Raw genomic sequence first — 60,948 nt, 5'->3', positions numbered from 1 at the left:
TAGGCTCTCGCAGAATGTATTCCAATGGAAAAATACAAAGCCATAGTTATAACTCGTATTATTCAAAAATTTGGAGAAATCAAATGCCCCCAGAATACTGTTTTGAGTGACTGTCGCATGTACCACAGGTGAGTTAAGGTCAACCTCTACTTTGAGGTGGTTTGCTGAGCATACTCACCGAAAATCAATAACAGGTAATTCTTGTTTATTTGAATCGAAATCTTACGAGTATGATCAAATTCATCTCAATGGAGAAGTCACTTGCATTGGTGAGTAACAATGTTGATTCGATCTTAGAAACCATTGATAAATACGTGAATGGCCACACAGTCACGACAGAGGGTGGGAAAACTCTTTCTGTTGGAGCTTGTCCTCGCGGATACACAATCAAGTCATGCGGATGTTCTGACATGGGAAAATGTGTTTCAACGGATATTGAAAACGACCAATGCCTAGTCAAATACACAGGTAATGACGTCAAGGTATGGCATTTTTGTTATTTCCTGGCCATCGTTGGCTGTGTAAAAGACCGTGATTTTGCAACAGTCGTTGAAATTCCGGGTCCTTACAGTTATTACTCCGAATATATAACTGGGTGTTTGGTAAAGAGCGAGTATTGTCCATACGTTCATTTTAGGGACGACTCGTTTCAATTCTCAGTCGACAGTTTAGACGGAAAGTGTCGTTTGAACGTCCCGTGTGCCGGATGTACGACAAAGTCAATTTCCATTGGTATTTAAATTGGCGTCTATTCTACAGTCCCAAAAGCCCAAAAAGTGGTTTCGGATGCTTCAGTTCCAAGTGCATGTCCACAGGGTACCAAATTGACTCACTGTTACGCTTTCGATCAAACGGCTCGCTACACTCCATACGGGTGCCTTTCCAACGACGACAACAAAAAAGTGGCTTTTTTGACTGATTATCCAGTCGGTCGCATTCTGCCATAAATTCCCACTGGCGACCGTTTCATATAGAACATTCAGATTAGGTGGATTTGCTGTTCATGTTGCTTCGTGCGAAAGTGGAGAAATTCTTATCAACTGCATGGTTGAAAACAGGTCACATCACTCCACTCAGTGATTTAGAGCTGACTTTGCCAACTTTGAGTTCAGAAACAATTCATGTTACATTACTACTGACAGTCCTTCAATTGTAACAGTTTGTCAGAGTATTTTATTCCTTGTCTCATTTTAGAAATCACGGGTATAGAGGTTGTCAGCGAAATTCTTTTTGCCACAAAAACAGGCAAGGATAATTCGATTTGTGTTACATGTCCCTCCAAATATGGAGTTTCTTCCTGTTCTACTACCAAATCTAAATCTGATACCTCGTGGATTGATGCAAACAAGTGCTGTGTCTACTCCAGCACCATTAATACAATAATCCAGGTGAGTAATAATTCGGCTATAAACCCCAGGCCAAAGCAGTTTGTAGTAGTGCGGCTACTTCCACTCCCACGAAACCCAAATTCACGCTCGTCCCTGGTGGTTATTTCCCAGACTCTCTTGAACGGTTTTTTAAATAATGAAAAATGGTAGTAATCTAACTCAAAAGGTGGGAATAATCGACAAAGAAGAAGTTTTGAAATATTTTGACAGTGTTGTGGCAATAAACGGGAACGTTGGAAGATTTTCCAAGGCTGTCTGTCCAGAAGGGCACGCAGTAATCGGATGCGCTTGCTCAGAGGTGGAGGGTTGCTATGGGTCTCTCCCATCAAAGTCCAAATGTGTGGTATACTCAGAGAATCCCGATTCAATGGTTTTATAGCTTGGTTTACACGCAGGCTAAACTCGTGTGCGGGATTCCTCTGGAAAGTCAGTATCGAATAATCATTGAGAAAATGGTGCTGACAGTCGGCACAGAACAGTGCCACAAAGACAACGCCGTTCTCCTAAGCTGTTTTTTACATTCGTGGTGTAATGACAAAATGAAATGGAACTATGCTCATCTCGAAGGCAATCGCTGCAATATTCTGCAGAAACCTACCAAAAAATCTCAAATATTTCAGATTTACTTAGAATTTTAATTATTTTATGTAATTCTTGTTATGGGAATAAAATAATCAGAAATATTTTCAGCCCTCCTATGACGGGAGACCTCCAGTTGTAGGTTAAGTGACCAAAACTCGGTTGTAGCAATCATATGTATATTTCTTACACGAAAACTGTAAATTTTATCTGCGAAAAAAAATGGAAACCCTCCACTTTATCAATTTATGTCTCTTGATGTTCATTTACAAAATGATTAGTTTATAACTAGAATAAATCTTTGAGAAGTTTTAGCGTGGAGATAAAGAATTTTTCTGCGTTTTTAAAAATTTCATGACGTTTTAAATCAAAAATTATCGAAAATAAAAAATTTTAACTAATTTGGTGAGAATTAGACAATTGATAAAGAGTGATTTTGTACATGGTTGAACTTGGCTTTGAACTGGGAGTAATTCTAAATTCCTAACCTTTCGTTCATTCATTCGGACGACCCTTCTTTTGTAGAAGGCCTAGTTAGGTTAAGTACTGAACCATGCCTGTTTGAAAATACTGATGATGAAAACGACGTGATAAGTAAAAAAGACGAGTAACATGCCCAAAACGACATAGTACTCCTTGACAAGACCGAGAGAATTGACAAAGTAAGGAACAACACTGTGCCATATGCACACCGTTCCCAGAAGAGACAATGAAAATAGTATATATTTATCCTAAAAATGTTCAAACTAACCTACCGCATATGTCAGGTAAGATATTTTAGGCAAGCTTTGATTGACCACAAACTTGAAGGCGACTGTGGTCAAAATGAGGGTGAAAGTCAACTGAAGCCGCTGATGGGTACTGAGGTTGTCCACTGCAAAAGTAGTGAAAGACAAAATGGCGATTCCCCACTTGAATATAGTCAGCCCACCACCATTATCAGAAATACATTCCAATAGAAGAAGCCAGGCCTTCGTTCGACTTGGCACATGAAGGAGATTGAGGGGTGTTTAAGTTTAGAAAACATGTTTGTCTCGTCGTTTCGTATCTCGACTTCAAAGTGACTGTACAACTTCCATTTCTATTATTACATGGGGCGGAGACTTGTTTGTCCACGAACGAATTAGTATTGACCCCATTTTCTCCATCATCGGTTATAAATTCGAGTTTATCTGAGTCATGTCGACTTATCAATTTGACCGTCAAGTCCTACTCACTATATTCTTTATTCTACCTGCACATCAAAGGGAAAATTCTCTAACTCTAACTTTTCCATAAAGATTCCTTGAACTCTTCTCTTTTTGACAAGAAAAACGTGGTCGGTTTCGACAGAAATGGTGTCAATCCATCCTGAGTCCTTCTGTTCCACCAAAATGTTTTCGATATGCATGTCGGGGTCCCAGAACTCAGTCAAGTCAATCCTCCCCTGTTGCATTGACGGGTAAGCATTAACTCCGAGCGAATCTTTTGATTCTTTCCAACTGACTTGGATTAGGACATCTGCAGTAAACTGTTCCTTCACCGTATCAATCTCGCCAATTTTGAGAAACAAGACTTTCACGTTTACTATCTGCTAATTTACGGTAAGTTATGAAGTGTTTATGAAAAATGACATTTTTACTTTTTTAAACGTCACAGGAGAGTTGCAATTAACAAAGCTAATCCTCTCTGTTTTTGCGATATTGACAGGCGCTTCCTTATCGTTTTTCTATCAAATGACTGCACTAATTTAAACATTCATTCCTGACAATGAAATATACATATATCAGCTTCACTGCGCATGACTTATATAAGATCGTGTTAAGACTCAATTGTTGATAATATTAATTCCCCTTTGTTTAAAATTTAATTAGGCTTTACAAAGTATTGGGGCCTCTATGGGAGACTAATGGTAAAAGATACTTTTTAATTCAATTTTATTAATGGGTTTTTAATTTTTCCAGAAATTTTAAAATTAGTTAATAATGACCTTGAAAGTGATGTCTCTCAGGATGACGTTATTTATAATAATTGAATGATGGAACCAGAGATTAAATTCAATACAAATTAATCAAAACCCCAAAGAAACAAATTGTCAATTAGATTCTTATTTTTGTATTTAACCGTCAAGACCACGGTAAAAATCAACAAACGTCACGTGATCTCGATGCACTCGACCAGGGACCTCATCTTCGCTCAGTAATCTTTCTACGAGCCCACACAAGATCCCACCTGGGGGCAGGCCGTTTTTGACGGAGCATTTGCCGACAGATCGAGGTTCAGCTTGATTAGGTCTTCTGGGGCGTTCGTTATCGTGTGACCAACGTTCGGTTAATTTGAGGGCCCTTTGTTGAACTTCCTCGATTCGCCTCCTGTTGGACCACCCTAACCGCGGACCCCATGATCCGCAGGCGTAGGCAATTGATGGTTCGAAGTATTGGCAGTAAATATTTGCCAATACCTGGTGGGAACCGTTTTTCCATAAACCGGATAGGCATGTTAATTTTTTCCTCCCATTTACGAAGGAGGTTGTCTGCCTGCGGGGAGAAGCAGAGGTGCACGTCGAGGGTTACCCCTAGACCATCTGATTTCTGTAGAAGGGTACGGACACATTATTCAACTTCAAGTCGACCGAAACCCTTCACAATCTTTTGTCAGATGTGAAAAGAGACGTGACGGACTTCGCCGCGTTTACCACGAGTCGGTTGTCAGTTAGCTATAGGTTGAGCCAATTCAAGTTAGCTTGGAGCCTTTCAGAAGTCTTCTGGATGTCCCGGTCCATACGATGTCGTCCGAAAGGACAATGTCATTATTGTCGAGGGAGGACGGGACATCTTCCAGGAAAAGGGCCGGGGATAAGGGGGATCCCTGAGGTACTCCGTTGGAAAGGAGACGAGATGTGGACTTCACGCCTCCGAGGCACACCCTCCCCCTTCGCCAACTTAGGAAGAGGAATTTCAAGTTTTGGAAGAAATTCAGTTTGGAATATCTTCCTTGATAGGAGCTTCCTCGAGACAGAGTCGAAGGCTTTGTGAATGTCTACGGACCAAAACACGTTCTATTGGTGCCTCGGTTTGCTGGCAAAACCGGTACGAGTGAATTCCGTCAGTAACTGTAAGTGGACTTGACCCTCTCTACAATGACGGAATCACATTGTTGTTGATTGAATAGTTGAAGATAGATGTTAGGAACGTGAGTCCTTCGACACCAAGGTTTTTTAATAGAATTACCGGGATTTTGTCCGGGCCATGAGAGTACTATCATTTTGTGGAGTGCAAGGTATCTTCCACCTCCTTTACCGAGAGGAGAAGAGGTTCCGCCCGTTTCTTTAGGCTTCTGTTAGAGGGGAATGAATCAGATTTCCTGTGCTCCTTGTGTGCAGTTTTCGCATAGAATTTGATGAGGTTGTTCACGTCTTTTTGATCGTAATCTTCGGAAGATTCGGGAACGTCCCCCCTGGCCACGTGCCGAATGGCTTTCCACACTTCTCCCGTTGAACGATTACGGTTCACGGTAGAAAGAATGGGATTTCACTTTAGACAGGTCTTCAATTCCTTGTTCGAATATCTGATGCGAGTAATTATGTCGGAAGACATTCGGTTTGACTTCTTGAGGCGATTTCTCTCCTTGGCCAGGTCGGATCTCCTTCAGCAGCGTGAGATGGACGTTTTGGTATAGCCATTGCTTCCAGAATAATCTTCGAAAAAAAGCTAAAGTTGCACAGATTGCAATTCTTTAGTCTCGTGTTCAATATCTCTTGGAACATGACCATTTCGCCGCTTTGTAATTGTATGGAATTGGAACTTTCCTGGTGACAACTTCTCTTTTGAGAGTCCAATTGGAAAAGTAAAGATTTCCCTCCCATATCCGCCAAATGAGTTGAAAGCCAAAGGGGTGTTTTGCATTAAAGTCACCGCATAAGATAACTCCGTCGATGCGTGCCAGTTTTGAGAGAGTTGGGAGGCTATAGCTCCTTGGACAAGAGCCGGGAGGTGGAATGTACATATTGACGAGCCATAAACGTCCCTTCGTTGTACCCAGCGAGATCCCGATTAACTCGCAAACCTCATCAGCTTCAATAAGGTTCCTCACTTCAGTGGAGACGTCTGTGAATTTCAGGTTTTCTGATTAAAGTGAGAAGACCACCCCTTCCTTTCGCTTTCCGGTCCAATCTTCCCTTTGGTCCCGTTGATGTGTAGCTGGAGGGCCGTGAATTAGGTGCATTAGGTGCCCCCTGCGCGTTTCCAAATACGTCTGAATTGCGAGATTCAAGCGAGTTGGTGAGCATAACGCCACGCTACGGCAGTTGTTTAAATATTTATTCTTAAGGATTTATTCATTGTAAAGTTAAGGTTTTTAAGAATTAAAGTCAATGTATTTTATTAATAGTTATTTTTCTTAGTAATGATCATTAATAATCAATATATTATTCTCTATATGCGCCAAAATTTTCAAGCTTGTTGTGATAATGTTTAATTAGTTAAGTGATTTTGGAATGAACTGGATTAACACAAAAAAATATGGAATTAATACTGAGAAAATGATACAAAAAGTGAAATCAATTATTTAGATAAAAGAATTATTTTAGCAAAAAGATGAAACTTCAGTCAAGAGTCGTCAACATGGCACGACCCAAAGAAAAGGAAAGTACACCCAAAAATGTAAAGAACAGTTTTTCCCAGTACGGGAACTCTACCAATCCAGGCATATAATTTAGGCCACAGTCGTAGAATGTCCAAACTACGAGTCCAACAATAGGAGAGCCCAAGTGATGCAATTATACGGCGATAAAAGCCACGTGTTCTCCTCCAAACTTCAGACCAGGAGAGGCAACATTTTATTAGACGCCTCAAAGACAAACAGTAAAATTTTTCATTAGCAAGCGACCATTATGATAAGATTAATCTCATATAGATAGTATATTCTCCATTATTCCCAGCGAGAACTTTACAGCAGTACCCCATAAAAGGCAGAGGGCAACTAATGACAGACCCAAACGTCACTGTCCTGAAAGCAAGGAACATTTTAGTCCTGTTAGTGGAAATACTTGGAAGAATTCGACGATTAATTTTAAGCATAATGTGACTCGGCAAAGTTGTTGGGACCCGACATTCCAAAGCACAGCCAATGATGTTAATTTGTTCTCCAATTGGTCGACCAATGAGGGCTTTTATTCTTTTCAAAACATGTTTTCAATTAACCAAACAGTGGAAATGACTGAGCACAGTAAGCAAGGGCCATCTGACCAACTCACCTTTTCGGGAGATCAGTTTTTTGTTGTCCAGTCAATGCAAACGAGCGATTTTCCTGTGGAATCGACTCAAATAAATAGCACAACTGACGATGGAGTGAACGAATATGACCGAATGAGAACAGAATATGCTCAATTAGTAGCAAACTGTCAAACAAAGTCGAGTGATAATGAAAGCATAAACATATCTCGTTTTGTGCCAATCATGACGAGTACTCCCCGAAAAATTAGCAGCCCTTCAGGAATGGCCAGTGTTACATCCCCTGCAAAAGATACCTCACAAAAACTCAACGATAAACCATTTAAGGACAGTTTGGTAAGACAAACAAGTCACGTTTCATTATAGGAAACTAAAAAGAATGTCGTGGATATTTTAAATGTTTTCGACAGCACATTACTAAGAGAGAATTTTAAATATGTGACGATTCAGAACATTGACGACCAGATAACAAGCTCCTTAAGGATTGACGGGGAAACTGATTTGTTCAACCCTTTCTCTGTGGAGGGACATGCGGCTATAAACACTGACCCGCTCGTTTGTCCCTCTTGTGGACATATAGTATAGTCATCGTTGGCTGTTGACTAAGTTAAAACATGAATGAATTTGTTTAGGAATATTTAAAGTTAATACAACAAAAAATTAGCAAATTCTAATGATTTAATTTCTGAAAGAAAAGTGCGATTTTCCTGGCTCTATCCAACACGTCCTCAACATTGTGTTTCTCCGCCCTCTCTACAATGTCATTAATGAAGTGGGTACCGTTAAAAAACTTGATGATATCAGCAAAGCCCATTTTATAGTGCAAAATTATATTCCTGTGTATTTGTAGCAGAGCAGAGGCGATAAACACCTCAAAGCAGTGGGAAGATACGTGACGTGCACTCCAAATGACCTCCCACGTCTTGAAGGTATCCACGTAGGAAAACTCGCGTTTGAAATCAAGCAGAAACCAGCGATAACAAAAATAAAATTGTGCTCCATCAGTCAACTGAATAATATACTCATACAACTCTCGGTCAATTATCCACATTAGTAATATATGATATACCTCAGTGACCACTGACAACAATCGAAAGTTCGTTTCCATCGTTTCCTTTAGAGGAAAACTCCCCCATTTCTTGGCCATGAGTGAAGTGAAACATGTGTAGGCAGTAAATTCTAAAACTTGAGCACTTAATGGGGACCTTCTTCTAAAACAACCAAAAAAGGAGCGAGTAAATCGCACATGCCTTGAACGTAGCCAACCTCCAATTTATCAACAGCATAGCTAATTTGTAATGTCTTACCCAATACAAACACAATCAGAATACGGTCCAATTTCTGAATGTTTTCTTTCTCGAAAAAAAGCGAATTATTCTTTTTATAATTTCTGTCACAACGGACTGTGTCCTTGCTTATTTTATTGGCGTTGGCCACCACACTCTGCATGAACAATTCCTGGGTGTAATTAGACACAGGCTACATAGCTCTTTGTGGGACAGTCTTCGTCCTGACTGGTGCGTCTGTTGCCTACAAAAGATGTTCCGTTCAGCGAGGTTGAGCTTCTTCTTTTTAACGAATATTTTGACTTGTTTTGTGCCACATTGTTACAACGACTGCCTTCCTTTGAACAGGCAATGGTGGCCAGACATATTTCGAGCTTCCTTTCATAGTCTTCCCTTCCGTTGAGCGCATTCTCCAGCAAGACTGGCCACACTTCGTGTCTTATTGAACTTTCCACAGTTCCAAAGTATGCCCGTCGAAATAAGTTTTCCAAAGAAACATTTGCTTTCCAAACTGCTAAAGTTACTCCATCACTTTCGCCATGATCAGGCTCAAGTTGTGTAGGGTTTACCAAACTCGACTTTACGGCACGGTATTTAAGCGACAGTTTGACATTATAATTCCCTGTCGATTAATTCCAAAAATATACATTCATCAAAAAAACGAGTCAATATTTGTAATCGAATGCATTCATATGTCGCAGAAAGTCGATCATCAACGTCATTGCAATCTCTTGATCTAATTAATTCGAATTGTTTTGTTTTCAATCCTGTCGAAAAAACGATAACTTCTGGGGAGTTCCCTGACATTACAAAACGATACAACCAGTCAAAGACTTGCGTGGAGAAGGGGACAGTGAGAATATGTTAGTCGAGATGGCTTCTTCTAATGCGATGATTGCGTTATTGGCATCTTTCCAAGCTGAAAATGTCAATTTTAGAGCGACATGTCCATATTTGGCCTGAAATACTAAAACTCCAGCCTCATCTGCAAAATAACTAAATTCTACTACTTTTCCTCAGCATAAGAATATAGCCAACATCGCCTAATGCAACCTTCCTCAGCGTGGAGTGCCCAAACAGCCTTGAATGAATGACAAATTCCACTAAATACCCGCTTCTCAGTGCAAAATTGGCCGTCCACGTTAAATTGATATCTTTTCCCTTTCCTTGAATGGAGAAGTAGCCTGGCAACTCTCCCCAATGGCTCTTTAATTAACAAAAACATCCCACATCTGTCACATAACGTAGTTTTTTGCATAAACTGTCTGAACTTTACTGCTCCTGTGCAGACTGTCGGCACAATCTTTGGCCCACTCGAGTTCATTTTTGGAGTTGTACTTCTAAATTATAAAGAATCGACATGGACAGTCAAATAATTCATTTCTTCACTCATTTGATCCACAGAAGGGGAAGTAGCATTGACAGCTCCCATCAAACACCGACTCATTAACTCATCCGCGTGTGGATCAGTCCACAGGTGCAAGTTCGAGGAGGAAAGGCTGTACTCAAGACTACAGGGACCGTCAAGGAGGCTGAGTAGTAGGTCACACATTTCTTCGTCTCGCATGAAGGCGCCCTCATCGTAGTATTTTCTATAAATCAGGGAATTAAATGGAACTTTGACTTCATCATGAAGTAGCGGATTATTCCAGGAAGAAGCCTTGAAGTGATGGAGACGGAGATCCACCAAATATCCTCGTTTATGCTTATAAATAATAAAATATCACGACTTTTTGTGCCAGCGATTCTTTCTCCGCTGTTTGAGATCTTTTTCGACCTGATTGACGAGAGGACATTTATTGGAGACGATGTCGATGTGACGAGGATATTTATTATAGCGAATTTTTAGTTTGTGGCCAAAAATGGCCTTTAGACTCACTTTAGCCGTCTTTAGTTGTAATTGAGATTTTACCGCAGAGTAATACTACGCTGCCACTGTCCTCTCTGATGTGGTGGAGAATCACGGAGTCTTCGAAAACTTGTTTTGTCTATGAGTTATTTTTAAATTTATACATATCTCTTTATATCATTGAGAAGTATTTCTTTTTCTAAAGTGCATTTTTATTTAAAGAATATCGCCTACCTTTCATACAGAATATATTTTTGGGAGCTGACGCCTTATTTATTGGCAACACGCGCATAATATTGATTAGGCTACTGCTTTATTTAGCCGCAGCACTGCTTTTTTACGTCACTAGTAATTAGCAATTTTTTCAAAAGCATTTAATTACCCATAGACATCATCTCTGAAAATATTGCTGAATGTTATATGAGTTAGAATGTGACAGATGGACTGATCATTTGATTGAATATTGACCTATTTGTGATCTTTATGTTGAGTATTGTTCATATTCTAGCACAGTAGTTTTCAAACTTTTTTGCCTTGCGTACCTTTTGCCATCTAAATAATTTTTCGCGTATCCCTTATTGATTTAAAAAAAATCAAGATAAAAATTATTTAATTAGTGAGATGGATGGTGTTGTTTATCAAACCCTAATCTATCAATTTCGGAATTCTTTGACGAAAGACACACCCGAATATCATAAACAACATTCAGCTTTGCACGAGGAAGATGAACTGATATTAAACTGAACAACGATGAAAATCCTTGTTCGCAGAGATATGTAGTCGGAAAAAAGCAAAAATCGATTATATAAAATCCAATGTTGTGATATTTTGATACCATTTTAAACCAAAATTCAATTAATGGTGCAGATTCAAATAAGATTTTTGACTCTTGAATATTTGAAGGTGAATTATAAACTTTTACGAAAAAAAGATTGACAAAAAGCTTAAGATCTACTTCATTAATTTTAAGTATATATTTTTCAATTTAATTCTTCAATCCAAGTAAGTGGGAAGCCGTCATCAAGAACATTTTTAAGTTCAAGAGACATTGTCTTCACAGCTAGAATCTAGCATATTATTCATAATAAATATTCACTCTCATGATCGACAACACTTATTAATTTTAAAATTATCTCATCACTGATATCAGAAAAAATCTAATATTTATTTAACGAAAAAAACTTTTTTCGCAAAGAAACTCGGATAGTTTATGTGAAGAGGCAATTTATATTAAAAAAATTGTAAACACATATCTAAACTATTTCACAGCGTAAGGACCACTGACCTTAGTTTGGGATGAGGCGTGATCCTGACTCGATTGTCTAATGCAAACACGGCCTCTTCGACCACTGATAAAGTTTGATATCCACGGTTTAAGATTGGCTGGGATTTTTGATATAAATATTTTTTGGATAAGAGTTTTTCCGTCACTGAATCGAAAACCTTTTTTAGGTCAATAGTATAGAAAACGGCATTTTGGTGACCCGACTTTTGTGAGAATCCCTGCTAAATAAAGCTAGTCAAACTGAATAAGTGTGTCAGAGTATATCTTCCTTCTTAAAATCCGTGTTGGCGGAACCGACTTTTGATGATCTTTATGCGAAATTTTTACGTAGAACTTCATAAAATTGTTGAGATCTTTTTCGGTGTGGTCATCATTCGATGATTTCTCTCAGCGCAGGCCGTTTCCCGGATGGCGTTCCAAATTGATGCCGTCTATGCTGTTTTTGTTCATGGAGGACAGCACTCGGGACCATTTGCTTCTGTGGGGATAGAGCTCCTTGTTTCTTATTTCCTCGTTCAAGGCCTTCAATCAGAGCTTGAGTTGGTTGGTTTTTCAGACTTTTTGAGTTGGATTCTTTTTTTCTAGGCGTGCCTTGCCAACCCTTCTCGAGAAATTTTTGTGATGTTTTGGAGCAGAAATAAAATAAGCCACCAAGATAGAACTGTTGAAGTAGGCAATTATTTTGTCCAGAGGAGTTTAATTGTCCAGACAAAGATTCTTCAAATATTGATCTGTACGATTTTGGTATAGTCCAATCCGTGTGTTTATAGTTGATTAGGCATTTCTTCGGGGAACAGTTCTTAATTCTCAAGATAATAGGATTGTGGTGACTGTTGGAATTATAGGATGGATCTTATTGCAGACAGAGAGCAGCGGGTGATGTCTGGCGAGGTCGCCTTATCAGTTGCCCTGTATAGGGTTTTTTAATTTTCTGTACGGTCATTCAGGGCCGTAAGAAAACCGATTTGCGATAGTAGTTGATTCTTTCTTGGTTCGAAGTTTGTCCAGCAAACCAAAAGGACTGCTTAGCGTTCATTTCTTCTCCAATGATAGCGTCTTTTAGAGGAGAGAGGTTAGATAGCGTAGGTATAATATGAGACTTTGGGCAGGAACTGGGAACATATAAGTTCACAATAGAGATTTTTTGTTCGATGTTTTCAGGGAAATTGCAATAATTTCTTTAATATCATCATTTCCCAGTAATCTTTTTTCCTTCAGGGAGATATCGGTGCATTTGAGGTTCTGTTTGTACAGGGTGATTTTTTTAGGAGAATGTCTGAACTACGTGCCTACAGTCATGAACTAAAAAGGCTAGTGAAAGAGGAGTTGTCGTAGGAGTGATTGTGTGTAGTTCTGATTGATTTTGACACGATTGTCGATACAGCTTTGCCCAGGATTGCAGCTATCTTAGAAAAACTTAATTTTCCGCCAATTGATGTGCAAGTTGGTGAATTTGTTGAGGCCTCCCAGTAAGGAGGTTGTCTCAAAATATAGGCGGCGGGGGTATGCTTTTTTCAGTCGACTGGTTAAGCTAAAGTGGAGTATTCGTGTATCTTTTAAGGACAATGTATATTTTGTGGGAATAAGCTCACATGTTCATAATCTAATGAACGAAATTGTGTCATTTTGTGCCGAGGTGGCATTTGTTTCATTTTGTCTGATCTAAAGAGCATTGAGACATTTTGGGTCAGTTGTTCGGCAAGGAAATTGTGAAAGTGTTTAACCTAACTGATTTGCTAGCCGAGAAGGGTATTATATTATTGTAATAATTAAAAAATAAAATTCGCCATAAAAATAGGTTTCGTTGTATTTACAATACCAAATAAAAAAATTAATGAAGCGATTAATGAAGTCTTTGTAAATATTTATTTGAAGCTGTAAATATTTAATCAAAAACTTCAATCGAAGTTGTTGTGGAGGGAAGAGTATTACCTTTCAGCAAATGGCAAAAGATATTGGGATTAGCTTATGACACGCACATGAACTTCTCTAAACATGTCACAAATGTGCTGAACAAATGTGAAAAGAAAATCAACCTCCTGAAATGCCTAACTGGTCTATGGAAAATGGGAAATCACCCTATACTTAAAACACTCTACTCACAGTATATCGAACCATGTATCTCATATGTTTGTGCCTCATGGGGGCCACTGATTTCGAATACAAACATCCGTAAAATTTCCGCAACCCAGAAAAGAGCTTTCACACTTACCGAAAGGTGGTATACAGGTGAAGCTATCAAACCACCAATCTCTTTCGAAACTCTCATTGAGAAGAATACAAAAGGGCATCAATGGTATAAAGAAACGATCCGCCCTCAACGATCTTGTGTGGGCTCAAGAGAGCAGCACAGAGCGAAGCTGAGAGCAATGATCAAATTCGTCGGGATCACCTAGTTAGTTTTTTCTTTTGGTTAACGGTGGTCTTTGGAATAAATTTTGATTTGATTTGAAGCCTTTGAAAAAGAGAAATGCATAGATTCAAAATTCACGCTAAAATTAGTAAATTAATTAAAATGGAGAAATATCTCATTTGGTTGAGCTGGTATCGTATCTCTTTATAACAGTCTGAAAGTACAAGAAACTCACAGATATAACATTCTCGCTACTTTCATTTAACGTCAGAGAAATCAAAAAATCATTGAAAAGAACATCACTGTGCGAAGATGTGTAAGAATTGGATGCTTGCCGAAAACAAAACTGCATAATGGACTAGAAGAGGAACTATCGGGCTATCATTTCATCTTATTCAAGAGGGAATGCAGACATTTTGGGCAAGGATTTGTGATAAAGAAGGAATTGAGACCAATAATTTGATTGCAAAAGGCCCAACTGAGATATACTGTTCTACTCCTGAAGTTTATTCTGAACTTTCACACTCGTCAATAACTGTCATAGCTGGTGACATTAACGATAAAGTGGGAATAAAAATATGCTCGAATGAAACCTTAATGGGAAAAGAAACATTGCATGTAAATTTTTATCAGGCAAACGGATTGTTAAACACCGCATTTATGCACCCAGCAAAACATAAAAATACATAAATAAGGTATAGGAAAAATTCTGGCGGCGAATTTATAAACAGATTGATATACAACCAGATTGATTACATAATCTGTTGAGCTAAAGACAAAGCACTTTTCACCGACGCAGGGGGGTCAATCATCGACATTGTCAACAAAACGGTCTTCTAAAATAGTTCCAGACCTTTGGGTGTTTTGAAAACAAGTAATCTTGCGGAGAAGAACAATTCTCTGGCAAATTCTGGGATGTTTCCATTAACCATTATTGAGTAATTGACAAGACAGCGTCCAGCTTCTGAGATGTAAGTGAACGTAAGGTCTTTAATATGGCCAAGACGTAACTCCTCCAAGCCTCCGCCTCATTTATTTATTTATTTATTTACCCCCGGCCCCTTCAATTGAAGGAAGCCGGTGGCTAACAAGAACGTTAGGGCCAATGTCGGACGCTCCCAAAGATCCCCGATCGTGATCCGGTGTTCCGAGGAAGTAGAAGGCGGGCCTGGACAGGAGAAAAGGTCGTTGAGGGAATAGGAAGGGGTTATTTCACCAAGACCGATTTTATGCGATAATCGTGTAGGCCAGTATGGTGGCCACAGCGGAGACGAGCCAAGTTCACTCGGGCTTCTCTTGAGAGGGAGGATTCGATCTTATTAATTGGCGGCGGAAGGCGTCCCAGAAGCTTGTTTATTCCAAGACATCTGATTGCCCTCGTAGCCACCAGGTCGTGAATCCCCTTCTGGTTAATGTCCGGAGGGGATCGTATAAGCTTGCGGACTTTGTCCGCGAGGGTCGGAACTATTCTCCTGTTGTTAGTGGAGTGCCAGAGGAAGTAGCCAGGGTGATTTAGGGTTCGGCATTTGTCAAGAAATTGCAGCCCGAGCATTTCAAAATGGTCACTGATTGGAAGGATTTTCGATTCCCAATGTAGGTGGTCGGTAGGTGTCGTTTTTAGACAGCCGGTAATAATTCGTAATGCTGAGTTTTGAGTTCTCTGAAGTTTTTCAAGGTTTGTATTAGATAAGCAGGAACCCCAAGCAGGGATGGCGTAGTTCATAGTTGTTCTAATAAACTGCTTGTATACAGTTGTTAGACTTTCCTTATCCTGCCCAAATGAAGTCCCCGCAATAGCTCGGAGCACATTGAGTTTTTTCTGGGATTTTCCACAGATATATGAAACATGTTTCGAGAAGGACAAACAGCAATCAAATATCAGACCCAAGATTTTGGGGGATTTTTCAACTGGGAGTGGAGTGTTGTCTAGGAATAGTTTAGGCTCTAAGTTGAACTGACGGCGGTCAGTTGTGAATAGCGTAACAGATGATTTGGAAGGAGAAGGTTGAAGAAGATTGCATTTCAGCCAGGACGAAAGAGTGTTCATGTGTTCCTGCAGAAATCCAGAAGCGGTGATTATGTTTTGGTGGCGGGAGGCAAAAATTAAGTCATCAGCGTAGGAGAGAAGTAGAGTATTATTGTTCGTCGGGATATTTGACAGATGTAAGTTAAATAAGGCAGGTGAAAGGACCGAGCCTTGGGGAACTCCGTTAGGCAAGTATTTGTAGCGTGAGTAAGAAGACATGATTGTGGTGCGACCAAGACGCCCAGAGAGAAAAGAGAGTAGCCATGACTTTATTTGGTGGGGGAATTCCGTATCGGTTATTTTCCTACACAGAACGTGTCTTGACGTTCTGTCAAATGCCTTTTCAATGTCGATGGATGCAATAATTGTTCTTTGAGGTGGCTTATGATTGTTAAACCCATCCGCAATGAATTGTGTCAGTTTTGAAAGATGGGTGGAAGTGGAATGCAAAGAACGAAAGCCATGTTGAGATTCAGCAAATGGGAGGAAAGGTTTTATGATGCTCAATACAACTCGCTCTGTTATTTTTGAAACCACTGAGATCAAAGAGATAGGTCGAAAAGAGGAGGGGTCAGAGGTATCACGATTTGGCTTTGGGATAGGGATGATGGTAGATTTCTTCCAAAGCATAGGAACCAGACCGTGGTTGATCGAGTATTCGATTAAATTGGTCAGAGCCAGAAAGCCATTAGGACGCAGATTTTTTAGGTGGTGGATGGCAAGGCCATCAGGACCTCTGGCGTTAGAATTCCGCGAGTTAACAACAAGTTGCCTGGTAAATGATTCTGGGATGTTAATATAGTCAGTAGAATTGTCATTTGACTTATAATGTGATTTTCTTACGAAACGGAGATCCTTTGGGGTAGGAAGGTGACTGATTTTTGCATAATGGCGAATTAGATGTTGGCTTGATCCTGGAAAGATAGGACAGATTTTTTGGTCGAGATACCGGTGGCATGTGAGAGGGGACATGTTTGCCTCGTGTGAATTTTCTTGAGGGTTCTCCAGAAAGCACGGGATCCAGTATTTGGGGTTATTGAAGTGATAAAATCATTCCATTCGTCAGTTTTATGTTTCTTGATTAATTCGTCAATTTGTTTGTTGATTTCTGCTAGAGATTCTCCATTTCCATTGATAGAAGTCGTCGATTTGATCCTCCGCCTCATAGTCAGTCGGTGCATCTGTCTGCTTCAGAATTAAGGTATTCATGACCTCGGGGGTACTGTGTTATCACACCTGATAACGCGTACGGCTTTCCACACGTCGCCCTCCAGAAGTTTCTAGTTTACTCTCTCCTTCAGATTGTCGGCGATATCCTCAGGTTTCGACCTCATTGTCATTAAACAGATGTTCAAGTATTGAGTGTATGTTTTGAGTCATAACTAGGGCAATTTTTTGCCTAAAATGCCTTTTTGCACCAAAAGGTCTATTTATTTAAATAATTAATTTAAGCTATAATTTAATTAAAATAGATTTATCTACAACGAGTTATAAATGCCTTAAATGCTTAAAAAATTGTTAAGGTCCTAAAAAATTTTTTTAAGGTCCTAAAAATTTTTTTAAGGTCTTAAAAATTTTTAAAATAAATTATTTTTAAATGTTACAAAAAAATATTTTAAAAATAACAAATTAGGCACGCTATAAATTACTTTTTTGTGTTCAAATGCCACGTGTACGTTCTACAATAAAGTCTAAAGCTCTAAAAGCCTATGAAACTTACGTAAAAGAATTCACAGTGATTAAAGGCAGTCTATATTGTAAAATATGTATGATCTACGTCAATGCATCAAAAAATATTATATTGATCAGCATAGACAATCTACAAAACATCTAAAGCTTTTGAGTAATTTAAAATTATTTTTTTTAGATAACAATGAAGGATTCCAACAATCCTTAGATTCCCTATTCAACGGTCAAACCGAAACGGAAGACTTTCAGAGTATGCCGATGGAAGTTGCCAAAGCCTTTTCTGAAGCAAACATTCCTCTTCATAAGCTCAATAATCCAAGCTTAAAGGGATTGTTTGAAAAATTGAATATTTCGCTTCCTTCCCAGTCAGCCTGTCGCAATTGTATTCCTGCAATCAGTGAACAAAAATATCCAAGTATAAAAGTGATCTAAGGTTAACAAATGATTAATTTTTAGATCTCAAAAGATTTTTATGGTTGTTGACGAGGGTGACGTAAATGGACAGAAGTTTGTAGTTGTTCTCATTGGGAATATCGCTTATCCAGAGAAGACCTATTTAATTTCGTGTGAACCTTTATATGAATCTGTAACTGCTAACACAATTCTTCAGATTATCGATGAAGAGATTAAAAAATTCGAGATTATACGCAATAATTTTCTTCTTTTTCTTTCTGATGCAGCCCCGTATATGATTTTGGGTAGTTTGTTGAATTATTTTTAGCCGGAAAAACATTGAAAATGCTTTATCCTAGGATGTTCCATGTAACATGTGTTGCACATTTGTTACATAATTGCTGTCTCAGAGTAAAGGCGTATTATTCGGACGTTGATAATCTTATTGCGACTATAAAGACATCAATAGTGAAAAACAAAACTAGAAAAAAAATGTTTTCTACAATTGGTTATCCGCCCGACGTCATCATAACTAGATGGGGTAGTTGGCTGCAAGCAGCATACTATTATGCAAATAATTTTGTATCAATTGCTGAAATTGTGGAGAATTTCAAAGACGACGGAATATTAGTTAAAAAAGTAAAACAAGCAATTGAATCGCCAACCTTAAGAAAAAGTCTAATGGAAATAAATGAAAATTATCAGATACTTAATCAAATATTGAAAAAAATGGAATCCACAAGTTATACAATAAATGATGCACATTCAGATCTTTGTTTGTTAAAATTTCCGTCTGATAATGCAGAAATAAATGAATACATACAAAAAAGATTACACAAAAATGACATAGAATCAATTATAGAAATGGAGAAAAGTAATATCTCCCCTGAAGAATATGGACTAATAAGAAAATGTCAGTGTACATCATCAACCGTTGAAAGAGCATTTTCTATGCTTAAAAAATTAATTACTAAAGATAGAGGTTTCAATGCGGAAAATGTCAAAAATTATTTAATACCTTACTATAACAAATAATTTTTTACGACTTTTTGATTTAATACCTTATTAAAATGTGCCTAAAAATGTAGAATAAAGTCCTAAAAATTAAAAATAAAGTCCTAAAATGCCTATTTTTAAGGTCCTAAAAATAAATTTTAAGTGCCTGAAAAAAATTGCCCTAGTCATAACTTATAACTGCTAAAATTCATTTTGCTTCCTTTCAATTAAGTTGAGCCGGGAGTTTGCTTCTTTATGATTGTTACTCATTCCGTTGTAAATACTCCGAGTGCGACAGATCCAAGGCATATAAGTTTTAGCCAGGCTTCCCAACTGTCAGAGGACAGTTCAATGGCATCTGAAAGACACGTTGCTGTGGCAATTTGTACTACTTTAGGGATTTATACTGGGATCTTCCAGACTTTCCGGAGGTTCAAGATCTTCAAGAGAATGTGGTCAGTATGTGGCAGTGTAAAATTTGGCTGAGCAAGGTTTTCGGGGGACCTCCTTTCTAATACAAAAGAGGCACAGCCAACTCGACTGCGTCTCATTTTTATGCAGCCCAAGTGGGCAAATGATTCACATGGCGTGCAGTTGAATTTCCAGATATTCAATTGTCCACAAAAGAGACATGCATGAGTTGTCCTTTCTGACTTTTTCCACTTCGTCTTCTTTTCGTTCTTTATTTTCCATCTGAGATTTTCGTTGATCACACCTCACCACAGTCACGATAATTGTCTACTTTAAGAGTACTTAGGCTCCCATCATAGGAATAAAGAAAACAATTTAGTAATAAAGAATTTCAAACAGCAATCAAAGAACTCGTCACATCATATTAGTAGAAGAAGTATCAGCATCAAGAGACATTTCATTAGACTAGGAATATATAATATAAATTAACCGAGAAATGTTTTTTAATGATGGCAGCAGCAAAGTTGGCAACTCTGATCGAATCAGAATACTGTAAATCCTCAATAAGAGTAAGACCGTCGCAGGTCTCCACCTCAATGGCGACTTGTTCAAACAGTCCCGTCTTATGTGCAGCACACATCATTGCGTATATGCACTTTAAAATGTCCACCTGCAGAGCAAAATCACCAATCAGGAGAAGCTGACACAATTGTGGCACAAAGTCATCCATTTTAAGGACATAGGTCATGTGATCGACTGTCCCGCCAGAAAGGATATTCCTAAAAACCCAGCAGGCCTCTGTCTTGACGACTGTTTTGTCAGTAATGAGACGGGAAAAAATGAGAGGAAGAATCTGTGCGTCAATGAAGGACTGTATTTGTGACTGAGTGCCCGCAGCAAGATTAGACATGAACCAAATCGTCTCCTTTCTGAAATTTACGGTAGGAGAATTAATAAGAGGAATCAAGAGAGGAAGCATGCCATTGTCGAGAATAGCCTGAGTGTAAGAGTGGTCCTTGTGTGAGGATATGTTCCCAAATATACGAATAAGAGGAGGATAGAATTCATTCAAATCCATACAAAAAATATTCTTGAGGATAGGAATAAAATCTACTCTCAAAAAGAAGGCATACCGTTGTTGATTATAATGGGGATGTACTCTTCGCTCGCGTCTGAAGCATATGTCAAAGCCCACAGTCCGTCCACGATGGTCAATATATCATTCGAACACAACATTCCTCGCACGTAGGGGAGGACTCTCAGAATAACTTCCTTCATTGGAGGAGGATCCTTGTAGCGACATAAATTTGAAAGCGCCCACGAATATGTCCGGAGACTATCAATTTGAGTGTCTGTGGTGATGAGGGACAGAAGGGCGTCCATATATCCCCCATGAATACACAAGTCTCGGAATTGAGCACAATCCCCCGTTATATTCCCCAATGCCCACACAGCCTGAGTGGCGATAGTCCCATACTCCGGCCGAACGAGGTTAATCAGGTGTGGGACTGCCTGACAATCCACCACGGCCTTCGTATGCTCAAAGTCGCTGGAAGCTATGTTTGTGATTGCCCAGGTCGCTCGGAATTGGAGATTCGGTCGTTGAAACTCAGTTAAGCACCTGACGAGGATTGGAATGACGTTGTGCTTCATTATCAAGTCCAGCGGAGGATTTATTATCGACAATTTGAGGCGGATTGTCTCCAAGTGCTGTTCAAGTTCGTCCAGGGAACAATTGGGCAAATTTGCAAGAATTCCCTCGAACTTGATGTACTATAAAATCACTTTTATTAATTCAAACGTCCATGGAGTGTATTTCTTCTGCATTTGAACTGGGCGTGTCGTTCATGTTCCTCTTTTTTGAAAACTTATTTTCTTGTTTTGATTTTCGCAGTTCAACAAATGCTTCATTTCTACGACGACGGAGGTCCTGGAAATATTGATATTAAACATAAACGTTGCATTTCCCTTCATTTTTATATTTTTCTTGGCGCTCAGACATGACCACAAGATAACGCTATGTTTTTTTGAATTATATTTGTTCAATGTGATAAAATATAATTGAAAGTAATAAACTGAAATTTATTTAATAAAATAAGTATTAATCATGTTATCTTTCAAAAATAATCTCACATTTTCGTTCGATAAATATAAGAATAAATCTACAATATAAGGTTTTCCGAGTTAATTCTTGCATATAAGCAAGAGTTTTTCCAAGGAGGCGGATCAATAGCAAAGAGAAGAAAGTTGGAACGAAAATTGATAAGATAAGATATTTTGTCTATATCTTTATCAACCAAAAAAACTGATATACGATCGTTCAATTAATAGAAAATCTAACAAAAAAATAAGTGAATATCAAAACATGGCTCAATCCTGAAAAAGATAAATAAAATAACGATTGAACTCAGTGACTCTTTTTATCGGAAAATACTTAAATATGTTTCCTTTGTCGAGCAGGAAATAATAATTGTCGTATGTCATAGTCTCCGGGTTGTTGATACCGTCCAAGCTGATAAATCTGATTTATCACATGATAACATCAACAGCCCGGACGCTATGACATACGACAATTATTAATAAATAGAACCTCGACTTTTTTAGACCTTCGACACTAATGCTTGAAGCGTCAACACTAATGCTTGCGCTTTCGACGTCAAAGCTCGGAAAATCTTCTAATTTGAACTTGATTTTTTAAAAATATATTCCAGAATTACGAATACAAGACGTGTTGTTCTATAGAAATGAGGATACCTTTGGGTTAGCTACATGCCACTTTTTAGTGTTGAATTAAATCCACATCTTCTCTACAGTTGAGTATGTGCCTGTGTCGTGGGATCGATAATCGCTTAAAAGTATAAAAGTATTAAAACAAGATAATTTATTCTAATATGTGCGCAACCATGGTCGTTTAAATCTTCTGTTAAATATCTTTATTATCAATGGAAATTAAATAATGTGCCCTTTCTAGGAATCAGTGCGACCCTATCGGTCCACTGCTTTTCTCTCTCAGTATTGACTCTGCCGTACACAAAGCCGAGTCTACTTTCATCCTGTGGTATCTTGATGATGCAACCATCGGGAGGGGGCCGCTGATATTATGATTGAGGATATTTTCAACATAATTCCCACCCTTTGTGAAATCTGACTGGAAGTAAAGGCTTATAAATATTTCTTGTTCGCCCAAAAAATTCGGTTTCGCACTAAGCAAATTGCATCTTCGCCTGCCGGGGCTGACAACCACACCCATTGATGATGTTCTTTTCTTGGCCACCCCCATGAACCAAAGCCAATTCATGAAGTCCAAATTGGTCACTGATTTTACAAATAAACTCATGCTGCTTGATACTCACTACAGATTTTTCATGCTCAGAGTAAACCTTATGCTGCCAAGACTTCTATACTTGCTGCGAACTGCTCAATACAATCTGACATAACTATAATGCTGTATCCGACAATAATGGAGGATATTTTTTGCAGTATAGAACTCCAAAAACGGACTGGGTCTCCTATATACTATTTATTTCCTTTGCACTTGAAAACTCCTGTTTGACAGTCGAGTAGAATGAAGATGCAGTAGAAAGAACAGATGACTATATTAGAAGCATGTTGAGCAGCTTCATGGAGAAGTACTCTTAAAAAATTTACTCAAAACAGAAAATCACAAATAGTTCCGGGGTCTATGAAAAAAACATTGTCTTTAAAAAATAGACTTATGTCGAAACTTAAAAGATGCTGGGATCCCCTAGACAGAACTCTACTGAAACAAGAATAAGTGCTATTGAAAAATCACTTTGTCATACATCTCAAATTGAAAAGCTTGGTTACGCCAGGCAAAAATGCTTCATCCAAAACACCCCAAATTTTGAAAAGCCTACAGTAAAATAACTGGAACCCAAACAAAGGCTGAAGTAATTCGTTCGAGACTTCTGGGAAGATGCCTGTCGAGTCAAGAAGAAACTACCGAACTTCTCCGCAATCCATCTGCCTCCTTACCAAAGTCTCCTTCAGCAAACTACACAAGCAGATTGAAACGTTACAAATTACTGAGTCTGAGATTTGGGAAGAAATAAGGCCAGTCAAAAATGTGGCCCGAGAGTATGACAAGATTTCAATGGTTTGCTTCCAGCATGCAACAAATTGTTTGGTGTTTGCTCAAAAACCTTTTCAATTTCAGTCTCCAGAGAAGGTGCGTTCCAAAACCTAAGAAACCTGAAGAAGTCCTAATTTGGTCTACATCAAATATAATGGAGATAATCATTTATAGAAGGCCAGTACTGCATATAAAAAAGAATCAATTGGAAATGAAACTATAAATCTATTTAGAGCGAATAAAAGAGTGGATGGCAGTGAAGTACTTGACTGTCACTGTCAATAGAGTATCAAGAAGTGTAAAAACCTTACCATATACGATTGAATCTATTCTGAAGACCCAATCGCTTTTGTATCTGGGAGTCCAATTTTCTGAAAATGAAAGGTGTGAGAAAGGCATTATCCTAAGGAAAAAACGGTGTACACAAATTATAATGTGCCTAATCAAATTTCGCCTACTCTCGGACACTGTGTTATTAATTTTCCGGGTAGCTATTCTTCCTGTTCTGATGTATGAGCTTGAAGTGTGGATCTTGAACCCTTCTAAGGCAAGAATTATAAAACTACTGGAAAAACGAAATTAGCGCACAAAATGGCTTTTGGTGTATATCTGACAGAAAAAATACCGAGCAGTCACGAAACTTTTCCAATGTGGGAGACCTTGACGAAAGTCAGTTCCAATAGTTTCTAAGTGTGTAAGGCCTATTACTGGCTCTTAATTTTATGTCCGGTATCTCTTTATGCAAATAAACCTATCTATCATCAGTACGGAACGTTTGCTGTTTTGCTAATTGACTTTTTAAATCGGTATGTTGAGTTTTGTAAAACTTTGGAAAGATGAAAAGAATTAAGTCCATATTAGTTAGAGTACCTCTCAAAAATAGTGAGATTATAAGTAATCACAAAAAGATGGTCCCGTGATCGGAGATGCGGGAATTCCACGACTAAAAAAATATTAAAAACACCAACGAATTTAGTCTACATTCAATTTCTCTGACTTTGATGTTACTAATTGTCTTGACTGAACTCCACATGATTTCTGCGGCAATAGATGTCCGAGGCCTAATTATGCATGTTTAAGAATGTAACCATATAGTTGGTAGAATATTTTGTTTGTTAATTTTTTGTCCCCACACAATGATCTCTCCACCAATTATTTGTTCAGTTATATTTTTACATTCTGAAAATAATAATTAAAGACTCAGACGTAACATATCGTTCATTTTTTCATACAAATCCTCTTGGTCGTGGTCAAGCGATATGATCAGTTGGGGAATTATTTTTAGTTGTTTTACTAGACTGAGATCAGATATCTGAAATATTGAGTCTTTTTTGAGCTTGTGGTATTCTGAAGGGCTATCATTTATATATTTATTCAAATATTGTAAGGAGTCCCCCCAAAATACCATTGTACGATTACATAACATTTCTTCAATCCTAATATTTGCAAAAATAGAAACTGACCTTTTGATAAAAAAGAACAAAATTATGTCCGCTCGAGTATTTTTCTGATCTATAAAGTTTTTTATATATGAATCATTTGTCCAGCAGTTCAAATCAATGTTTTTTCCTCCTATATGAAAATATTTGTCGGGAAATAATTCAATCAATTCAGTTATTAGTCCCATCAAAAAAGTATATGTTGTTTCTTTAGCCGGATTCATCATTGGTAAATTATTTTTACATTCGGACAATAACTCTGGATAACCATACCCCCAGGACTTTGCATTATCTTTTCATTATAAAGTGACAGTCTGCACCTGGCATCCCAAATTCAGGAATTACTCGGATTCCTCTTACTCCTGCATATTGAATTATTTCTTTTACGTCATCAGCTGTGTAAACTAATTTGGGACTATACGCTCCCTTTGGATTTGATTATAAAATAAAACTTTTTTAAAGTCAGGATATTTGTCAATGACAAACGGGAATGATTCGTTGCCGACAATATGCCAGTGAAGTACATTCATTTTGTTATATGCCATTGCGTCCTACATATTAAAATCATTAACACCAAGTTCTTCATTATCGTTTCTTTGGGCAAAAAATGTCGGGAGGAATCCAAAAGCATTCCTCTATATGAATGCTTAGGAAAGTCAAAAATATTTGTGTTTGGAACAAGAAACTGTAATTATTAACTGCATCACAACTTTTCCGTTATCCAAGCGACAAATCAGCTGACTGAATGATTCTAATCCTCGCAAGATTCCCCATACTGACTGAGAAGTTATGGTAATTTCTCCATGAATAATATTGAGTGTATCTGCCTGCATTATTTCCCACGAAACATACAATTTTCATTCATGTCTACTTCAGGAATATCTTGGCACTTTCCGGGAAAAATTATTTTAATAATTGATGTGACCCCATTAATGGAGCCATTGACAGGAGGATTGCACTTAAGCTGAGTGTTCGAAATAATATCAGTATAGCGAGAAAATGCAGATTTGAGAACAAAACAAGAATTGTTAAAAATAGTGTCGAAATTTAGATTTTCAACATTCAAGAAGAACATTTGTTGATAATTTATTCGTGCTGAATAGGGTTTGGGCACAATTGAACCAATTGATGATAAAAATATAAGAAACAGTATCATTATCAAATGTGACGAACGAATGATTTATAAATTATTAGCACTACGCGATTTTATCGGTCACGAAAAAGCGTGTGTAGCGCAATAGGTCAGATCCTGGTGCACTTTCTTCATTTTCATGTCGCTTAACATGTTGTGATCCTCTTTTGAATTCCTCGTCAAGGACAATGTTGTCATTGGTCGGTCTCTAAAGTGTAGTGGGTCCAAAGCTAAGTGATCCTTCATGACTGCGTTCGCAGGCCCATACATGTTCATCGGTTTCAAAAATAACAGATATGCCGACTATCCATTTTCTTGAAAACAATTTTGGCTAGTGTCTTTCGATTCGTCCTTATTAAACCTAGTAACATTTTGCATTATCCTTAAAAGACTCAATTTTCTTTATTTTGACTTGTGTTTTTTTGTACGGAATTTGTTTATTACGAAAAAAAGGATTCTGTCAAGTGTTTGAAAGCTTCATGGACGGGAAGCCGACGCGATCGAGAAAGAATTAGAGCGTACTATCGCAAGGGATATCCGCTCGAAAAACCATCTTGATTCGCGGGCGTCGCCTGTGATAGCAGACATGCGGGACCTGATCTCCTGAACAAAGCTGATTGCCTTACTGCCCAAGGAACCGGAAGTCTCAACCGCGAATGGAAGGAATTGGAACTTCTCCGTAAGTGAGGAGTACTTCCGCATCTTTTTGCATTTCGCGGTTGTGACAATAGATCCAGAGGCGGATGCGGATATCGGCAGGTTCTGAGGCAAGAAAGAGTCCACACACTTGTGTTCTGTTTATTGATTTTAGGCGTATAACTTTTTTGCTTTGATGGCTGCTTTTTTCTTTTGCAGTCTCAGCTTTGTTTGTCTTTCGTCCTGACGAGTCCACAATATTTCCGTTCGAGATGGGACTTGCCCTTGTATAGGATATACCTGCGTCGACTTTTTTTCATAATCGCTCATAAACTCTGCTTCTCGCCCTGGATCTGTCTCCGCTTATGCTGAAACTAAGAAAACCGCAAAGTATGCTTCCTTAGTCAACACTTGCTGCTTTGTACTCTGACTTTCGAAACCAGCAGCATAATTGGCCAAAAAGCTCTCAAATTCCTCTCAAAGATTGGTTAAATCATCTTGAAAAGTCACGACAATCGTGAAACGAGCTGGCTTTTTCAATGGATATCGCTTGAAAATTTCCTGTCCTTCCACTCGGCGACTAATCTAAATTAAACTTTTCTCTTTTCAATATTAAAAAAAACTAGGACTATATAAACTATTTTTTGGTTAATAATCGTATATTTAGGATCTCCACGATATAGGTCCACTAGCTCTACCACCGAGGGGAAGCCCACTGAATCAAGAGTTCGTAATATAACATTGTTAACAACGGAGTGTCGAGAAGCTTGCCTAGCACTTTGTTTGTAAGAGAGTAAGTAGACACCTTTGACGTCAACAATTTTTCTACATCTGCAACGATGTTGTTCCCAGATGTAAGTCCGAGTCTCAGTGCAGTACCGATGCGCATGTAGTCATTCTCTAATAATGTTCCGAGGGCAGCAATTGGCATAGCATTCAGCCCTGAATTGCAGTGTGGCAAAGCTGCAGAACGTAAACAGGCATGACGATGCTGATTGCAAGATTTTCTGAGGTGGATTCGCAACGTAAACTGTTTCAGCTTTGTTAGAGTGATGCTTGGAGTGAGAATTTTAATCCTGAATTCTTATATAAACTAATGAAAAATTATGAATATCAAACTTGGTGAATTTGTGGAAACTTTCTGACACTCTCAAGAAAATTTTGAGTATTTATTTCGAATTGTAACTTATTTCGAGTACTAAGGATTTTTTTGATGATGCAATTTACGAAATTGAAAATTTAATCCAAACAAAATTGAATGCTGTTAATCTAATTAATGCTTCTCCTGGTGCATCTCGCTGTTGGTCGGAGATATCAGCAGTCCCCATGAGGCGCAGGCGTAGGAGATGGACGGTTCAAGGTATTGGCAACTTTGATTAAAGAAGAGTTCAACTGAAGAGTTTTTTTTATTTTTCAAAGATCTGAAAACATGAGAGGAAACATATAAACGTTTACATATTCTAGAATCTAGATCTTGGTTCCTGTTTTTATTTTTTTAATTATTGATCTATCTGTGTCAAAACATTTAGTTTAAAGTGAGAATTTGTCATTAATAGTTGTTGAAATTCTTCAAAAACCGATGTTTTAATTTTCTTGAATTATAAGAACTGACAATAACTCTTTGTTCTGTCTGTCTTCATAATCAAAGTAAAAAATGTAAGGAGACCAGGGGGAGTATATCTAATTTTTATTTATTAAATCACCAAGATGTTGGACAGTGTTATTTATAGATGTTGGAAAGTTATTAAATAGACATTCAGAATCACCGTCTTAACCATTAACTAACGTGTTCAGGTGATTCCGACACTTCTCAACAGTCGAGCCATCTTTTCACGATGTTCAGACCGTGACCCCACACACTTTCTGTATGTACGGTGAAATGCTTGTGGTCCATCTCCACGATCCCTCCCACTTGCCTCTACAAGAGACTCCAGTGTTCGATGGACAATTTTCCTGTCGGTATGGTCCTTCAGTAGGTTTATGGATTTTTCTTGGATTTTCTCGATTTTTAGTTGGTTCGTTGCCGCCAGGTTACAGCCCCAAGCAGCACATGCATAGCCTTTTGTTGGCTCGATATACTGCTTGTAAAGGGTCTCTACCCCTGGCGGACAAGTTCTTCCACAGTCCAAAGAAAGGCTTTCACAAAATTGATTTTCTTTATACAAGTTGACACGATCGATTCAACATGAGGTGAAAAACAGAGGAAAGTATCAAACGTTACACCCAATATCTTCTGTGTTTTCTTTTGTGGTATTGGGACTCCATTCAGCGTGACTTCAATAGTTTTCGTCCCCATCTTCCTGTTTTTCGTGAATAGGGTGACTGCTGACTTTTCGGAACATGCATGTAGTCTGTTTTCATATAGCCATCCATATAAGTTGTCCAGTATTCTTTGTAGTCTTTCCTTCGCGTATTCGACATTTACATCCCTAGATGCGACAACTATGTCATCGGCATAGGAGAGTAGTATGTCATTATTATCCATAGGAACCGGGAGATCATTCAGAAACAAGTTGAAGAGGGTCGGGGATAATGGAGAACCCTGGGGTACACCATTGGGCAATAAGCGTGATCTTGAACTCTCGTTCCCGACGCACACTTTCCCACGACGTCCGCTCAAAAATTTCGCTATCCATAGCGTCATAGGTGTAGAAATATTTGTACCAAATATCTTTTGAATTAGGATCTTCCTTGGGACGGAGTCAAACGCTTTTTGAATGTCGATAGTGCATACAATTGATTTCTCCTGCAATTTCTTCTTTTTGTGTCCTTCATTTATGAAATCTGTTAGTGTGGTGAGGAAGGAGGTCGTTGACAATCCTTCCTTGAATCCATGTTGAAATGTGGATTGTGGGAGGAAAGGGCGAATATGTTTTAGGACCAGTTTTTCTAAGATTCTTGACAGCACACATATAAGGGATATTGGTCTATAGGAGCCGGGGTCGTTTTTCGGTCTTCCAGGTTTTAATATTGGCCGGATTTTTGATAGTTTCCATAAGTTCGGTATAGAGTTCGTGAATAATGATGTGTTATAGATCGTGGTTAAAGCATTTATTGAAACAACTTATTTGTGCACGACAATTTACAAAACTCGCCATCCATCAGTCATTTTTATTTTTAAATATATGGTCAAAATTCAAGACATTATTAAGCAGGGGGTTTCAACATATAAAATATAACAAATGTTTTATTTAAAAGTAGCTTTATTGGCAACTCCAATGTGACAGTGGTTTACCTACAAACATAACATTGCACAAGTGGGAACCATGGCAGCAAATCTGAGGGAGGAAACAGTCTCGTTAATATTATCAAGTTGGGAAGAGACGTTCACAAACATTAAAGTTTTAGAATTGCCTCCCAACGAGGATTGCAATGCCTGGGTTAACTTGCTGTTTCTGTAGGGAATGTGTTTACTCTTCTTCGAAATGGCTATTATCACGTTCCCCAGCTCACTCAACGAACGATTAATGGCCTTTGTCTCGGTCAAACGATCTCCCACTGCTCCAGACTGATTCAGCCTCTCACTCCCAGCCAGATCCACCAAAGTGAGAGACCCACACAAAGACAGACCCGTGCCCTGTCTCCCGTTCAGTCTCAACTCAAACAGACAATGTGACCGAGATGACCTCGCATTACATAAAGTCTCGCCAACAGCCCGATTGTCTTGGGCTCTCCTCAGCAATTCAGAAATCTGATTATAAACCAAGTCCAACCTGAGTCTGAGAGACTACCCGCACCACGTCTCTCCCGTTTATGTGCACGGAAGTACCCCGGGAATTCGAATTGCCCGACCTCCCAACCTTCTTCTCACTCAGCAGATCGATCATTCGTTCGTTGTAAATCTCTACCGCAGAGACAGTCATTTCATACTGAAATTGAAAGATAAAACTGACCTCCCATCCGTTCTTCCTCAAACATTCTACCGCAGAAAAAATATACTCAAAGGCGCGTGGAATCAGTCCAGCCAGGCGGGGAGAATCTTTGACTCCTTCCATAGTGAAGGTCTTGCCGGAACCAGTCTGTCCATACGCAAATATGCACACATTGTAACCGTCGAGGGCACTCTGCAGTCAATAAGCAAAACAAACCTGAACACTGTCAGACACATGTTCAAACACCTTCTCCTGACTTGTTTCTGGTGGGAAAACATTATCAAATTTAAAATCAAGCATGCCGCCGTCTCGACTGGTCTATCAATATTAGTCATTGTACTAATAACCAGATTCGGGTTGTTGACTGAAATACATCGTGGATTGTCAGTGCGAAGGCACTCCTCTGTCCCTTCGGACGGCCTCACTCTGCAGAAGACACGAATATTCCCCTTCCATTTAGAAAATTATCCCACCTTCAATTCATGCACTTGGTTGTGCTGAAATCTCCTCGCCGCCTCAAACTCTACAAGCCTTCGATCTCCCCAGGAAATGTCTTCGCTTATGCTGACAACCAACTGATCAGCAGTCTCCTTACTTTTCTAAATCCTTTAGTGACATGGACAAACCACAGACTCGTCATATCTGAAAATTGCCTCCCTTTCGTGATGGCCAATTTCCTGACGTTTAGTTTTGAGTTTCTCTATTTCTGTTTTGTGGCTGCAAGTGATTTGCTCCTTTGAGGCAATTCGGGCTTGGATTTCTTCGATTTGACATTGAAGTGAACTATTTCGATGTAAATTTAGGCCAACCTGATCTCCGCCTGAAGCTCTTGGTCGTTTTTTGCAGTTTCAAGTTCGGAAGATGTCTTCTCCGACTTGATTACGGGGATTTTCTTTTCCAGATAGTCAATACGCCTTCTTATTTCCATTGGCGTTATAGTCGACGTCGTAGACTCTGAGTTTTACTTAAAGTCTTAATTAACTGGTTGATTTGCCCATAATAGAGGTTGGCTTGCCCAGAGTTGAGCTTGCCTTGGCCGTTGCTGTGGCTGGTCTGGTCAAAGTTGAGCTTGCTTTGCCCGTTGCTGTGGCTGGTCTGGTCAAAGTTGAGCTTGCTTTGCCCGATGCTGTGGCTGGTCTGGTCAAAGTTGAGCTTGCTTTGCCCGTTGCTGTGGTTGGTCTGCCAGGATTTGGAAGATTAGATCCAGTTTTGATTTTTGATAAAAGTTTTGGTTTTAAATTCTGTTTTGTATATATTAATTTTAAGATTATAATATAGTGTAAATAGTTGCAGATACCTTATCCATCACCACTTCAAAAATTTTAAATAATGCCGCTTATTTATTTTAAATTCTGTAGAGGGTTTTCCAGTGAATAATTCTAAAATAACTAAATATAGAATATTGTGAAAAAATAATATTTTTGTTGTAAACAATTTTAATGAATACCAGCAGATATAATTAAAAGTTAACACACCAATCCATCCAAAGTGAACCCCGCCAACATTATCGACGTAGCGTTGCCTCTCAGAGATCAACTGGAGAAGCCACCGGGTCTCACGTGTTCGTGGCTTTTTAATGTGGCTAACCTACTTATTCCTCCAGTTGTCTCGACCACAATCGGATAGAACGCGAATTGGTCTCGCAACGCTTCATATTTGCCTTCCTTGGCCCTCATTGTGGTGTCTATAACAATTGACGGTGGCCCCAACACCGGCATTTGTGAGTCTGGCAAATCTCCAGTCTAAGTGGTGAAAAAATATATTTTAGAATGTTTTATTAGCTAAATTCTGTTTTCTTTTTACTAATATATTTTTATTAAGAACTGGTGTCTTGTGGGTTCATAAGTTAGATTCTTCTTATTTCAAAGACCTAGTTTTTCGCAAGTCGACCTCATTAGTAGGGTCTTCTATGATGTAGTTTAATGTAAAATAACGGATACAATGCAAAACCTACTTTTAGTAACTAGAAAAAATTTTTGATTATTAATGATTCTATTTTTTGAATAAATCGAATTATAATTTGATTAAATAATAAATTGTTAATTTTTGTGAAGTGATGTGTTTACTTTTGACTGCACGTAGAAAATTTAGTAAGATGTGTTTGACATTCTCTACTCCTTTTAATGTTTTTGTAATAAATGTGATTTATAGATCTATTATTATTACGAGCCTGTTATTAAAGTCAAAGTCCCAACAATTTCTGGGTATAAGACCATAGAGGTCTGCAATCGACTGGCCGAGTCTCTACTACCAGGTGTAATGTCAGTATACACACTGGCTGGCAGCATTGTTCATTTTTTTGGTTCACTCTGATAGTTGGAATAATCATAGTTAGTACAGGCAAGTTGGAGGTGACTAGTTTGATACAAGTTGTGGCCGATGACGCATGGCCCATCGAACATATTGACCAGAATGTTATGATTTGTGTTACCAGTAGGCCGTGGAGAATGGGATGATTACGAGTCAACTGGTCGCTAATGTAGCTAATGACTGCATTGCTAAGACAGAGGCAATGGTCTCTCTTAAATGCTATCACGAATTGTTTACTGCTTTTGAATTACCAAGCAAATAATTTATTTTTTTATTTTTTGAGTAATCGGCTTGGGCGTTATCTAGATTTATTAGACATACAATTCAAACATGTCTAATGGTGGAGGAGTACTGGGCTGTGGTTATTTGTTTAGTCAGTTATACAATTTTGTAATTCAAAAAGTCTATTCAGTCAATCATGATTCTCCGATGTCTAGAGGATACGATAATAATTATGATATGAGTAAACGTAGCCTAATTTAGTTATTATTAGAGAATTTTGTTGACTTCTGGTACTTTACTAGGGCTGAGAATCAATATGATATATTTTAGACAAATTCTTGTCTAGCAAAGTGAAATAGTGTGACGGTACTTTTGGATATCATGCATCAAGAAATAAGGCTCTCAAACAAATATCATTAATTTATTTAGTCTTATTTCATGATGCATGAAATCAGCAAGTATCAATGTGATTGTTTAAGGTTCGTCAGAAATATAACAGTAACAGAATAAGAATATGGTTTTATTGACAGAATAGCAAGAGAAGGAAATAACAAAAAATATTCAAGGAATTGGGCGATTAGAGAGCTTGAAAACGAGAACTAAGAAGGTCTCAACTGCACTTTTGCCCCGGGAGCTTTTCATATCTCCCTTTAAAAGAGATATTTCGTAAGTGACCTTTAAAGATAGTGGTATAAAGCATTTTTTGTAAAAATATAAGTCATCAATTAGGAATATAGTTAAAATTTAATAATAGACGTAGAACAATTTATTTTCACGATTTCGAATTTCCGCGCATAAAATGGCTTGGCTGTTCCCCGAGCGTTTGCCAACGAGACTCTTTGGAAAGATGACGAGTCTCGTTGGGGTTTTTACTTTTCTTAGAGATCTTCGTCCTCACCCGAAGAAAGAAAGTGATTCCGGACCGATGACCCCTAATGTCTCCACGGCTATTGGCGCAAAAATTTGATTTCTGGATAGGGACGAGTATTTTCTTGATTTTGTGAGCTCCGAGAATTTTGCCGCCGAGCCAGGGTTGCAACTTACGAGATCAGATTGTTGAAGAAGAAAGTGTCGGAGAATCCCGAGACATTTCCCAAATGGGAATATTGTCATGCTATTTGGGGGCTTTCCATTTTTGTGATTCAACCAGACTGGTTCCAACACATTAGGGAGTCCAGCAGATGTCAGGACACGGCTTACCGCATCATTGAGCTCAGAGTGGCAAGGGAAACGGCCAACGAAGATGTCAATTGTCTGACCGCAGCGGTATTGCTGCTTACGGCAGATGTTCAATCCAAGGCGCCGAGAAACTGCGATGTGGAGGCATTCTTTATCCAGTAACGTTCCGACTGACGCCATTGGGATGACTGTGAGCCAGGCTCCTGAATACTTTTGGGGATCGCGAAGTTGGATAGAAGCGAATTAAAGAAGCGGAGAATATCGGAAAAATGGTGTTGATCATAACTGATATTCGTGATTTAAGATAATGAGCGGTTATTTTTAAATTTTATTTTTTTTGGTAAATTTTATTATAATGAGACTACTTAAAAAAACAAGATTATATATGATGTGTTATTTACAATCAGAACTTACTATAATTTTTGAAGAAAGCCTTGATATAGTAATTAAATAAATAATTGGAGAAATATTAATTTTGAACAATCAAGAGACCTCTAATTATAATTTTTTGCTTTAAATATAGACAAAAATTAATCTAGACACAATAACACAAATGTCATACTTTTTAAATTAAATAAATTTATGGTTTAATAGGATTGAATTAAAATAAACACATATTCCATGTCTCGAATTTATTCACGGTTTGTTAAACTAATGAAAATATCAATCAAATTAATTAAATTTGTCAATATCAAAATGTAATTCAACAAAAAATTATTAAAAAATTCTGTAATCTCTCATATCCGTTAAAATAGAACTAAAATAAGCAAATAGCTCCATTAATGTCAAAATTCACGGATTGATTAAAAAAATCTTTGATTATTCACGACGGATATCAGAAATTTTTATTTAAAAAATATTTTTGTGGCGATTATCAGAGGGGTCTTGGAAATGAGAGGTGGGGATATAAGAGAATTTCACTACATAAATTACAGAAAATTATTTTAAATTCAAATTCTCATTGATCGAGAGTTACAAAATTGTTCCAAATTTACTATTAATATGTATTTAAAAATGAAAAATTTACTTTGAAAAAGTGTTTAACAAAATTATTTCCCAACTCTGTTTTAGAATGATATTTAGTAAAGTTATAAATGCCTGATTAATCAATTATATCTAATTAACTTGAATTTATTATCTTTATTTGGTCAGTCATTCTTATGATAATTTTTTAATTACATTCATAAATTTCAACAAATAACCTCCGTGAACAACTTTAGACTTTAACCTAAACAAAACTAAATTATTACTCAATTTAAGTATCTCGATTATAATTGAAAGCGAAGAATCGGACGCAAGCGATAAATTTTAAATAGAAATCCAGCGGCAATAGTTCACCAATTTTATGAATTTCCAAAACGGTTCTCCATCTAAAAACAGTTCAGAAAGAGGTTCTGTCATTTTCTAATTTCACTGCAGTAAATCAACTTGGTGGCTACTTTATAAATGGAAGGCCTCTTCCAGAGTCCAGGAGATGGGAGATTGTTCGTATGTTTTACTCTGGCGTGAGAGCCTGTGAAATTTCCAGGATTTTACAGGTGACGAATGGATGTGTATCCAAAATACTTAATCGTTACAATACAACGGGAACTGTAGCACCACGAATAATGAGAGGAAGCAAACCTAAAGTGGTGACTCATTCTGTGGTGCAGCACATTGTCCATTACAAAAATGCATGCCCATCCTTATTCGGTTGGGAAATTAAAGACAAGCTCCTGAAAGATGGAATCTGCTCGAATGCGAATATCCCCAGTGTTGATTTATGTTTAAATAATGTTTAGATATCTTCAATAAATCGTGTGCTAAGAAATATATCACATTATAATGAAGAACGTCAGTTTCATTGTTTTTGGGCTCCAACAACGAATCCTGAATACAAACAGTTTGATAATTCAGAAGGTATTTGGCTGCATTTTTATTGTTGAGTCAATAATAGAAATATAAAATAAGATCTTAATTCTGATTACAATAACTTTTGTATTGATGGTTATTGCGCTGATGTAGTCACGTAGACAACATCGTGGGAAGTATCCACTATTTTAATTAAATAAATTGAACACTTAACTTGGGTCGGCATATTCCTTTTTCCTGATTGGTCGTCGATATAATAGTCAAGTGTGTGCTTAGATGTGCTATTAAATTAAATAATACATTATGGGTCACGAGACAATCTAAACTGACTATTATTGTCTTTGCTTGTTTGAAACAATTTTTGGCATAGATTCTAATTATAATATTTTAATTGGAGCTTATTTTTTTATTAGACATGAAATTAAATAAACAACGGAAAAAAAGAACTTGCTATACAAAAAACCAACAAAATGTGTTAGAACAAGGTAAAATAAAAAATAATTTTAAGAATTTATTAAATGTCAGTATCCCACTTTAGCTGTTCGTAAAAAATTGTCACACAATTTGAATATTTGTGAAAATAATGTTCAAGTAAAGCAAATATAAATTGTCATTTTAAGATTTGGTTCTCCAACAGAAGAGCCAAAGTACGAAGAAAAACTTTAAATCAAATGGAAATGAATTCGAGGTATTTTAGTTCTATTTTGAAGAAGACTAAAGAGGATTAGAATATCCACATGAATGCAAGTCAATGTATTCGGGTTCTCAATATTTTCATGACCCAAATGAAAATAATTACTGGGAAAATGAAAAATATGATATGACTTTTCAATAAAACAATCTTGTGAAGTAGCGGATTACTATTTTAAGTATTCTAAACATTGAACTATTATTTTTCAAAACAACTCGTTTATGAAATATGTAATTTTAACAATATAATAAAAAGTAAAATGTTTTTGTAGCTTTCTGGTTATTTAGGTTATAAATACTTCCCATAAGAAGTAGCCTTTTTCCGATTTCTTATAACTATTTGAAACGGTTATTACTTAGCGATTTCTGAAACATAGGATCTATAATTGCAGCTTTGAATCATTTCATCAAACGGCAATTCCTCATTTTATTTAGTAATCAAAAATCACCCATATTTATTGTTGCACAGGATCACCGGGCTAAATAGAAAAAAGAGAAAAGTTCAAGCTAACTAAGTTATCCCAGACAATGTCAATGGAGGTTTTGTCGGACGTGGATGAGAGTCCTGGATTGCTTTTCAGAAAGGGCATGTCGATAGCTCGAAACAGGAACGATTTTTGAGGTAGTTAAACAAGGATTTGTATAAGGGACTCGCACTAATAGAGGCTGTCCTCACAATTGTTTGTTATCTTTTGATGAGAACTGCCTCCAGGGTGTTGGATAAAAGATTCCGGCCAATTAATCTTTTGGGGACTTCATGAATTGTGGATAATTTTATTTGGGAGGAGCGGGAGATGACCATCAACCACAATTCGCTTGCGTAGGTTAGAGTCGGTTGTATGAATTGATGATATACAGTTAATAGGGTCTTAGCGTTCCTACCGAAGGGTTTTAAAATCACCCATATTTAAATTTTAAATAATTAATTAGCAGATTTCTATAATCCTTCACGTATTTCTCGTTCTTATCCAGTGTAGCTTTGGAATCCAGCACAAATTCGCAAAAAATTTAAGTTTATATTATTGGCAAAAAGTAAAAAGATAGCTAAGCTTATTAAAGGCCTCACGAGACACCCGGCCAGCCTCGCGAATGGCGAAGCCGTTCCCTCGGATCACAGCAATCGACAGACGTTCCAGGAGCCAAGAATACTCTCTTGGATCGTGGCTAGTCCTTGAAACCCGTCGACCGAGCGAGCGAAGGAAGCGGAGTGTCTTGGGGCCGAATTTCGCAATCCACCATTTGTTCTCCTGTCCTGGATTACTGCCAATGTCATTACTACATGCAGCGATCCGGGATTTCTGAGATGCATCGCTTAACAGTCGCCGGCTTCCTCCATGTCAGGGAGATTGGGGCAACACAATGACATAATGGAATTGTATCTCTTAAATACAGGCCATTTTCGAGGCAGCCCAGATACAACCCTTCTACTATCCATAAAAATGCCTTAAAAATGTGGAACCATTTAATTAAAAATTTACCCGGAGAGAAGCATTGCCATAATACAAACAAACGTTATTATTGTTGCGTTTTTGAATCAAAGCTGCAGCGTGGCAAAATAAAAACAAATAACTTTCCATCAACTGAAATAAATCCAATCAACAAAATTCAACAAAAAAGACAGTTGACTACAAAGTGTAGAAAAAATTTCAATAGCTTTTATCTCAGAAGAATGAAATTCTTAAGTGTCTCATTTCCACCTGTGTATGTAATTAGGAATTAGCCTGACCACAAAATTCAAAACTCATTCAGTCCAATTGGTTTAGATAATGGGTTTGTAGAAATAAGAGTGCGTACAACAATAAGAACTCGCAAAACAAATATTTTTTACGACAAAATCTGAAATACGATTACACTCATTAATATTAAAATAACTTCCAAGAATCTTTTAAAACATGTTTAAGTGGAAAAAATGCACAACTAAGGCCTATTACCAAACGAACTGGGAATTATTCATAAAATAATTTATGTGTACTTACGCTGTCTTTACCTGCACCCGGTTTCCCTCAGACTACCAATTCTTTTATACAAAGAAAAGAAGTTTGACGAAGTACAAATAAAGGATAACTCACAATCTCCCTTGCGAATTGATAACCGAAAACAAGTGACCATTCTACCTTCTCTTGATGACTCTAGGAGAAGAAGGCTGTACACAGAGTCGAGACGAAATTTTGAAAATTTAGTATTAGTAAATATTTTAGTAATGCATGTATTTGCGTTCTTGCGTAATAATAAAACTAAAATCAACACACATTTAATAACATATTCATTACTTGGTTATCCTAACTTTCCTAGTGTGTAGAAGTCTAATAGCAACTAGGAGAGGTACAGGTATGATCAGGTATCCTCCCGTCCTTATTAAAGATTCAGGCAAGCTTCAACGGGCAATAAAAATTCTGATTTCAAAAAAGAATTATTTTTACAAATGATCTTGTTTTGAGATTTAACATTCGACTCTCTAAAAGTGAAATTTGTCTTAAAGATCAAAATTATTATTATTATTTCAACCCAAGAATCACCAACAGTTAATTAGGGTAATAGTGTAGAAAAAAACCCCTCAAATGGTGTACTTTTTGTATTCATTTGTTCATTTGTTATTTGTTATTTAATTCAATAATTCTCTCTCTCTTTCCATTTCTCTTTATTCTCTCTCTTTTTCCATTTCTCTTTGTCATCCATTTTTTCATTGTTTTTATCTTGCTCTCTTTTTAGTCTTTCTGTTTCCAACCCACATCTGTTCTATGCTCTACTTGCAAAGTTAGTAACAACCGCAAGAAAGGGAGAGTCTGTTCTAGTTGCGACAGATTCTTCCACCTTTCTTGCGTGCGTCTTTTCAGGCGCGTTTCTGCCTCTCTCTTAATTTGGGACTGTCCTTCCTGCCGCACTTGCCAGCCGGTTCAGTGTTCCAGCCCGCAAGAAATCCCCGAAAAAGTGCCATTCGCAACATCCCCGTCTGCCGAGGTTGCCAGCCGGTTCAGTGTTCCAGCCCGCAAGAACTCCCCGAAAAAGTGCCATTCGCAACATCCCCGTCTGCCGAGGAAGTTCTCAAATCTATCAAGCTCTTCCGCCGTCTCCGGAAAAAAACAAGAAACGTTGGATAAATTGGTCCATTTGAGAGTAAAAACAATTTTCTGATATAAAGTCTGATATTCAAAGCTTGAGAATTTTTTCATTTAAATATCAACTATTCTAAATGCCCTTTGATATAGTTTTTCTGTAATCACAGCTGAAAGCTTTTCAGTCTCGCAATAAGCCAATCCAACTTTAAAGAATGGAAGGATGTTCTGTGTTGTTGACACCCATTTGAGCATACATAGCAAAAGATTTTACTTCCTTCGTGTTTATTTGGATTTTCTAACATGGCTTTTCTTGAATCCTTTTTCATAACAGATCTCAGAATGGTAGATAAAAAATTTTCGAATTTTTTCATTTAGACTAGTGTATGTAAGATACTAATTTTTGTGAAATAAAAGTCTAATATTAGGATTTAATGAGATCTTAGTAATAATCCTCCATTTTACATGAACAAGAGCATGCACATTTCGATTTTTTCTTCGATATTTGTAAAATATCCAATGCCCAAGCTTCGGCTTTCAATTCATCGATGTGATCATTAATACTTTGATTGGTCCCCTCCTCTGACTTGTACGATGACTGAATAAAATTCAGCTCAGAAATTAATGCTGAAGAACCAGCAAGTTTATCTCCGATTAACCGATAAGCTTCCTTGAGGTGGTTCAATGCCCACCTCCATCTTTCTTCTTTGGTGACTTGAACTGGTTCTTTAGTTTTTTTTCTTTTGAAGTCAGGAAATATCGAGGCACTTTTTGGTCTTCCCTTTTCAACAGTATTCGGGCCAAGAAAATCGTTGGACATTACTTAGATACGCGCATTTTATTTATCTATCTAATTTTGATGCACTTTTAAAGTTTAGTTCCATTATTGAAAGTCAATACACCGATTTAAAGATCAAGTAATAACGTACACGTATACTATCTGCTATAAATAATGATAACTGGGAAATCTTTTCCAAGAATCAACAAGTTCTTTACAATTTTGTATAAATAAACGGCAGATTTTAATTTAAAATAAATTGGATTTTTTTCTGCTCACAAGACAATCGAGCCCAAATAGCTCCGTAATTAAAACCCTAGGGAAGAATAAGTAAATTATTAAAGAGGTAATTTTAAATCCACGATCGCTTATTCTGATTGATTTTTAGTAACTAGAAACTTGGTTCTGAGGACTTTAACTTCCAAGTAAAACAGCACACATAAAATTATTTTGATCAAGTTGTTTAACAATGAAGTTTGAGTAATTTAGTTTGTGTCGTTTAAAAATTATTTAAATATCTTTAGGAATTAGATTTATATGATTTTCTAATAGAGTTTTGGGTTATTTACTGTTTTAAGAATAATAGTTAAATTAAATTAAAAATTATTAATCATTGCAGTGAGCCATACTTACAAACATACATGTGTGAATTTCATGATCGAATTTTGTTCCAAAGGGACAATTTCGTATTTCGGCTTTATCGCCTGAATTGCCGCATATTGTATATTTTGAACACTCACGATGCCCAAAGATTCCTGGTTTGGTGCATATATATTCTAAAATTAAATGCCCAAAGTAATAATACCCCCATCTATTACATTTATGCCGTCAATTTTCTTTGTTTTCTAAATGTATAAATATATGTAATATATACTGTTGTATACTTCGATTCCCATTCAGTTGCCTCACGACGAGATTCTTTTGGATAAATAAAGTAAAAATACTTTTTTTTCAGCATCGTATGGAAATAAATTTTGTACAGATTCAAACAGCATAGCAACTATCAATATTATGTGGAACATTTTTATGTAATTAAAAAGTATCAAAATTGTATTTATATTACATTTCCATCTGTCATGTCACATCTGATATTTTCAACAATAAAACTTATTAGATCTAAAATATCTAATCTTAATTAACCAGTTTTACAATACTCTTTGTCTAAAATAAATGGAAGTAATCTTGAATTATCAAATTCAAATTTTCAAGCTGAAAAAAAACTATCAAAAATTTGCCAGTTGGGCTTGACAATGACCCCTAAAGGATTGGAAACGCCTTAAAGATGAAAAAGATTAAACATGTTACGCGACGGGGCTTGGAGCGGAACAAAATGGAGAAAGAGCACTTTGTCGTGACCGATGACATTGCTTATTATTATTTGCAGTATCATGAACATAATTTAAAGAAAAATTAATTAAGTTCACACATACACTCCATGTAATAAAAAACCGGATTTTCGAATGCTTAATTTTTTTTCTTTTCTTTTTATAATTTTTCAATAATCTTTTTGTACAGCTAAACTGACTATATTAAATTTTTCTGTGTAAAAAAACCGGATTAGAAAAAAAGTCAAATGATTAATAATTAATGTGTCCTCCGTGTGACTTATAAAGCTCAATGCTTCTTCTTGGCATGCTTTCAGTTAATTTTCTCACAATTCCATTGATATTTCGTCCCAAATCAAGATAGTCTTGTGTTCGCAAGTAGTAGTCTGATTATCCTAACCGATGATTCATCCAGTATTTGCTCAAGCACATTCACCAGTTTCTGTCTGTTTATTAAGTTGAAGGCTCTGGAGAGATCTATTTCCAGCACGGTCGTTGTGCTCTTGAATCTTGGTGCGTTGCGCAGCGCCATCTGTGGCTCCATACAATGTCTGCGGTAGACTCCCATCTCGGAACCCACTTTGACTCGGTGATAGGTATTGATACCCCATCCGCCCTTTACCGCCTTAGCTGCGACTTTGCCAGCACCTTGCGTATCGAATTTAGGAGTATTATCGGGCGGAGATTTTCTACTGGTCCTTTTGGTTTGTTCGGTTTTTGTATGGGTATTAGTAATCCATTTCCAAGTCCAGATCGGTATTAGTTTCGAAAATTTCATTTAGGGTTTTTCCAATTGTGTCGCTGAGTTTTTTTGGCCCATATTTTAGGAGCTCGGGGCTTATGTTGTCCGACCCAGCACTCTTGTTGTTCCTCAGTTTATTTATCGCTAGTTCCACCTCTTCCGCTGTGATTGGGATTTTTAACGCTTTTGCATCTCCCTGGAAACAGGAAAGTCCGTGTTTTCTTTATTCAGCAAGGTTTCGAAGTGTCGTGCGATCAGCTCTGCTTTTTCTTTCGGATTACCCACGAATTTTCCATCTTTGTCTTTAATGTGGAGGGGTTTTGTCCTTTCTTAGTAGTCCGCAGTAGTCGTAGGGCCGCATACATCCTTGAATTGTCTATTCCACATCTTTTAGTAGGGATGTAATGATTTCTCGTGAGTATTTTCGGTTCATCTTTTGGATTTTGCACTTTAGTTCCCTTTGTTGAATGTTAAGCTCCTTTTTCTTAATCTCGTCTGACGTGTTTGCGGCTTTTAGCCGTACCTCTCTGCGATGCTTTGCCATATCTGGCACGTTCGGGTGGTGATCCAGTTTTAGGGCACAATGATTTCGGACTCCAAAACATATACTGGCCGCCTTGGAAATTGCCCGCTTTGTTTGGTCCCACCGGGTTCGTAATGATAGTTCTGGTGTGGTTTTCTCCATAAAAGTCTCAATTTGCTTGTGATAATTGTCTTTACAAGTGGGCTCCAGCCACAATTTCTCTGTCTGGAAGTGTATATTTGGCCTTTGTCTCGCCTTCTTCGCGTTTTCAGTGTATTTTTCCCCAGTCAGATGCTTCTTTACGCAGAGTTTTGCGGTGACCATCCTGTGGTCGCTGTCGGTTGTTGTCCCCTGGTGGGAACGTGCATCGGTTAGCAGGTGTTTATCAGACTTGCGGCAAATAATGTAGTCGATTTGGTTATATATGTTTACGGTCTCCCCGACCGAGTTTTTTCCTTTGTCCGTGCCAGGTCGTCCTGTGGCGTGCTGAGTGCGTAAAGGCCGTGTTGCACAGGAAGAGGCTATTTGCCTCACAGAAATTCACCAGAGAGGCTCCAGCTGCATTTCTCCTTCCGCGCCCGTGTCTTCCAATAGAGGATTCTTCGGGCCCCTTTCGCTTTCCAGCCTTTGCATTCAAATCTCCCGCAACAAAGACAAGGGACGAAGAGGCATTGTTAGAGTATGTGCTTGATAGTTCTGAGTAGAATTCCTCGAGCTCACCAGGGTTCTTGGCTACTCGTCCACAGTGTGGTGCGTAGACGTTTATGACAGTTAATAGGCTCTTGGAGTAATCCACGTGCAGGGCAAATCCCATGCCGTAGTGCTTGCATTCGGCTGGGAAGAGAATCAGTCGGTAATTGTTCCATGTCTCATCGCATCCATTTACGATTTTCGTTTCTTGTAGGCAGCCGATAGCTATTTTGTATTTCTCAAGATCGTCACAGAGTACTTTCCTTGTCCAGTATTTCGATATCCCACGTACGTTGAACGTCATTAGCCTGAGTTCTCGGTTGTATAATGAGTGTTTTTCAGACATTTTTCTATACAGAGGGACGTCACTGAACCCGGACGCACCAGCTAACAAGGCGATGGAAGACTACTTCGACAGATGCGACATACCCTTCCGCGGACGACCTAGATCGACACTTCCAACTGCCTTAAACAAAGACCTAAATCGAGTGAGGAAAAAGCTAAAGACGGGGGACGAGCTGGACGAATTGAGATCACTCGCATACGACAGAGGAAAATGGAAAAAACTAACCTTAAATATCGTTACATTGAGTGTTGCACATGCGGGGCTATAAACATTATGGCTTTCGTGAAAATGCTATAATAATAATAAAGACCAAACAAGTAGGTTTCCGATTTAAATCGGCAAAGAAATATTCCAGTTTCCACTTTTTTTGAAAAGATCTGCATTCTGTATCAACTTTACGTTTTGTTGAAAAAGGCATCAGCACAAGACAAGAAAAAAATTAGAATAATATAAATAATATATTCATTTAAATAAAATTATTAAACAATTAATTATTTTTTAAGTAATAATTTTTTTATTTTTATTTATATTCTAGAATCTAGATTCTTGTATTTTTATTTGGTGTTAAACAATAATTTTAGATTTTTAATACACTTTTAAACTTTTACCGCGGACCATTTGAGATCGTCCGCGGGCCAGCTCTGGCCCGGGGGCAGTATCTTTGACACCCCCGCCATATAGGGTGGCTTCATTGCTCGAAGATAAATTTCGATAAAATCTTATAGAGATAATGCATTATCCTCTTCTTGACATTCTCTAGTATGGAGTCCATAACTTTATTCTTGAGAACATTACTTACAAGTACACCCAAGTACCGATATCCGTTGATTCCATCGACAGTCTCACAGCATGATAAAGATTCTACATTAGATGCTGATTTTTCGAAATTCATCTCTAGCCCAACACTTTCAAAAAATCCATTAACTGCCTCCATCATTTTGACTAGCACATCTTCTTTGAGGGCAACTATTTTCAGATCGTCAATAAAGAAGAAATGATTTGTGGAGTATGTCAACATATTGGGATCTTCCCGACTAATTCGGAGTTTGGGAAACATGGAGTTAAGCATCCTGCTTAGGGGATCCATCGCCATAACGAATAGCAACGGGGACAATAAATCTCCTTGGAGTATTCCCCGGCCTAACTTTACTTTCCCAATTCTTTTCCCATCGATATGTAAGTTTACTGTCCACTTCTTGACTATGTTCTTTACAAAGTTTACAATCCAATGTGGTATTCGAAAGCAATCCAAAACGTGGAACAAGTACTCGTGATCAACTGAGTCAAATGCCTTCTTCACATTGACCCAAGCAGAATAGAGGCCATTTCCATACTTCTTATTTAAGCATTGGTCAATGAGGGCTTGCTCTTTGGCGCCTTGACATTGCTTCCTCATCCCGAGCTGATTATCTGAGATTAAGCCAAATGCCTCGATGAAATCGAACAGTTTGGCATTAACACATTTGGTGACAAGTTTATACAAAGTTGGCATACACGTTATAGGGCGTAAGTTTTTCAGGGTCTCACACTCACTTTTTTTAAGGATCAAGTAAGTTACGCCAGTGTAAAACCAGCTATCAGGCGTGTACTCTCCACTAATTATTCGGACTATCTCTTTACACAGAAACCCATGCAAAGAATCCATCTTCTTTAAGAAAAAGTTATACGTTTTGTCATGCCTTCCAGTCAGATGCGTATTTGAGCATATCCATAATAAAATCACTTGTGAATTAAGGTCGCATGGTTTCACCGCCAGTACACCTCACACCCACAAAATCATAAACTACGGGCCCCATATTTTTCTTGCTCCAGGCATCTTTCCAAAATGACAAGCACTCACCATCACCAAACCCATATAGGGTGGCTTCGTTGCTCGAAGATAAATTTCGATAAAATCTTCTGCGGTTTAATTCAAAACACGCATTGTCTTTCCGGAAATCCTTCCTCGTGGAATGTATAGATATCTGTTTCTTTTTTATTCTAATTAGATCATTCAATAGAGTCTCAATTCTGGTTAGCTCCTCCTTCTTAGACTTCTTATATCCGTAGCGACAGAGAACATCTATTGCCTTTTGCTTTTCTGCCTGAGGGAAAGTTTGTCTAAAGAAGGAACGAACTATGTCAATTTCAGATGATAATTTAGAGATTTTTCTTTCCGTGTTTTCCAACCATGTGCTCTGTGATCTGGTTCTTGTAGTTAAAGCCAAATAAGCACACTGTGCAGCATATAGAATATCGGTAATTTGATTAATATCTTGGGGCGGATCATCTTTTGTAATATGACAAATTGCAGAGTTTAATCCAGCCAGGATATCAGTTTTAACCATCCTTTGCTGCACCTTTGGAGTTGCTTTTCGAGAGTCTCTCTGAATAGACTGGACTTGGAATTTGAGTTGCTTTAGGCAATTCTGATTAATTCGAATTAAGGAATGAGCGAGTTTTTCTTGTCTTTAGTTTTTTCTTAATAAGTATTTATAATCATTTTTTTGTAACGAAATGGTAAATCTAATTTTCGAATTATTTTATTTCTGTAATAATAGTTGACCGAATTTTCATAAATATCAACCAGTTTCAATCGCATTTAACAATGTTTTTTTACAAGAAATATAAAGTACTGTTAATCATGTCTGTTTTCCTCATCATACTATGTCACATGCCTCAGGGATTACTATGCCCCACTCGTTACCTCCGAATTATTTCTGAGAAATAATTGATTAATGATTTTTCAATTTTTTAGAAAAATTAATGTAGCCGGCAATCAATCACAACGACATAAAATTCAACCTATATATTAGGTTAATTAGAGTACAATTTAATGATATACTAAAAGATGCTTTAAAACAAATAAATTAAAATAATATTTTTATACAACAAACCATTTTGACTGATAAGCACATAAAAACATATTTTAAAAATGTGAATTGTGAAACGCTTTAAAGGCACATAATTTGATAGTTTTATAATTAACTCTAACCAGTTTTAGTTTTATTTAAAACATTTTTTGAAATGTAAAAAGATAAAGGTTTAAAATCATCTGTAGATCTCTTATAAAAAACTCAAACTTTATCCAGTTGTTTAGTTTAAAATCATATATAGATCTGAAGTTTAAAACGAAAAATTAAATTTGTCCTTTTTTGATTCTTTTCATGTGAACAATCTTTGTATCTCCATTCGAAAATTCTACTTTAAATTTTTTCAAACCCTAAACCCAACCAATTCCCTAACCTTCACCCTAACCTTCACCCTCACCCTAACCTTCACCCTAACCCTAACCTTCACCCAAACCCTAACCTTCACCCAAACCCTAACCTTCACCCAAACCCTAACCTTCACCCTAACCTTCACCCAAACCCTAACCTTCACCCTAACCTTCACCCAAACCCTAACCTTCACCCAAACCCTAACCTTCACCCAAACCCTAACCTTCACCCAAACCCTAACCTTCACCCAAACCTTCACCCAAACCCTAACCTTCACCCAAACCCTAACCTTCACCCTAACCCTAACCTATACCCTAACCCTAACCTATACCCTAACCCTAACCTATACCCTAACCATAACCATGAGATAAAACAGCATGCTTAATTTATTGTTTTTTAATGATAATGGTTAAGCATTGAAAAAATAAAAATCCATAATATTATTAATTTTTAAATTAATAAGTAAATATATTTCAATCATTTAAATATTTTAAATTGAAATTTTAAAAATTTAGAGCAATGGTAACGAGCGGGGCATGGTAACGAACAGGGCATGTGACATACTATATCATCTTGAATGGCCAAAAAAGCCAAAAACAGTAAACAATGAAGATTTTGTAATAGTTTCTGCCTTCTACAATCTTGGGGAATTTTTGAAGCCAATCGGAATTCGGAAGCCTTCCCAGTACTATGAGTGGATTTACAAATACGAGTTTGTGAAAAATCACATTGTGTTTTTCTCGGATAGCAAATCTTTTCTCGACCAACTGTTAAAGGTCCGAAAAGGAAAACAAACCACTGCCATTTATCTTTCTCGTTGGGAGTTGATTGGATTTAAAAATATTCAGAGAATAAAGGAAATATTCACTCTTCCGGGTTATGGAAAGCACCCACTCCAGACGGGGAATTCCCAGTATTCGGCATTCATGCATTCCAAACACGAACTGATCGAAAGGGCCATTCGAATGTTTTCAAATACGTCCTTGTATTTTGCATGGGCAGACGTGGGGTTATTGCGTAATACCGACCCTCAAATGGACTATAGTTTTACAACTTCCAAATACATTGACAATAACAGCATTTTCTTGTCCCAGGTAAAAGATTTTCATGAAGAATCCATGAATATAATCACCAAAGACGCCAGAGAGTATGTTGCGGGTGGCATGTTCGTTGGTCATGCCAAAGTCTTCCTCCAGTTCTGCGAAACGTACAAAAAATTATTTTATAAACTCCTGGACCTCAATTTAATCGCTACAGACGAAAAAGCTCTCTACATTCTCTTCACACGTGAAGGACGGGCTCTAGTAGACAGTAATGTCAATATGCACGTGTACAATTGCGGGTTTTTCGGATTTTACACTCTCTTTTCAAATGTTAAAACTACTGACAAATGTGATCTCAGGGAAAAACCATAACAACAAAAATAACTAGTTGATATTAATCAAAGAATTTCTTCTTTCTAAATTCATGTATTTTAAGTTTCTTTTTCTTATTTTGATTTCATCTTGATCACAAACAATTTTTATGAAAATGTGAAAAAGCCTTATAGCTTTACTGTCCTGAATAAACAATATCCAAAATATCATTTTTGTTGGTAGGAGGAATTGAATTGATGTATTTTTTATTACTTAACAGACAACACTTGCTTTTTAAGAGTTGATATAAAATTTTCTATTTGAGTTTTTGTATATCACGGGGAATTTTTCTTAATTGCTGAATTTAAGAATAAAATTCATTCTGAAACAAAAAAATTTTTAGTCTCAGCTCAGAATTCAAAGTTGCCTTAATGTTGTTTTTCTTAAACTCGAGTTAACTTTTTAATAATAAAATCAATTCCTTCCCAAATAAAGTTAGCATAATCATCTGAGTCGAGTTTAACTATGTGCCCGAATAGGCGCCAACAAGCTTTGGTAATGTCTATGGTGGCAAGTCTACTGTTGCAGATATAACATAGAGTGGAGTTTTTGATTTTTTTGACCAATTTATGTCGATAAGAAATCTTAACTATCTTCTTTAAAGCGCATCGAGGGATTTTATTTTAGATTTAGATGCCCCTCAAGTTCCTCCGACTTAATAAAATTATTCTATAACTTGTTATGTAAGGCTGCTTCAACCTTGCGGTTTCGTAGCCATGTGATTTGCAGATCGTTAAGTGCAACAGTCGATGGCATTATTCGCCTTATGATGTCTTCCCTATTCCCTAGAAGTGTTCCAATTTTGTTGAGTTTTGTTATTTTTTGTCTGTTCTGTTTTACGAGCCCGATCTTTACTGTCAACTCGGTGTCTATAAACAGTACTCAAAACATTTTGATCGATTCATAATCAAGAATAGTTTTGAAGACTTCCATTAGCTTGTCTCTGCGGATCGTATCGAATGCCCTGCTCATGTCAATATCCAATACAGTCCGACCCCGCCCCAAGCCAGATACCGTTTTAAAGCATCCTCACTTTGTGAAAAGTAGTTGAGGCACCCTAGCACTTTGTTCCATGTCAGTAATAAATACTGTTTTTCATAGTTCATAACAAATTTATAAACCTCAAATTGAAACAAAAATTAAGTATAATTTTCATTAATTTTTTTAACAGAACTTGTAAAAAGTGTTTTAAAGTGTTTTTAACAGAACTTGTATAAGTCATCGATTAAACTTGTCTAATTCATCGGAGATAGACAAGCTAGTCTTTTCAGCTTTTCAAGATTTAAGCGATAATTTAATTCCAGTTTCGGGAACATTGTGAAAAAATATTGATTTAAAAATCGCCGAAAGACTCAACTTAAACTCATTTAAGAGAGGCATGAATTATTATTCAAAATTCTTTATGAAAGGGCCAAGTCGTCTGACAGGTAATTGTTGCTTTTAATGATTATTATCTCGAAACATATGGACCTAAGAACATGTTTAATTGTGACAAAACGAAATTGTATTTCAAACTTTTTCCATCGAAATCATTTGTTAGTTACAGTGATACATGCGGTGGAATCAAGAAAGTGAAGGAAAATTTGCCTGTTTTATTTTGGAAAAACAAACAATTATTCGTCGAGAAGAGAATAAAATTCGATATTTTTCTACGTTCTCTTTTAAGTTTTTCCTTTGTTTCATAGTCGTTGGTGTTTTCGATTTTCAGTTTTTGTATATCAGCAATATTTGGATTCAACAGCTTTGAGCAACTTTAGCATACAGTTGTTCCAATCTGATTTCTTTGCAGCCTTGTAAATAAGTTTTTTCAAGATATCCCAGCTTTTGTTTTGGTCTTTCCTCGTCTCTGTTACTGGTTGATTTTCGATGATTGTTTGAAAGTATATTTTTCTCGTAACATCGATGTAATCAGTTTTTGCACTAAATATTTTATCCGATTTGATTCATTCTCTGTTGAAATGGCCAATCTAAAGAATCTTTTTACTTTTAATCGGGCCACTATAAATTTGTGGTCGCCCAGTGTAAGTTCCCTACCGCAAGACCCAACATCCAGCAATCAATGTTTTTCTAGTTTCCAAATGATATAATCAATTTGTTTATAGATGTTGACTTACTCCTCGTTTTGTTTTTTCTAGTCTTGGTCTACGTGGTTTTATGACGTACCCCATGAGGAAAGATCGTATTGCCTACAGTAGTTTGAATAAGCTGCACAAGTTCACAAGCATGTCACCTGGTGGGTTCCTTATCCCTCATCCATGTCTCCCCATTAACATTTCTTCGCCGTGGTCTTTGCCTGCTTTCGCGTTCCAGTCACCTAATAATGCTTATTATTCAATCCGAGTTGCTCGTAGTTTTTTGTCTCCTTTGTAGTACACATACGGTCGTTTACAAGTAGTATTTGTGAATTGAATTCTAAAAAGTCTTATGAATCCCGAACCCCTACCCGTAATGAAGTGTAAGAGAATAATTCGGTACTTGTTGTATCTCACCTAGTCTGCCCTTTGGTTTTTTTTCAAAACCTCCCCAAGTTGCACATCATAGTGCCAACTCAGGCACAAAAAACAAGCATAGCTAGCTAATCAAATGCAGAGACAGTAGGAAGGAATCGTTTGTGCCAATCAGCATAGACCTCCAAATCTTCATAACAGTCAAAGAAAGATGGTAAAGGCTCAGTTCCAATTTCTGTCAGTCCTGTTGTCTCTGACCGAATTTTAGTACTTTGAAAAGGAAAGGTTTTGCATAATTAGAAGTTTTCATTAATAATGTAAATCAGGAAAAATAAAGATTCCCTTTTAACAACTGTGTCGTGCCAGTAGGACTCGCCGCCTCACGGGTGGGGACGTTGAAAAGATTGATCCAGCTCAAAAGTAGACTCCTTTGTTGCTGAACCACGATGGCCGTACTCCAGCATCCTAAGAATACTCTTCAGCCAACGGGGCTGTATACATTCCGATCCTGGCATTGGATTTTTTGCTTGTATAGCTCAGATAGACCTCTGGAGTTAAACGATAGCAAAGTAAAATCTCTTTGCAGCCTCATCTCGCTTGTGCCACCCTCTCCAGGAAAAATAATAAAATGAAAGAATGTTTGATTTTTAATGAAATATATTTGTAAAGATGGTTAGTGAAATATATTAGTAATGACAATTAAATTACCCAACAGTCAAGTCGTCGTTAAAGTAAAGTTGAATTGTAGGAAGAAATTCATTGGAATCCATTCCCAAGTCAGCAAATAGCTCATCTTCGTCGGTGATTCCGTTCTCCTCCAACGTCTTAGTCATCTCTAACGGTTTCCCCATGTATTTCCAAGTATAACTACGAGCGTGTGAGTTATATTTGAGATATCTTTCCAAGATTTGATCAATTTTTTCTTCGGAACAAACCTTATTTGTTATTATTGGATTTCTTTTACCTCGACTACATGTGCCTGCGAAGTAAATGAATTGAGAATGCGAATTAGTCTAGTTTTCGTAGAGAGTCGTCCAATACAGTATGTCTCATCCTCCCACCAAGGCACGGAAAAGTCATTTTTCCAATCAGAACGAGGGAAGAAAGGAGGACAATGAAGGAAAGATCCACGAGGGGCGTATGTGAGTTGACAGTTTGTCACAGGGTCAATGTATACTTTCATCTTGAAAATATAATACATATTTACATACCGAACGCGTCTGCGGATCAAACCAATGGGAAATATCACTCCCTGCGACTGAAAGAAGAGGCCTTGTCAATGTCGAACCTAAATTTAAAACATAGACTTGTCACATATCTCCTCATTCAAAAGTGGGGTGAGGTCATAAACTTTGTTGAGAAAGGAAACCCATATGTCATTTCCAGAATTGTGATACGAGACTTCATTGGCAGTAAAATACTTCATTCTATCTCCTTAGCGACATGTTCTCAATTTATAAATGTTAGTTATTTTTATTACATTATATAAAATAGTTATTCTTGTTAGGTAACACAAAACCCGAAGAAATTAGTTTGATGATTTCAAAGATGTTATCCTCAGATTGATAGGACACAGGCATGACCTGAACGAGGAGAAAAATGCCCTCCTGGAACAGCATTTTTATCGGAAATCAAATTATGCTGAGTCTAAGTGATTCAAACGACGATGAGTGGTTTAGCAGACAAGGCCAAATTGACTTGCATGGACATTCGCTTTATGCTCGAAGATATTCAGAACTTTGCGAAGATATTCAGAAGGACACTTCACTTCTTTCGTTAATAAAAAACTGATGATACTAAACAACACGCACATTGTTAAAAAATCAAGCTGTAACAGATTTTCTTAATAAATATCCATCCTACTAAAAGTCCTTTTGATAAGATGATTTTCATAAATATCAAAACCTTTATAGTCCCGCCATGGTCTGACAAGTTCGATTGTATTTAGCTTGCCTAGAAAAATCTTCTAAAAATTTATTTTCCAAAACATATTTTAAAATTTGATACTATGAAAATTTTTTCGCTAATTCTCTATAAAACCCACTAAAACACTAATCTAACACGTTAAAAATCAGTAAATAACTTTTTGAATGCTGCGCAAGTATGTGAACAAAATTTGTACTTTTTAAATAAAGCAAAAATGTAAATAATCATTTTCAAGAAATCACACAACGTCATCGGTTCCACAACTTTCGTTGTCATATGACTCAACACACGTAACAGGGACCACTGGATAAAGAAGAGAACGAATTTGTTTGCCAATTGTCTTGCCCATAGCTTTACCCCGAAGAATAAGAGGATAGACCAATAGTTGAGAAGCCGATGGTCTACAATGCTAGTCATACCCGAGACCTTTCTTCAGGACAATACTTTTGGCACTTATCAATCATTTCTACCAGTCTCGAATCTACCTTCCTTCTCTTGTAAATAGAATAAGCCCGTTCAATGTGATTGTGGCCAAAAATGTCATCAATAACTACAAATCATCGAGAAACAAATACTGTCGACTTGATCTCCAAAAGTGGTCGACATGCACGGCTTAACTGTCTCTCCGTGATATTTAAGTAAGAAAATCTAGAATAGAACAGAAAAGGGACCTGAGTATTCTCCAGTCCGTGATATGGTAGGAACCCGTTGAGAAGATGGCAGAGAGTAATCCCCAGACTGTACAAATCACATTTCGATGAATACCCCGATAAATTCTGACTGTCATCAACACTTTAAAACCTGTTTGAGAACTTCTGGGGCCTGCAATGCACAGAATTCGGCCAATGAGGAAGGATAAGAATAAACTGGTTCCCCACCGACGTGGCACATGGAAAGTCCTCCTATTCGAATGTGCCCTTCTTGGTTGATCAGGATATGGGATGAGGACACTCTCCTGTGCTATAACAGGGACTGTCCCACCGATGAATGATGTGGTTCTCGTGAAGGTACTCCAGTCCCGAGAGAACTGAAAAACATATCCAGATTATTAAATCTGCTGGCAGTCCATAACAAAAGTGAGATTTAATGAGATCTTGTGCAGAACCTAGTGGTTGTGTCGATCTGTGGCACCATATGTCATTGCAGGAGTCACGTGCCAAACGGAGTGACCATGGATGAAGGAATATAGGGAGTTTAGTATGTTCGGGTGGTGGCACGAGTTCATTATTTTCACTTCGTTCTATTTTAACCCTTATTTCAATAACCATCATTTTCGTTAAATCAGATTCGCTTGAATTGGTTAATTCTATCATTTTTGAAGTGTAAAACATGCCATTTCGTTTATTTTTTACAAGATAAATTTTTCTAGAGCAGTCGGAAAATTTATCTATGACATTAAATAATTTTTCCTACGTAATTCTAATAATAAATCAAGATTATCCACAAGCTGCTCCACATCAATCATCCAAGACAATAATTTTTTTGAATTTTAAATAAATTTTAAAACTCGATGTTTATAATTTAGTCATTCAAATTTAATAAGATCTTGACCATCTGAGACATATTTGTCGACCTTGTTAACGTCCCCCCCAATCCAGTTCTTCTAAATCGTATAAATATGAGCTATCGTCCAAATTCTGTGAACATTCTTCTTCAACAGGACACTCTTTAAATAAAATAGCAAATCTCACTGTATCCCAAGATATCCTCCGCTCGTTCTAACGTCCACCCAGTCTAGTATATAAGTCAAACCAAACCATTTTGGTAAGTAAAAGTATCTGTTTATAAGCCATATCATCAACTTTTGGAGAATTAGTTCCAATTATCGGATCACATACAGACATTGATTCTTCCTTTGATTTAACATATTTGTTGATTAAGCTGAGTTCTTCTCGATCAATCTGCACTACAATACGGGCAACAGAGAACCAATGAGGGTAAAATAAACGACATTTCTGACACGTTGATCTGTTTTAAAATGTTCACGTTGTGTTCGTATGACAGAATGCAATCAAAAGCACATCTCAAATCCCCAGGAGCAACATCACTGTATATCTTTTCGGTAATATTTTGGACTTCAAAGAAATAAAGGGGAGTCAACTCATTATATTCCCTTATAAATAAATTAAAAATACATTGACTCATAAGAATTGAGTGGCCAATCTAAATATTTAGTACTAATCTAACCACAGATAACATTAGCCTCAAAGAATTTCCTTTAATTCTCGTTTTTTGAATAAAATTCTCAGAACATGTATTCTCCTCGGAGGTGATTCCTCCCCCACATTTAGTGGATAAATATCTAAAATAACAGAGGATAAATTTATCCCAATCTGTGGAGTTATCTATCATCATATCACAGCAAATATACTTTTTAGTAACACTTGAAGCACATGTTTATTCTTGACTCGATTGGATATGAATTTAAATAAATACTCCTTTGAAATATATCAATTATTTGTACAGATATGGAGTTATTAACTAAAATGTAGTGGCATATGAAGATGGCTCTGATTGCTTTCTTATGGTCCCCGCTCATAATAGTTTTGTCGATATCGGAACAGAGAATGTCTACATTTATTGATGATCTGTTCAATATTCTTATTAAGTGCTTAATAGTAGTAGTTCCATCAGTTTCGGATAATGCTTTATTTAATATAAATATATCTTGGTGATTATGAAAATCATCATGGAATTGCATTAAGCTAATTTTAAAATATATCAATAATTTTATTTTAATATTATTTTTTTAATAAATGAATATTAAAAATTTTAAATTAAATAAAATTAAAATAGACTTAGACTTTAATTGGATATTTAAAATCTTTTCTATTAACCACCTCCATAAAAACAACCATCTTAAAATGCGCGGGCTCAAAATTTTAAATGAATCCGCAGCTCCTAACCACTCGGCTCATAATCTTTACAAAGAAAAATACAATCTACCTTGCTATCTAAAAAAATTCTATTAAAAATTTTCTTTAAAACGGAGGGCAATAAAATCAGCATTAATGCGTGACTTTCTCCACGAGGGACTATTAAAAAATAGAATGCTTCAAGAACCACCCTCGGAAATTGATAAATCAGAACTACTATTTTCAATAAAAGAACGTGTGATTCTCGCAAGAATTCGCTGTGGACATCACCCCTGCCTTTGACAAAATTAGACGGGAAAAGTAGAAAGTAAGCCCTCCCACGTGTGTAACTTCAATCCGATTTTCGTTCATCGTTTGTTCTCCTGTCCTAGACTACTGCCAATGTCATTACTACATGCAGCGATCCGGGATTTCTGAGATTCATCGCTTAACAGTCGCCGGCTTCCTTCATGTCAGGGAGTTTGGGGAAACTTACTAAAATTGACTTTGTCTCGGAAAACATCAAAGAAATCGTGACAATCCTCAATCATGCTCATCGAGTTTCTGTGGAATGTTTTTTCGAAAATGAATTAAAAACGACAAAGCCAATTTATTGGTGAAAAATGGACAAGAACAGGGAAACTTGGTTCATTTCTAGGTAATTGGGAAAATTTACAGTAGAGAAAATACTTGCAATATTTTTATTTAAAATATTAAAGTCTAAATGGCTAAGCACATTTTAATTTGCTATAAAAATGGAAACCTTGAATGAAAATGCATTCCAAATAAAACAACAAAAATCTTACTCTATCCAAAAGTAATCAAAAACAAGGATCTATGTGCTACGTGTAAATCTGAAGCCTGGAGGATCTTGCTGCTCTTAACAATGACATAATGGAATTGTATCTCTTAAATACAGGCCTTTTTCGAGGCAGCCCAGATACAACCCTTCTACTATCCATAAAAATGCCTTAAAAATGTGGAACCATTTAATTAAAAATTTACCCGGAGAGAAGCACTGCCATAATTTTTGTTATTGTTGCGTTTTTAAATCAAAGCTGCAGCGTGCCAAATAAACACAAATAACTTTCCATCTACTGAAATAAATCCAATCAACGAAATTCAGCAAAAAACACAGTTGACTACAAAGTTTAGAAAAATTTTCAATATCTCTTATCTCAGAAGAATGAAATCTTTAAGTGTCTCCATTTCCACCTGTGCATTTAATTAGGAATTAGTCTAACCACAAAATTCAAAACCCATTCAATCTAATTGGTTTAGGTAATTATTTTTTTAGAAATAAGAGTGCGTATAACAATAAGAACTAGTAAACCAAGTATTTTTTAAGACAAAATCAGAAACTCATCAAGACTAAAATAACTTCCAAGAATCTTTTAAAACATGTTTAAGTGGAAAAAATGCACAACTAAGGCCTATTACCAAACGAACTGGGAATTATTCATAAAATAATTTATGTGTACTTACGCTGTCTTTACCTACACCCTGTTTCCCTCAGACTACCAATTCTTTTATACAAAGAAGTTTGACGAAGTACAAATAAAGGATAACTCCTAATCTCCCTTGCGAATTGATAACTGAAAACAAGTGACCATTCTGCCTTCTTTTGATGACTCAAGGAGGAGAAGAATGTACACAGTGTCGAGAGAGAAATTTTGAAAATTTAGAATTAGTAAATATTCCAGTAAACACACATTTAATAACATGTTCATTATTTGATTATCCTGCCTTTCCTAGTGTGTAGAAGTCAAATAGCAACTAGGAGACGTACAGATATGATCAGTTTATCGGCTCTCCTCCCGTCGTTATTAAAGATTCAGGCACTGGCAATAAAAATTCTGATTTCAAAAAAGAATTATTTTCACAAATGATCTGACTAAATGTGATTTTTTCTTGTTTTGAGATTTGATATTCGACTCTCTAAAAGTGAAATTTGTTCTAGAGATCAAAAAAATAATTTAAATAAATTTTTTAATAGTTAATTTAAAATTAATTGGTTTAACTTTTAGAATATTTAAATTTATTATTTGCATGTGACTGGTTTTTATTTGTTTTGTGCGCTTTACGCGTATTAATATTTTAATACACATTAGTTCTTTTGAATTAGAATTTTTCCTCATTAAGTAAATAATTTGTTATATTCATTATCGTGCGAATGATGTTAATAATCCATTCTATGAAATTGAATGCATTTCCTTTTTTTTGTGGGTTCTGCAGGCAATCGTGATTATAATTTCTTACTGACGCAGTTTTTTTATTTTGTTAATTTTTTTGTAGTAAAAGATTAGTTGCCTGAAAAAATTTTTTTGAATACAGTCAAGCTCTTTTAGGGACCGACAGAATTGTCCGGTATATCGAACAAGTTATTAAATTTATTTATAACAAATAAGTGAAACTGTAAAATTGATGATAATATGTTAATAAGGATTACCTTGTATTTAGCTTTGATTCCGCAATTGCTTTTTGTTTAGATAGTTGTTCAGGATCGAGTAACGCAGGGTTTTAAGTGCAGGCAAAGTGACAGATTTAGTCGAGCATTTGTTGAACATTTGTGTGTGTTTATTTTTCTATATGTTTTGGCTCTGTTTGCTTATTAGACTCTGAGTCATCTTCAAAAGCTGATACTATTTGGTATTGCTCAACTAAGGATGATTCCCAATCTTTGTGATTTTAAAATTTTAACATTATTTTTAAACGTCAAACCTATCTTTATACACGTGACAAAAATTTGATACATGAGTTTTAACCGTAGAATTCGTTGATACAATCAAAACTTTCTTAAATTTGTGTTTGTATCTTTTAGTGAACAATCCAGAAACCATTTTGTTTGATATTGTGAATAGTATTGTCAAACAAAGCAATCAAGTCTTTTTGGTTACCTAATCACATTCGAACAAAACATTCCAATAAAATGTGAAAATCAGCGATATATGTCTATTATTGAAAGGAATGGGTGTTACATTGATCGATAACAATAAAATAATGAAGACATTCAAAAATATAAAAGAAAGTTAAGGGAAGGTAAAACAATTAGGATTCGCCATTGACTGCACCGGGAATAGAAGCGAGTTACCTGCGAGATTGCTATAGATATTATCTGGTACAGCCAGCTGGTTTCCTGGTGGTCAAAGGTTTTCTTTCCGATCAGTTTCCCAATTATAGACAGAATCCTCTTCCCAGCCGGCCCAATCAAACCACTTGTCTTCACTGCAATTAGGACGAAATTGTATGCGTCAGGAATGGACGCGTACTTCCTCCGTTTGGTTTCCTTGGCACGGTGAGAGGCGAAGGCAGTACATGACGCAGACTGAATAACGGTCCTTGAAAAAAATGTGTCGGCTTAGGTGTTTGATTTGATTCATTTATTATTTGGAATTTGTTCTTTAAGATGATCGTTTTCTTTGCGGGCCTATCATTTTTTTAGATAATGCATGAAAAAGAGAAAAGTATAATTTGGATTAGTCGCTGAGCGAATGGACACGCAATTTTCACGTAATATCGCGAGCAATATTCGTTGAAGAAGCCAGCTAGTTTAGCGACTGTCATGACTCCTCGAGATGATTAGACAAATCTCTGAGAGGAGTTTAAGAGCTTTTCGGCCAATAACCCCATTGGTTTCAAAGCCAACTCTTTGCAATATATCATTTTTAGGAATTATAGACAATTAATAGGATTAGATCAAAGATTGATGTCAGAAGGCCAGTTTACGATAAAAGAAAATTCATGTTGGGACCACAAATACGGCCGGTATTCTGAATAGAAGGGATCCGATATATCGAAGATTAATTAGCAATGATAGTCTATTGATGAATCGGGACCAGAAGTTTAGTCCGGTTTCAAAGGAATTCCGGTATAGCGAATAGTCGATTTAAAGGGATTTGACTGTATGTGGTAAAAACCACAGATATGTTTTACATTTGAATTAAAGACTACTTTAAAACATTCTCAATTTTGTCCTACGTGTGCTCATCCAACTATGTATGTCAATCATAATAGAAATAGTCTGGGAATTCTCCTAATATACATTTTTATTACTAATTCAAATCTCATCAATGTTTTTAATAAGACTTTCAAATTAAGTAATTTATTACATAAATTGCTTAAAATAAATAAAAATGTCCAGCAGTCGTCTCCGGGAGGGATTTTGCGAAAATGTCGGGGTATTTAAGATCCCATATAAAAGACCTGCCTCCACGGAAAGGAAATGTATTTATTCGATCTTGTTGTTGATGGGAAAGAGAGAAACCTTTAAGAGACATCGTTAAAGGACAAGTGTCGAGGCATTCTGTCGTTGTTCATTCAGAATGATAGACCTTCTAACCTTGGACAAATACTTAAGTCAAATTGAGATATCAGGCAGTAACAACCCAACTGCAGTCATAATTAATAAAAAGAAACTAATTAGCTAATTTTTGCCTAACTGAATTTTCGGAATAAACAAAGGATGACACTCCACAAACCTTGTGTCATTCTTCTTCATCTTCTTTGTCTCTGTCAACTTCTGAGAAGGTAAAAATAAATCCTTCTGATTGGGGAGAGTTATTCACATACGTTAGCCACGTTGATGACGATACGTCAATGTAGTGGTTGTCCAGGCTGAAAAAAGAGTCTTCTTGCATCCTAGGAGCGTCCTTCTTTTTTTGAGTCTTAAAACGTTATATTTTCGAAGAAAATTAATTAGCATAAAAATTATAATATATTATAATATCCGAATAGAAAATTAATTCGTAATGTCAGATAG

General features: G+C 36.9%; 2 protein-coding genes across 2 annotated transcripts; one reads left to right on the top strand and one right to left on the bottom strand.

Annotated features, from left to right (window-relative positions):
- Nucleotides 1-19,925: 19,925 nt before the first annotated feature.
- On the bottom strand, nt 19,926-29,409 carry LOC115232106 (importin subunit alpha-3-like). Its single transcript, XM_036500247.1, has 7 exons — nt 28,865-29,409; nt 27,595-27,841; nt 23,870-23,961; nt 23,462-23,480; nt 21,267-21,395; nt 20,603-21,223; nt 19,926-20,570 (listed from the first exon to the last, which is right to left on the bottom strand). Exons 1-7 carry the CDS (start codon nt 29,407-29,409, stop codon nt 19,926-19,928), a joined length of 2,298 nt encoding a protein of 765 aa, XP_036356140.1.
- Nucleotides 29,410-48,082: 18,673 nt separating this feature from the next.
- On the top strand, nt 48,083-48,961 carry LOC115232105. Its single transcript, XM_029801970.1, has one exon. It carries the CDS (start codon nt 48,083-48,085, stop codon nt 48,959-48,961), a length of 879 nt encoding a protein of 292 aa, XP_029657830.1.
- Nucleotides 48,962-60,948: the final 11,987 nt, after the last annotated feature.

This window comes from Octopus sinensis, unplaced genomic scaffold (genome assembly GCF_006345805.1).
Source record: "Octopus sinensis unplaced genomic scaffold, ASM634580v1 Contig19321, whole genome shotgun sequence".
Classification (NCBI taxonomy): domain Eukaryota; kingdom Metazoa; phylum Mollusca; class Cephalopoda; order Octopoda; family Octopodidae; genus Octopus; species Octopus sinensis.
Note: the sequence above shows the minus strand (reverse complement) of the source record. Positions and strands in the feature narration are given on the sequence as shown.

Coding starts and splice junctions, on each gene's coding strand:
- LOC115232105 (XM_029801970.1), top strand. CDS start 48,083: ATGGTAACGAACAGGGCATGTGACATACTATATCATCTTGAATGGCCA.
- LOC115232106 (XM_036500247.1), bottom strand. CDS start 29,409: ATGACGCTATGGATAGCGAAATTTTTGAGCGGACGTCGTGGGAAAGTG. Junction 23,962..27,594: donor GGAACAACATCGTTGCAGAT/GTAGAAAAATTG, acceptor TTTTTTCCTTAG/GATAATGCCTTTCTCACACC. Junction 20,571..20,602: donor ACATCCCCATTATAATCAAC/AACGGTATGCCT, acceptor AGAGTAGATTTT/ATTCCTATCCTCAAGAATAT.